Source organism: Eleutherodactylus coqui, chromosome 5, assembly GCF_035609145.1.
Source record: "Eleutherodactylus coqui strain aEleCoq1 chromosome 5, aEleCoq1.hap1, whole genome shotgun sequence".
Classification (NCBI taxonomy): Eukaryota; Metazoa; Chordata; class Amphibia; order Anura; family Eleutherodactylidae; genus Eleutherodactylus; species Eleutherodactylus coqui.
The window spans coordinates 136,588,348-136,660,436 of record NC_089841.1 but is presented as its reverse complement, the minus strand read 5'-3'; the positions used below and the strand labels follow the sequence as shown (position 1 = coordinate 136,660,436).

Sequence of the window (72,089 nt, the reverse complement as noted above, 5' to 3'; positions counted from 1 at the left end):
CGGGAGGGGCCGATTTAAATACTTGGGTGACACCTGATCTCGCCAGCCACTCACTGCAGGGGGGTGGTATAGGGCTTGAACGTCGCAGGGGGAAGTTGTAATGCCTTCCCTGTCTTTCTATTGGCCAGAAAAGCGCGCTAACGTCTCAGAGATGAAAGTGAAAGTAACTCGAACATCGCGTAGTGCTCGCCTCGAGTAACGAGCATCTCGAACACGCTAATACTCGAACAAGTATCAAGCTCGGACGAGTACGTTCGCTCATCTCTATTACTAACCAAAATAACATGGGTCAGTTTAGGGAAGACTGGGACGCATGGTCCCAGATGCTACCAATCTGCTCGGGACCTAATTAGTCTTATAACTTGCCTCCCACTCTCCCTACTCTTCCCATTTTATGACGGGCTCAGGCTTTGGCTTAAGCATTTTAAAGACTCAAAATGTATTTCTTAACTTTGGACATAATTTTCTAACACTTTAAAGCCTGCTCAGGAGATTTCCCAAACATTGCATTTCCTGCTATCTGGATCCTCTACAATGGAAAAATGATGTACGCTTCTGGGGTAACTTCAAGGTTACCATCCCTTCCTCTTTTCCCCTCCCTATTTCCAGCCTCTAACTTTCCCATAAAGTTGTTAAAATGCATACAATGTATATTGATGAATGTTAATCAATACACAGAAGCACTAATTTGCTTTAAATACTTTGGAAATGCCAATAAAAATCTATTGTTTAAAAAAAAAAAAAAATGAAAAAAGTGGTGGTCAAATCAGCAGATTATAATACAGATAAAGCAAGTTCTTGAATATAACGTAAAGCGCTGCCGGATGCTGTTAGGCCGTAGATTTGCACTTCAAGTATACTGTGGATCCACACATGAATTTAGCCCTTTTCAATGACCAGATCTGTGTGTGGGATTCCCAATGCGAAATCTATGTCAAGAAATGATGTCACTTCCTTTTTTTAAACTGTGTCAAGAATTCACATTAAAAATGATTTGACACTTTTAACATGCCATGGATTTTGTTGCAAAAATCAACTTTCTATGATGTGGGCGTGGAGTCTTGTACAGTACAAAAAAAAAAACTGAGCCGCCCTCACCTGATGCCCAAAAGGGCAGTACAGAACATGTAATACCGCACAGTACTGTAGTTTATTCCAGTGAAATGTCCATGATAATTAATTGGATATTCCAGACAATCAATATATAGTATTCATTTGAAAGTGTCCTCCTTACTGATCATTCACATGTGTATTCACAGCACCCATATTCTGATGTTCAGTAATCTAGAAAAAACTTGTGTGCCCCTGTATATAGAGATCATTCTCTGTAACTGTTTAGGGAGACTTCGGTGGTTACTGTTTATTGAGGATCAGTCTCTAACACTATTTATGGGGAATTCTGGCACTGCTTAAGAAACAAGTAGGTCAAAGGGAACTGTAGCTGCAGCTGTTTACGAGCATTCCCTGGTTGGCACTGCTCAATGGGGAAATTCTGACTCTGTTTATGGAGCACAATGACTTAATGGCACAATCAGTTGTACTATATGTGGCAGGTAATCGAGCCAGCCAAGTTGATCCTACAACAGTCACATTTTATGAGAGCCTCCAGCTATCTGTACTGTGGTAAGTATGACCTTATATGGTCCTTCATTATATGCTTTGCTAAAAAAAAAGAACATTAAGGCTGAGAAACTTTGGAAACCCTTTTTTCATTTTTCACAGACCATAAAATGCTGATCTGGGTTTTCTACAGGCCACCAAAAGTAAAAGAAGAAACTGAAAACTTATTAATATGATAAATAGAAAGGTGTCAAACTGCAATGAAGCAATTATTATGGGAGACTTTAATTATAGAGATATAATATGGGAAGACGAAGCCTGCGAATCTCACAAGGGAGATAAGTTCTTGAGAACAATTAAAGATAACTACCATACCCAACTTGTATGGGAGCCAACTAAAGGGAGGGTGGAATAACTAAGGAGGGCCATCCTGGACTTATTATTAACTAACAAACCGGACAGAATCACGGGGGTGCAGGTTGAGGGATACTTTGTAAATAGTGACCACAATATAATTAACTTCCAGTTGTAATTCCATAGGAAGCCTTATCAGGAAGCGACAAAAAAACTAAACTTTAGTAAAGCAAAATTTGATCAGCTAAGAACTACTATTGAGATTAATAATTGGGACAGCATTCTCAAAAATAATAGTACAGGCGACAAATGGGAGAAGTTTAAAAACTTCCTAATTACCAAATGTGAGCAGTTCATACCCTTTAAAAATAAAAGAACTACAAGTGGAAGGAAACCAATGTGGCTCGACAAGACTGTCAGGGGGGGCTATAAGTGAAAAGAAGAAAGCGTTTGAATTAATAAAACAAGAAGTCAGTGAAGAAGCGCTAAAACATACAGGGAAAAGAACAAATTATGTAAGGAAGATAAAAACTGCAAAGGAAGAGGCAGAAAGACTGATTACCAAAGAGATCAAAAATAACCCTCAACTATTTTTTAATTATCTAAACAATAAAAGGATTTGCCCTGAGAGCACTGGCCCTTTAACAAAATATGCAGGAGAACCATAGAAGATGATAGGGGGAGGCAAATCTATTAAATAGTTTTTTCTCAAGTGTATTCACGAAGGAAAAAGAACTGTTACTTGAGATGCAGAGGGATAAAACAAACCCCCCACTAAATATTACCTGCCTAACTTAGGAGGAAGTGCAGAGCCGGTTAAACAGATTAAAATTGACAAATCGACGGGCCCGATGGAATACACCCAAAGGTTCTAAGGGAACTAAGTGACGTGATAGACAGACACTATCGAGATGGGGGTTGCATCACTGGATTGACGTGTTGCCAATGTGATTCCAATATACAAAAAGCAGTCAAGAAGGGAGCCTGGTAACTTCAGGTCCGTAAGTCTTACTTTAATTGGAAAAATATTCAAGGGGTTTCTGTGAGATGTTATCCTGGAATACCTCAAGGCAAACAATGGTATAACTTCTCATCAATATGGATTCATGAGGGGTCGATCATGCCAGACTAATTTGATCAGCTTCTAAAATGAAGTAAGTTCTAGGCTGGACCTGGGAGAGTTTATTGATGTCGTATATCTGGATTTTTCTAAAGCATTTGACACCGTGGCGCATAATGGGTTGATATTTAAAATGAAGCAACTTGGTCTGAGCGAAAAAGTGTGTAGCTGAGTAAAAAACTGGCTTTGAGATAGAAAGTAGAGGGTGATAAATGAATGGTTTGTATTCGGATTGGGCCACGGCCAAAAGTAGGGTGCCACAGGGTTCAGTATTAGGCCCTATTCTGTTCAATATATTTATCAATCACCTGATAGAGGGACTGCACAGTAAAATATCGATATTTGCAGACAATATGAAATTATACAAGGTAAGTAATACAACGGAGGACAATGTATGGCTGCAAATGAACCTAGATAAGCTGGGGGCTTGGGCAGAAAAATGGCAAATAAATAATATTCAATATTGATAAATGTAAGGTTATGCACATGGGCAGGAAAAAAGAATGTCCCCATTAAAACTAAATGGGGTACTGCTACTGAGAAGTGATATGGAAAAAGACCTGGGGATACTAGTTGACTGTAGACTTAACTGGAGCAAATAATGCTAGTCAGCGGCTGCAAAAGCAAATGAAGTCTTGGGGTGCATTAAAAGAGGTATAGGGGCGAGGAACAACATTATTCTTCGACTATATAAGGCACTTGTCAGGCCTCACATAGAACACTGTGTACAGTTCTGGACAGCGGTGCTCAGGAAAGATTTTGCAGTGCTTGAGGGGGTTCAAAGAAGAGCAACAAAATTAAGAAACGGAATGGGAGGACTGGAATACCCAGAGAGGCTATCAAAATTGGGATTATTCACACTGGAAATAAGACGATTAAGGGGCGACCAAATTACTATGTATAAATACATTAGGGAACAATACAAGGATCTCTCCCATGGTCTGTTTATACCCAGGACTGCAACGGTAACAAGAGGGCATCCGCTACGTCTAAAGGAAAGAAGGTTTCATCACCAACATAGAAGGGGGTTCTTTACTGTAGGAACTCTCTGCCTGAGGACATGGTGATGGCAAAATCGAATTTTAGAGTGCTATGATATTACAGGATATATACATTAAGTAACCAGTAGGAACATTCAGGTGGGACATTTCAAACATTGATCCAGGGATTATTCTGACTACCATTATGGAGTTGGGAAGGAATTTTTTTCCCCCAAATGGGCTAAATTGGCCTATGTCTCATTGGTTTTTTTTTGCCTTCCTCTGGATCAACAAGGGGGGATGGAAACAGGCTAACTAGATGGACATTGTATCCCTTCAGCCTAACATACTATGTTATTATAGTACATCAACTTCCGTCTTTATGCGGCCTCTGGATCAAGCCAGAACTAATACCAGAGTTCATAATCTCTTCTTTGCTATGTTTGGTGTCTGTAGATAGATAAATTCATGCTATGAAACATAGTGGTCATAGCTCCCCCTAGAAGTCCCTCATGGACAGATATAACCAAAATACTGAATTCTATATTCATCCTGAAGTTTTTTTAATCTAGTCAGCCTGCCTTTCTCTTATGTCATGAGTGGGAGATAGAAGGTGTGGCTAGGGGAACCTTTAAAACTCCAGAGACGCAGAGCCCCCTTGGTCAGAACTTCAGGAGATCATACTAGCTACAGGAACTGTACGCCTCATTACCTAGCGCCCATATTTCATAACCAATCTGATCAGTAAGGTCTAGCATCATAGTTACATTTTGTAATCAAGTCTTAAACTTTATGAAGTTCACTGCTTCTAGCTCTATGAAAATCTGTAGACTCTATAATAGTGTATTTTCTAGTGCTGGGGTGTAGTAAGTGCCCACACCTTGATAAACTATCAAAGTTTAGGCAGATGACCTGCCTTACAATAAAATGGTCAGTGGTGGTAGCGAGCAAGTACTTTTTGGGGTACATAGGGCTGTGTCAGGTGTGATTTATGCTCTATCTGCAATGATTACAATATGGAGTCAACTGATGTACAAATATATGTTGCCTTACTGCAGACTATATCAATCACTTTTGCTTCAGTTCCATAAAAAAAAAAATCAGGATGACTGCAGATTAATACACCTTCATTGGAGAACATAAACTATCTGTAGAAATCATATCAAAAATTGACATAATGTCACTGTGTCCCTTTTCCATTATTGGATAGTTAAAGGGGTTGTCCCGCGGCAGCAAGTGGGTCTATACACTTCTGTATGGCCATATTAATGCACTTTGTAATATACATTGTGCATTAATTATGAGCCATACAGAAGTTATAAAAAGTTTTTTACTTACCTGCTCCGTTGCTGGCGTCCTCGTCTCCATGGTGCCGACTAATTTTCGCCCTCCGATGGCCAAATTAGCCGCGCTTGCGCAGTCCTGGTCTTCTGCTCTCTTCAATGGAGCCGCTCGTGCAGAATGCAGGCTCCGTGTAGCTCCGCCCCGTCACGTGCCGATTCCAGCCAATCAGGAGGCTGGAATCGGCAATGGACCGCACAGAAGAGCTGCGGTCCACGGAGGAAGAGGATTCCGGCGGCCATCTTCACAGGTAAGTAGAGAAGTCACCGGAGCGCGGGGATTAAGGTAAGCGCTCCGGTAAGCTTTCTGTACGTCCCTGCATCGGGGTTGTCTCGCGCCGAACGGGGGGGGGGTTGAAAAAAAAAAAAACCCGTTTCGGCGCGGGACAACCCCTTTAAGTAACGACATACGACACATAACCCTCAAACCAGCATAAAGCCCTCTCATTAATTTATATGAGTGTGGCAGATTTATTACTTGGACTGGTGAAAGAAGAGAAATATAACCAGTAGAAAGAAATACCAATTGATAAGTTTTTGATAAATGACCTATATGCCCTGACCAAGGTATGGTACCACATATTGAGTAATTTATAGAGCCTGTTAAATTTTGTCTGGATTAAGTGGCACTAGATTTTTTAGGAAGTACTAAAGTGTTGCACAGTACGTATATTTCATATTTCTTGAATGCTTTACTATATTTTAATCTCATGGATAGTCAACATTGAAGGAAAATGCAAGTAAAATCTAAAAATGTTCCTTTCGTTATTGTAGAATGTGTTTCACATTTGCACACTGTATAGGAGTTAGGCTCCCTATATTCTGTATTATGGTGTGGTCCAAACAGAGGTTTCTGCAGTGTAGTAATTTATGGTTGATATTCCATTGCACATTTTCCCAGGCAAACCAATAAATGTCATAGTAAATTTAAAGGTAAATGTAGTAATACACTGTAGAAGCTCCCCAATGCAGTTGTTTGGGATTATGTGTTAGCAATAAACTAATTACTTTCTTTCTCTTTTTGTATTTTATTTTGATTACTTTGTTATTTCTGAGGTTTTTCTGCCTGGTTGCCGCCACATGTAAACATTACAGCTATGGTCCAAGCCATGCATCATGGTCTTCCCTCTTCTCCTTGTACACTGTACTGAGCATTCACTACTTGGATCCCCTTCAGACACACACAAACACTACAATCAGGCACTGTAAGCCTACAAATCTTTTCTCTAGAATGCAGCCTGTAACAACGTATCATATCCAGGCGGCATGGAGGTATCTATTGCTAAAAAGGCTGCTACGAGGCCTGTGGGCTCAAGGGAACTAACTGCAGCGGTTATCCAATATTGTCTAATGCTCCTAGCTCCTCCAGGGTCTTCTTCCCCTCTGAACACTTTTGTACATAACATCCTGATGGTGGTCAGATTTCGAACCCTGAGTGTGACAGCATTGTATACAATATTCTGATGCTAGATAGTGTTAATACACTGTGTGCAACATCACCTCGAGATTAAAGGCCATGGCAGCAATATAAGGAATTTTATGCAGCCTTGTGTCTAAATTTATTTTGGGGTCTGGTATCTCCACAACGACTCCTCTTACTTCTAAAGAATTTAATGCATTAACATCTTTGGACTATCGCTTTTACAGCACCTTCCCCATCTTTATATCATATTAGGGTAAAGAGGCCCTCTTCTGTGCACAGTAGCCCTGTTGTGTGCTCAGTCAGAGTGACAGCTATGATTGTTTGCAAAGTACATGATTCTCAAACCAAACTACTGAGATGCTGACCTTTACAGTACATACAAAGATAAGTGTGAGTGAACATTTTGTCTCCCAGTAGCCATAACACTGCCACCATCTTACTGGGTCTAGCCGTAAACAAATACCAGATGACATGGGAGCCTTGAGCTGAAATATTTATGGAGAACAGACAAACCACATGTGCAAGGGTTAATGTTAACATCTGTTATGATTGCTTATATGCTAATAGGTTAATATTATATGCTAATACATTGACACAAATACAAGTTATGATTGGTTGTATGTTATAACAGAACTTGCTATTCTTGTGTTTGGCTCGCTGTATGGCATTGTTTCTATTCGAAAAAATTTATCAGTGCTCAACAATAAACATAGATAGGACTTTCCTTGTGAACACCATGTGTTTTTGCTCTTGGGAGCATAAATTGAGGGTTTTTTGTTAACATTTGTGGAAAGATGTATTCTAAACATGTGCTCCAGGTAATGAAGAATAGCATCAGTTGTTGATGGATAAGGCAGCAGACAGGGGAAGTTGATCTTTCCTATAACAGACACTTCCTTTCCATTCCCGTTTCAGGATGAAGTGTGCTGAAAAATGAGATAATAAAATGTTTTATTAATTAAAAACAAAGTTGTGTTCAAAGCCAGTCTCTATATTATGTATCCCGTCACTTGAATAACTCTTCAGAGCTCTGAACCAGAAAACCAAGGATACAGAAACATGCCATATTTGCAACAAACAAGTGTTGAGGTGAATAAAGCCTAGTACTGGTTAATACATCTCAGTGACAGCTCTATAAACTCGCTCTGTTAGAGATATCGGAAGAGAAATCACTGTGTATAAACCTAGCTGTGAACACTGAGATACTCTGAACAAGGCTGAGTCAGCAGATCTGTTCCTCTGCCAACACAGACTAATTACACAGTGTTCCCCTTCCAGACAGCTCTGCTGCATTATCTCCAGCGTGGATGCCTCTGCTGTCAGAGCCTTGCTTTTAAAGTTTAATTTTTACCAAGCAGCAATGTTATTTATTATACTGGAGACATATGCTAGAATTAGATTAACGTAAATCTTAAAGACTACCAAACAGTGAGGTAAGACGTAATACACATATTATGAACTGTAATTAATCTCTAAAGGATGTGAAATGGGCTGAGAGTCAGTGTGGTACCCAGTATGCAAATAGGAGACATCAGAATGTCTCTACAGTGCTGGCTGTTAACAGATAGCATTGCTGTAAGTCAATGTCAGACTTGTTAACAAGCCTTGTAATGACTGGGAATATAAGCCAAAACCAGAAGCTTCTCCAAAAAGAAAAGCTAACCATGCACAGACAGCTGTTTCAGGGTTTTTGCCCCTCATCAGTGTATTATAGTAGTTGCTGGCTGGGTGAGAGGTCTATGTTGTAGGTCAAGAGGCATATAGTCTCTTCCTGCAGAGAGCACCTGGTCGGTGTAAAGAAACTTATTAGGCTATGCATGCTCTTCTTGGAAATTTAGTATAGAAATGGGAGAATGTATAATGCCTGTAAAGCACCACTGACTTTGGTTTTTATTCCCCATCATGTTACAAGGCCTGGAAAAGAGTCAGCTATTGACTTGCAGGATTGGTACCATCTAACAGGTGGTGCCTTAAAGGCATTGTATCATCTCCCATTTGCATACAAAATTTCCAAGAGGAGCAATGCATGGCCTTATATGTCTCCTTACATCTACTGTGTTCTGCACAAGGAGAAACTAAATACCCCCCGACCCAGTGTGGTACCTATAAAAATGTATCTGCTACCCCAGAAGTTACCCTGAACTACAATGTCTTTCTATTATGTCTATTTAGTTTGCATACATATAGCCTTCAATCAGTTAGGCAGGTGTGTGTTGGGGGGGGGGGGGAGGCAGGTGTGTGTGTGTGTGTGTGTGTGTGGGGGGGGGGTTATATAGGACTGTATCACAACCAGTACAGTTGTTAGAGGCTGAGTTAAGTTCACCAAATCACTTCTTGCAGTTCTGGAAGGCCGATGGCAGGCCTTCTTTTGAGTAGAGGAAAATTAAAGCACAGGCTAAGATAAATCCCATATTCTAAAATAACGCCTCTAGTGTGAGGCCTGCTAACAAGCTGTTGACTCCAGGGCTATGAGGACACCTGACAGTGCAGTAGGAAGAAAAACATCACTCAGAGAGGGACACAGCCACCCCCAGCCAAAAGCCTGTTTTAATTGTTTATTTTTTAAGAACTGTGCCTTCATCTTTGGATGTTGTACCATTACTTATTGAACAAGTACATGTGAGTTAAATTGCCTCCTTTGACTCTCTGAAATGCTATTGGAGTTACAGACTTCCACATACCATGTGTCCCACAGAGCAGCAATCAACCCAATACACAACAACATCAACCCACCTTTTGATCACCGTGGAACTGTTTTGGGGAGTAACAAATAATAAGTGCAAGAAACGGCAGCACATAAAAGAAATCAAACCAATGAGGAGCAACCAAAAATGAGTCTGATAGCCAATGAAAGATAAGAAAAGCAGGAAACCGCATATAAACATGAAGCACAATCAAATATGAAAAGGATATAAGACAACTTTATTCATAAGTATGTGATACAAAACATATTAACCAAAAGAAAAAATATGGGAAACAGAAAAAACACTGGTACCTAATAAAGTGCAAAAAGGATGATACACATGTGCTAACATTAATGGCACCTAGCGTATAGTCTCACATGTATAAGCCTCAAATATACAAAAAGGAAAATGCAAATGTGGCACACTGGGCAATCAGAAATGAGAGGGGTCAGGTAACGCCATAAAAAGTATAGGCGTTCCAAGAATTGTATACTCATCCATGGTACTCGGTCGCAGAAAAGAGAAAGTTGCTCAATGCATATTGCTACACCATAGGTAGCTTCATCAGGGTAAATAATGCACCATGAATAACATGCTTTATATGATATCAACAATTTCTCAAAAAATGGCTTCAGGTTTATATGTGGCCTCCTGCTTTTCTTCTCTTGTTTTGGGGAGTGCCCTTGTAGTTGGCCACTATAGAGGGGAACTAGCCAGCACCGTATATTCCCTCACCTGACTGCCTCATTCCAGCACACCACATCAGTACCTGCACCACAGTGGGTTAAGAATGGTACTGTACAGAGGAAACTAATCTGAAAAAATCTAAAGTGCTTTTCTAGATATACTATATAAGCCCTGATATAGCCATAGGAAGCTTTGTTTGCAAGAGTTGTAATTTTTTTCCCCCCAACTTGGGTAAGTATAAGTAATTATTTATCACTTGGCCCTCTATGATGCAACTATACATCATGGTTTTCCTAGAGCAGCGATTCCCAACTAGGGTGCAGTGTCATCCTGGTGTGCCGTGAGAACCTGCCAGGGCTGCCATAGCACACAGGTTGAGAGAAATCAACTGTACGCATTTTCCCATTTCCCTCCTTTATACTAAGTGGCAACTGCAGAAGTTCTGACCACAACTGGCCTCCTCCAACACCAACCAAGTGTGCAGAAGGCGCCTGGTTGAGGTCCAATGATGGGCAGGTCTGCAAAAGGCACCTGACTGTCCCCCATCAAATGAAATCCATTACCTCTTGAACTGGGGGCCGTACAGAAGGCATTAGCAGCAGCTGCTGGAGGGGGCACAGAGAGAGTAATAATGGTGTCTGTAAATTGTTGTTTTGTGGGAAGGGCAGTCAGACCCGCATATTATTGTTTGGAGAGTGGGAGAGGAGCAGTGAGGCCCGAACATTGCTATTTTGTGAGGGGGAGAAGGGCAGTGAGGCCCGCACATTGTTGTTTGAAGAGTGGGAGAGGGGTAGTGAAACCTACACATTGCTGTTTGGGGACTGGAAAGGGGCAGTGAGGCCCGCACATTGCTGTTTGGAGAGTGGAAGAGGCGCAGTGGGGCCCGCACATTGCTGTTTGGAGAGTGGAAGAGGGGCAGTGGGGCCCGCATATTGCTGCTGAGCGAATGGGGGAGGAACACTGAGGCCTGCACATTGCTGCTGAGGGAATGGGGGAGGGACAGTGAGGCCTGCACATTGCTGTTGTTATTGGGATGTGAGTAGTTGAAAATGACTGAAAGATGATAAATAACTTTTAGCTATAATTTGTAAATTTTGAAAAAATTTTGGCAGGTGTGAGGTAGAAAATGTTTTCTTAGGAGTGCCCCGAGGCTGGAAGGGTTGGGATATACTGGCCTAGAGTTTTCATGACATAAGGTTAACTCAGAAAGTTGTCCCCGGCAGAGCAGTTGTGCCTGTGGGATCCGCAGGAGGGTGGCTGTCCTAGATGGCTACATTGATGAGAGAAATAAAGAAGAAACGTTTTGGAAAACAGGTTTGTAGACCAGTTGGTCCTGGTGCGACTCTACTGTCACATCCTCTGTTCCCTGACACAAACAAAAAAGGATTTTGTTTCAATAAAATTAGAGGGTGACCTTCATGGATTTTGGCTGAACGCCATTTTCTTGATACAATTAAAGCAGGTAACTGATGTGATTACATTCATACTTGAGAACAGGATGATGATGTCTCTACTCAGCGCCTACAAAAGAATACAAGAGCTGTTACAGTATGACAACTCATTTCCATTCTTTACTAACATAATTCCAGTGTTGTTAATGTGCTCAAAGCCCGTTTCACTTTTTTTCTGTATTTTTAATGGCTAGTCATATACAATAGGCACATATTTAACCCCTTCCTCCTGCAGCCAGTTTTTGCCTCCCTGATCAGGCTCCATTTTTCAAATCTGACTTGTGTGATTTTAAGTGGTAATAACTTGGGAATGCTTTCACTTATGCAAGTGATTCTGAGACTTTTTCTCATGACACATTGTACTTTATGTTAGTGGTGAATTTTGGTCAATATGTTTTGTATTTTATTTATTTATTTATTTTTTAATTCTACATTTACAGAAAATTTAGGAAAATTTGCAATTTTCAGACTTTTTTCTGCTTGTAAGACAGATAATTATAATCATACCATGCAAACCAGCTAATAAATAACATTTACTATATGTGCACTGTATGTTCACACCATTTTGAAAGTGTCCTTTTATTTAGTTTGGATGTCAGAAAATGAATAATTTTTCTAATTTTGATGAAAATATTCAAAATCTATTTTTTTGAGGGTGGCTGCACATGAACATATTTGCATTGCAAAATCCGCAGTCAGCATCTCCACCGCGAACCTGCTGCATATACCGTTTGTAACATGCTGTTACCATGCGGCGGCTGGGCGCAGGGTCCCGCGGTTGGGGCGCTTCCCCCCGGCTTGTTGTCCGGCTGCCTGGTGCGGGTGGTTGGTCCGCGCGGTGCGCCTGCTCATGAGTCCAGGTGGCGCCGCGCACCTGTGATTGCAGATCTGTGCACGACTTCCTATATGTTGGATCCTGCTGGGAAGTGGGGACTCCCTCTCTCTACCCCTGGGCGGAGAGCTCTGTTTATAAGGCTGGCAGTAAGGTGCATTCACTGCCAGTTATTGGTTTTTTGTCAGAGTGCGTGCATCCTGCTTCTGTCAGTCTCCTGTTTTTCAGCTTGTTTTGCTAGTTCTGCCAGGTCATCCCATCTGCCTCGGTCTGCGGTTATTTACTGCTGGGTTAGTTCATCTGCCCTTCCTGTCGGTATTCTACCCTGTTCCATCTTGCTACGCCAGTCCCTCCTCTTGGTCCCTAATGAGTGTAGGGACTGCTGCCCAGTTGCCCGCCTGGGGTTAGCCAGGAGTGGAGGCAAGTAGGCAGGGACAGGGGTTGTGGGTAAGCTCTAGGGCAACCCGGGCTGGCGTATCATCGGGTAGGATCCTGTAACATAATAACTGGCCCTTAAAATTGTCCAGCGGAGTTTGTTTTTGCTCTCCAATGGAGGCCGTGAGTAACCTCACAAGTCAGTTGCAGGGTTTAGTGGGCATAATCCAAGACCTGTTCGGTCGTATGGTGGCCCAGGAGCAGCGGCAGTATGTGTATGTTTCTGCCGAACCTTCCAGCCCTGAGCCTAAGTGTCCTCTCCCTGAGGTGTTTTCCGGGGAGAGAAGTAAGTTTTTTGTTTTTCAGAAGGCATGTAGACTATATTTCCGAATGCCACCCGGATCCTCCGGTTCAGAGTCCCAGAAGGTGGGATTAATTATGTCCCTACTTCGGGGTTCCCTCCAGACTTGGGCCTACTCCTTACCCGAGAGTTCGGCTTGCCTGCAGTCTGTTGATTCGTTTTTTCGGGAACTAGGAGGTATTTTTGATGAGCCGAACCGGGCGGGGTTAGCAGTATCTCATCTCATGGCGTTACGTCAGGGGCAGCAGTGTGCTGAAGTCTATTGCTCTAAGTTTAGACAGTTTGCCGGTGAAACCTCCTGGAATGATAGTTCCCTCAAAGATGTGTTTTTGTCAGGCCTTTCTGATGCTGTCAAGGATCTACTTATTTCCCATCCCGCTCCCGCAAAACTTAGTGAGGCGATGGAATTGGCAGTAAAAGCTGACAGGAGGCTGAGATCTAGACAAAAGGAACGACAGGCCTGTAAAACTGGGGAGTCCTGCAGACCCGCTCCTACTTCTCCCATGCCAACTCCTGGAGCCGAGCCTATGGAAGTGGACCAGCTAAGTCCCAAGGAACGGTGACGGTTCCGGATGACTCACCATCTTTGCCTCTACTGTGGGGAAGCCGGACATCGGGTGGCAACCTGTCCACAGAAGCAACAGCAACATCAGTCTGAACCGGCGGAAAACTACAGATCCTAGGCAATTGTCAGGAGGATCGCTTAGGATCACAGGTACTCCCTAAGTTGGCTTCCGGGATTTTATTCGGTCCGGTCAAGCCTTTATTGATTCGGGTGCTGCCACCAATCTGATTAATTTAAATTTTGTCAGACCCCTCATAACCGAATTCTCCACGCTTGAGTCCTCCATACACTTTGCCAGTATTCAGTCAACTCCTGTGTCCACAGGTGTTGTCTAATGGAGGACTCCCATTCTATAGTTCATTGTGGGTGTTCTCCATTCTGAGAATCTGTCCTTCCTGGTTGTGGAAAGGATGTCTGTTGATGTGGTGCTTGGTATGCCCTGGTTGGCACTGCACAACCCCCAGTTTGATTGGTCCACCCGGGAATTGACACATTGGGGGTCGTCCTGTCATAATCACTTAACTCCTATATCCATGTGGTCAGCAGATACCGTGCTTGTCCCGGAGTATTTGTCTGATTTTCAGGACGTATTCTCCAAGAAACTGTCTGAGACCTTGCCTCCCCATAGGGAGTGGGACTGTGGTATTGATTTGATTCCCCACAGTCCCATCCCTAAAGGAACCATTTTCAATTTGTCGGGGCATGAGCACGAAGCCCTTAAGTCCTATATCTCAGAGTCTCTGGAAAAACGACATATACTGCCGTCCAGGTCCCCTGCTGGGGCGTGTCTCTTCTTTGTAGAGAAGAAAGATGGAACATTGAGGCCTTGTGTGGATTATCGGGCTCTGAATAAAATGACAGTGAAGAACCAATGCTCCTTGCCTCTGATTCCGGACTCATTGAGTCAGGTGGTGGGGGCCCACTGGTTTTCCAAACTAGACTTAAGGGGGGCTTACAATTTAATTCACATTCGAGAAGGAGATTAATGGAAGACCGTGTTCAACACCCCGTTAGGACATTCTGAATGTCTAGTTATTAGAGATGAACGAGCACCAAAATGCTCGGGTGCTCGTTACTCAAGTCGAACTTCCCGCGATGCTCGAGGGTTCGTTTCGAGTAACGAACCCCATTGAAGTCAATGGGCGACTCGAGCATTTTTGTATATCGCCGATGCTCGCTAAGGTTTTCATTTGTGAAAATCTGGGAAATTCAAGAAAGTGATGGGAACGACACAGCAACGGATAGGGCAGGCGAGGGGCTACATGTTGGGCTGCATCTCAAGTTCCCAGGTCCCACTATTAAGCCACAATAGCGGCAAGAGTGGCCCCCCCCAACAATTTTTACTTCTGAAAAACCCTCATTAGCAAGGCATACCTTAGCTAAGCACCACACTACCTCCAACAAAGCACAATCACTGCCTGCATGACACTCTGCTGCCACTTCTCCTGGGTTACATGCTGCTCAACCCCCCCGCACGACCCAGTGTTCACAGCACACATCAAAGTGTCCCTGCGCAGCCTTCAGCTGCCCTCATGCCACACGCTAGCCTCTTAGCCACACCACCCTCATGTCTATTTATAAGTGTGTCTGCCATGAGGAGGAATCGGAGGCACACACTGCAGAGGGTTGGCAGGGCCAGGCAGCGACCCTCTTTAAAAGGGGCGGGGCGATAGCCCACAATGCTGTACAGAAGCAATGAGAACTCCAATCCTGTGCCACCTCCATCAGGAGCTGCAAACGTGGGCATAGCAATGGGGAATCCATGTGCCACACAGTATTCATTCTGTCAAGGTGTCGCATAGCTCAATCCACACTGCAAGGGGAAAGCCATCAGCACTCTGCCCCCTACCCAAGTCAGTCAGTGCCTTTGTGCCAGACAGGTCAAACACCGCAATGGGAACTAAGTTTGCTCCAACAGCATAGGTGGGTCCTAGGAAACCCAAGACATGAACAAAAAATTGATCTGAGCGGCCAAACATGGCAGACTTGCACCGCGCCCACGGCATAGGCCTCGGCCCACAGATTCAGCAATCCTAGGCTGGAAGCGGACTTTCACTGCACCCAGGACATAGGTCTCTGCACAAACTCTCAGCAATCGCGTGCCTACAGCGGACTCCAATGCTAGCATAGCTGTGCACGTCTCATTAGCGCTGTATTGCTCCTGTAGTTTGTCCCAATGCAGTGCCCCGGATAGTAGAGCTAACGTCAGATTAAATACAGGTGGGCTTCGGCCCACACTGCATGCCCCAGTCAGACTGGGGTTCTTTATAAGTAGACACAGGCAGGTACAACTCCGTGTGGACCGACAGCATGGGTGGGTCCCAGGAAGCCACCGGCGTTAAATAAATAAATTCCATTGCATTGCCCAGCACAGCTGAGGTAACGTCAGATTAAATGCAGGTGGGCTTCGGCCCACACTGCATGCCCCAGTCTGGCCTGGGTTTTTAATACATAGACACAGGCAGGTACAAATCCCTAATGTGAAGTCCGTGTGGACCCAAAGCATGGGTGGCTCCCTGGAACCCACAGGCAGTACATAAATAAATCCCATTGCAGTGCCCTGGACAGCAGAGCTAACGTCAGATTAAATACAGGTGGGCTTCGGCCCACACTGCATGCCCCAGTCAGACTGGGGTTCTTTATAAGTAGACACAGGCAGGTACAACTCCGTGTGGACCGACAGCATGGGTGGGTCCCAGGAAGCCACCGGCGTTACATAAATAAACCTCATTGCATTGCCCAGCACGGCTGAGGTAACGTCAGATTAAACGCAGGTGGGCTTCGGCCCCCACTGCATGCCCCAATCAGACTGGGGTTTTTTTATAAGTAGACACAGGCAGGTACAACTCCCTAATGTGAAGTCCGTGTGGACCCAAAGCATGGGTGGCTCCCTGGAACCCATCGGCGGTACATAAATGTATCCCATTGCAGTGCCCTGCTCAGCAGAGCTAACGTCAGATACAATACAGGTGGGCTTCGGCCCACACTGCATGCCCCAGTCAGACTGGTAATATGTACCTTAACAGTAACCGCGTTGGTGGGAATGTGGTGGTGACTGCGGACCTAGTAGCTCGGTTTTATTTAGTTGGTTTTCGGAATGTGGCCAGGATTAAGTGGGCCATGGTGGGGGGATGGTGGGGGGCTCTCTTGTTGTGTAGTTAAAGGTGAAATTCTTGGACTGCCACCAGATGGACCAATGCAAAGGTATTTGCCAAGAATGTTTTCATTGTTGGAGGAGGAGGGGGATGTTTTTGAGGCACTACGTGTCCTCTCCACGTGTCCGTGGTAATATGCACCTTAACAGTAACCGCGTTGGTGGGAAATGGCCTCGCCGCCATCATGTCTTTGGGAAGCCTCCGTTTCCACACCCCAGTGACATAGCATTAGCAGCGGTATAGGCAGAGCCCAGAATTAGTAACATTTCAGCGGTAGCATTAGGGACAGGCCTCAGTAACATATCACTAGCAGCAGTATAGGGGGAGCACAGTATTAGAGCAGAAACAGAACGCTGTAATTAAATGTGCCGCTTATTGGCCTGTGGTTGGAGGCTGACTTCGCTTATGGAGCGCACAGCAGAGCCAGGAAACAATTATGCGCAAGCCTGTAGTGAGACCTAGGTGCGTATGACTGAGCTACTGGAATTCACAGCGCAGAACCAGTCAAGTGGCCAAAGGCCAGTGGTAGGCCTTAAGTATTTTGCTTCAATTTTTTAAAATGGTGAGGTGAAAAACCAGACAGACACCATATGCAGCGTATATATTGTATACTCTTTCCCTCTGGCGGGATGACGGCGATCATGTAACGGACACAGCAGAGCCAGGAAACAATTATGCGCAAGCCTGTAGTGAGACCTAGGTGCGTATGACTGAGCTACTGGAATTCACAGCGCAGAACCAGTCAAGTGGCCAAAGGCCAGTGGTAGGCCTTAAGTATTTTGCTTCAATTTTTTAAAATGGTGAGGTGAAAAACCAGACAGACACCATATGCAGCGTATATATTGTATACTCTTTCCCTCTGGCGGGATGACGGCGATCATGTAACGGACACAGCAGAGCCAGGAAACAATTATGCGCAAGCCTGTAGTGAGACCTAGGTGCGTATGACTGAGCTACTGGAATTCACAGCGCAGAACCAGTCAAGTGGTCAAAGGCCAGTGGTAGGCCTTAAGTATTTTGCTTCAATTTTTTAAAATGGTGAGGTGAAAAACCAGACAGATACCGTATGCAGCGTATATATGTATACTGTTTCCCTCTGGCGGGATGACGGCAATCATGTAAAGGGCACAGCAGAGCCAGGAAACAATTATGCGCAAGTCTGCTGTAACGCTTAGCTAGGTAATAATGAGCGACTACTACCCCCAGCAGACACGCAGTAAACTGAAGACGGTCACAGGCAGGCAAAATATAGTATTTTTTTCCAATTTTTGGGAAAAAGCCCCCTGCTTATATAGCCTGTATATGGATTTCCCTGTTGGAGGATGACTGTGGTTATTGAAAGCACAGTGCAGCCAAAAAAAATTATGCGCAAGGCTGGGTATTAATGAGCGACTACTAGTACCCCCAGCAGACATGCAATAAACTGAAGACGGTCACAGGCAGCCCAAATATTGTATTTTTTTCCAATTTTTGGGAAAAAGCCCACTGCCTATATAGCCTGTATATGGATTTCCCTGTTGGAGGATGACTGTGGTTATTGAAAGCACAGTGCAGCCAGAAAAAATTATGCGCAAGGCTGCAGTAACACCTAGCTGGGTAATAAGTGAGCGACACAGGCAGGCCAAAGATTTTTTTTTCCAATTTTTTTGAAAAAGCCCACTGCCTATATAGCCAGTATACCTCTTTCCCTGTACCACTGTCCCTGCCTCACCAGTACTGCCCCTATACTCAGTAAAATGACTGCAGACTGAGCACGCTATGGTCTGCACGCCGGATATACGAAAAAAAAAATTTGCAAAACTGCTAAAAGCAGCCTCAACAGTACTGCACACGGTCAGATGTGGCCCTAAGAAGTACCGTTGGGGTTCTTGAAGACGAATATAACAGCCTAACACTCCCCCTATAGCAGCTACAGCAAGACGGCACTTTCCCTAATGTCTCTCAGCGTGCATCTGTGGCGAGCCGCGGGCGGGCCCAGTTTACATACTCGGGTGGCACCTGATCTCCCCAGCCACTCACTGCAGGGGGGTGGGATAGGGCTGGAACTTCACAGGAGGAAGTTGTAATGCCTTCCCTGTGTTACTATTGGCCAGAAAACGGGGCAAAATTTTCTGGGAAGAAAATGAAAGTGACTCGAACACCGCGTGGTGCTCGTCTCGAGTAACGAGCATCTCAAGTACCCTAATACTCGAATGAGTATCAAGCTCGGACGAGTACGCTCGCTCATCTCTACTAGTTATGTCATTCGGACTCTGTAACGCCCCCGCTGTGTTTCTGGGTTTTATGAATGCGGTCTTCCACGACTTCTTGGGGGTGTTTCTGGTCATATATCTTTATGACATTCTGGTGTATTGCCCAGAATGGGATTCACATGTGCGACACTTGAGGTTGGTTCTGACCTGTTTGCGCGAGTACCAACTTTTTGTCAAGTTGGAGAAATGTATATTTCGTACCAAAAAAGTATCTTTCCTGGGTTATGTGATTTCACCCACGGAGATTCAGATGGAGTCTGATAAAGTAGCAGCAATCTCTCAATGGGTCAGACCAGATAATTTTAAGGCTCTCCAGCGGTTTTTGGGTTTCGCTAATTTTTACTGAAAGTTCATTAAGAATTACTCAGTTATTGCTCAACCCTTGACTGATCTTACCAAGAAAGGGGTCGACTGGGAAAGATGGTCGCCTGAGGCCCTGGAGACTTTTAGTCGTCTAAAAAGAGCATTTACGACTGCCCCGGTGTTAGTACAGCCGGACGCGCGGCGACCATTTTTCGTTGAGGTAGATGCGTCTGACGTAGGAGCAGGAGCTGTGTTGTCTCAGGAGGTCAGTGGGAGATCCAGATATTGCCCATGTGCGTTCTTTTCACAGAAGTTTAGCTCGACAGAACGTAACTATGACGTGGGTAACCACAAGTTAATGGGCAATCAAATGGGCCCTTGAAGAGTGGCGACACCATCTTAAGGGAGCTAGACACCCCATTACCGTGTATACCGATCACAAAAACTTGGTATATATTGCCAATGCTAAAAGACTCACCGCTCATCAAGCCAGGTGGGCGTTGTTTTTCGCCAGGTTTAATTTCATCGTGACCTATATTCCGGGAGAGAAGAATGTGAAGGCGGATGCCCTGTCACGGAGTTTCGGGTCGCTGGAAAGTGAGACAGTTACTCCTGAGAATATCTTGGCACCTGGGGTGGTGGTGGCAGCTGTAGAAACTAACCTCGTGCCTTAACTACAGAACTGTCAGCAGGACGCTCCTTCGGGGTGCCGGAGGGCAGATGGTTTGTGCCAGAGACCTCACGTCTCAGAGTCATTGAAGAATCTCACTCGTCGGTTTTCGCAGGAGATCCGGAGGTACAGGGGACTCTGGATCTTTGTTCTAGACACTTCTGGTGGCCAGGCATGGCTCAGGAGATACTCGACTTTGTTAAGGGATGCTCTGTCTGTGCTTGCAATAAAAGTTGGCGGCGTGCTGCGGAGGGGCCTCTGAGACTGTTACCGGTATCTTCTAGCCCATGGTCGCAGGTATCGGTAGATTTTATCACCGACCTCCCAGAAGTTCACCACTATTTTAATGGTTGTTGATCGGTTCTTGAAGATGGCCTTCGGCAATAGAATTTTCTAGGATTTTTGTAAAAGAAATCATTCGCCTACATGGGGCTCCCGAAAACATTGTATCTGATCGCGGGGTTCAGTTTGTTGCGCAGTTTTGGCGAGCCTTCTGCAGAAACCTGGGAACGACGCTTTCCTTTTCGTCAGCATTCCACCTGTAAACCAATGGCCAGACTGAGCGGAAGAACCAGGATTTAGTGCAATATCTACGGTTGTTTGCTGGCGAAAAGGCTCATCAATGGGCAGAGTTCCTGCTGTTGGTAGAGTTTGCGCTGAACAACCACACTTGTTCTTCCACTGGGGTGTCTCCGTTCTTTTGTGGATACTGACAGCATCCTCGCTTATATCGATTCCTACTCCGTCTGTCTGCCCTGCAGCTGACGTCGCCACAGATACGTTGCAAGGAGTATGGAAAGAGGTACAGGAAAACTTGGAAGCAACGGGGGCTCGTCTGCAGTTGCGTAGTGGGAGGAGTCTGTTAGTGTCTGGTCCTTACAGCATAGGGCAGAAGGTATACCTGTCTTCCAAAAATCTCAAATTAAAGGTCCCGTCTTTGAAGCTGGCGCCATGTTACGTGGGGCCGTTTGTTGTCACACGTGTAGTGAATCCTCTCGCCTATCAACTGGACTTGCCAGCTGCATGGAGGGTTCACAAGGTCTTTCAAAAGTTTTTATTGAAACCCAGCTTTGCAGCCAATCACATACAGGGGGCGTAATCCCCCAGTCAAACTTGACTCCACTAGTACTTCCTGGTGGCATCAAGCTACACCAGTACCTGTTCTATCTTAGTGCAATTTCCACAATGACGGCTTCCATTGAAGTTGATTTGTGGCCCATATGCAATTGACATCGCGGATAGGTCATGGGTACCCGCGTCATGGCCTAGCGACGGCGCGGGAAAAAGAAACATAAAAAAAATCTGTACTGCACGTGTCCAACAGCGGCTCACCACAGCCATCTGCATTACAGATAAAGAAGAAAAGTGACAAGTACGCACGGATGCCGGCCAGATTCCGTTGTGGGCTCCCGCATGCAGAATCCGACCCGTTCATTTGCAGCTGGCCTTTAGCTAAAAGGATAATAACTTACCAGTCCAAATACATTCTCATAAAGTGATTAGATAACTATTATGTAAATGCAGGATAGAAAACTGCATTCAATCTAAATTATGATATACGAGAGACAATGCCATACACTTTAAAGATGCGCACTGCATTACTTGGACGGTGTTTTATGGAGGTCAGGAACATAAATAATGAAGTCAGGGACACTGGAATTAGATGAAGTGCAGCAATCTTCTACTGAAAATCTCACTTCTAGAGCCTTGAAAATAAATTGTCATACAGCTGAATGAGTCACGATGCACCAAGTCCCCTATTAGAGGTGTGGTAGCTAGCTCAGCCAAATTATATGGCCTAGCTTGGCTTGTCTGCTGCAGACCCTTTTTACTGGAAAGAAGCACTCTCTTGCAGTATAATGCAGGCTCAAGCAGTCTAGACATGTACAAGGCACAGTATGTCTACAGTGCAATTTGGCTTGATAATTAGCAATAACAAGTACAGTAAACTTCATCAGTTGTACACAAGACAATACTGCTGTATTGCCTTGAAAGAAATAAAAGACCAAAAGCTTTTTTGATACCATCATAAGCATTGTGCATTATACTTTGTTCCAGACATATGCTGAATATGAAATACAGAAAACGTTGATGAGCATTTTCCCTTAAAAATAAAAGAAACCAGATCACCTGTTATACAGTAATGTGCAAATGTTTAAGAAAATGCTGCAAAGTAAGAATGTTTTCAAAAATAGAAGTGCTAATAGTTTATTTTCGTCAATTAACAAATAGACAAAAGAGAAATCTAAACCCAATCAATTCTTTGTGTGATCACCCTCTGTCTTCAAAACGGCATCAGTTCTTTTAGGTACACTTGCACTCAGTTTTTGAAGGAATTTGGCAGGGAGGTTTTTTTTAAAACATCTTGGAGTACTAAGCACAGATCTTCTGTGGATGAAGGCTTACTCAAATCCTTCTGTCTCTTCATGTAATCCCAGACAGACTTGATGATGTTGAGATCAAAGTTCTGTGGGAGCCAGATCATTACTTTTTGGAGTCCGTGTTCTTCTTTATGCTGAAGATACGTCTTAATGACTTCGGCTTTAGGATGGGGGCTGTTTTGCTGCTGCAGGATAAATTTGAAGCCAATCAGACTCCTTCTATTTTTGAAAGAAATTTTTACTTTGCACCATTTTCCCGCACCTGCCTAAAACCTTTGCATAGTACTGTAAGTTGTTCAGTTGTTCTTTTAACTAATGTAGAAAAACAAAAGCTTGCACTTGCTCCTCTAATCACTCCTCTATGTTGTTTACCCTCTCAGATGCCGCAGTCAATGCTGACCAAGTCATCTAAGTGGTTTTACAAAAAAAATTGAGAAAAAAAAAACGTTTCCCCCCACACAATGCTTTAATTATTAAAAAAATAAATAAATAAAACTGGACAGAATCTGTATAGTGACATCCTTTTAAACCCACACTATAAAATATTATGTTTTTAACCAGTACAGTAAATGCCATAAAACAACAATTGCAAAATAGCTATTTTCTTTTCAACTCGCTTCCCCAAAACAGGAATAAAAAATAGTCAAAAAAGCATATTCTGCAAACCTCAAAATGATGCCAATGAAACTACAAGTCATCTCACAAAAAAAAACCCCATAGAGATCTGTTGGTGGAAAAATATAAAAAGCCATGGGTCTTCAAAAGTAGCAACATACACCAAAATAATTTTGAGAATGGCAAATTCCACAGCATGCTACAGAAATATTTTGTCTGTATGAAAGGCATTTATAGTCATTGGGGTCAGTCGAACGTAGTTCATGTCTTTGATGTGCCAGATTTGGCAATTCTATGATTTTCACTGTTTGGCTCATACGATGGAGCTGAGCAATTGAAATCTAAGCACAGATGTGAAAATGTTAACAGTGTTAATAAAAATGCTACATAATTAGAATAATGCAAATATATATATATACCCAGAGTACACCAACAATTGCTATTGAGCTCCGCTGCCAATATTCATGTGATGCACCAGTCAAGTGATGTCACTTCCGCATCACATGACTGGTGATAGTGCGGCACGCTCTGGGTACAGCAGCCCGCAGTATTGGGAGATACGGATCCACAGATGATTTCAAGTCAAAATCCCCACCAATGATGCAGATTTTGATGTTTGTGCCACACAATTTTCTTCTGTGGAAAATTTGCATTTTCGCTACGTGTGAACATAGCGTAACACACATCTAAACTGCTGCAGAACCTCATAATAATCACGCAGCCATGTAAACATATCATTAAACCCTATGTACGTCTGCTGGCCCCACCTTCTGCCAATTTAAACCCACCTATAACATGGGGGCACTTTCATATTTTTTCCAAGACCACTTTGTTACCAATCTGCTCCTGTCTTTAAAGCTGGAAGAACTTAGGGAGTACATCCGGGAGACTGACCAGAATCTACTAATTGCAAGCACAAAATTTTGTGCTGGCCACAGGGGGCAGTGCTCCTGAGTGTGGGGGGAATATCATAGCGGTTAGTCTCCACCCTTCCTGGCGATCAATTAATGAAAAGCTGACATTTTAAGATTGTGTGTACAAACGGGGAAAAGTGCTGGAAAAACCCCAGGCAATTTTTCATTTGGCTTCAGAGTTGCAGTTTTGCTTTAACTATTGAAATAAGGCTTATGACTTCCTTCACACAAGTAATACTGTTTGTACAGTATAATGCAGAATACCACTTACATGCTAAATACTACATTTTTGCATGTCCTTCTTCAATAAAATATCGTAGATAATGTATATAATGAAACAGATTTCAGCGTTAGTTAAAAGCTTTCATGTGGAGTAGTACATGTATGTCCAGAACGCCACCTCACTAATCATCAGTGATGCACAGAAGTACGTAGAGCACCAACCGCAGCAGACGAATGAGGAAGATTCCGGCATCTGTTAAAGTTTATTTAATATTTTATTGTTTCTTGATTAAATTCCAAAGCAGACATACCCAAACCCACCGCTTAAACCCTTTGGATTTTAATGAAGAAACAAAGTACTGAATGAACTTTATTACATGCTGGAATCTTCCTCATTCCTTTAATACATTATAGAAATAACCCTCTACACCTGTAATTATTCCTTTCCTGGAAGGCACTAGGTAACTTCGGGACATTCATATTTGACAGCATATTAAATCTCCTGAACAAATGGCTGAGATCTTTGCCAATTTAATCTGCCCCTACACTAAGATTCTCTGGTCAAGGTCAGCATGACTTTGATTTATTTGAGAATGTGGTGCACACCAGTCATTATAGGTATGAGTATTTCAGGGAGATGTTAGACAGAAAAGAGGACTTACAACTTTATGAAATAAGACAGAAAAGAGACCATTTTATTATCATATTCTGGAGACTCTTCATGTATCCAGTACAGTTTATTTTAACAAACATGGTTGTTCTTTTTTCAAAAACAGCACCACTCTCGTCCTTAGGTCATGTGTGGTACTGCAGCGAGTTGCAATGCCAAACACAGACTATGGACAAGAGTAGTGCTGTTTCTTTAAGAAAGCAGCTATCTTTTTCTAATCTCATACAACCTCTTAAGGGTGCATTCACATGAACGTATATCAGCTCGGTTTTCACGCCGAGCCAATATACGTCGTCCTCATCTGCAGGAGGGGAGGATGGAAGAGCCAGGAGCAGGAACTGAGCTTCCGCCCCTCTCTGCATCCTCTCCGCCCCTCTGCACTATTTGCAATGAAAGGAGGCCGGACAGGGGCGTGGCTAATTTACGAGAATTAGCCCCGCCCAGTCCCACCTCCTTCCATTGCAAATAGTGCAGAGGGGCGGAGAGGAGGCAGAGAGGGGGCGGGAGTTCAGTTCCTGCTCCTAGCTCTTCCATCCCCCCCCTGCACATGAGCACACTGTATATCGGCTCGGCGTGAAAACCGAGCCGATATACGTTCGTGGGAATGCAGCCTAAAGAGGTTTTTCAGAGAGAATACTATTGATGACTTATCCTCAATAGTTGATGAGCTAGGGTCCGTCGCTCAGGATCCCAAATGATCAGCTGATTGTGTGCCTGCTGAGAGCGCTGCTTTTACACAAAGGTTAGAGTTAGAGATGAGCGAACGTACTCGTCCGAGCTTGATACTCGATAGCGTGTTCGAGATGCTCGTTACTAGAGGCGAGCACCACGCGATGTTCGAGTTACTTTCAATTTCATCTCTGAGACGTTAGCGTGCTTTTCTGGCCAATAGAAAGACAGGGAAGGCATTACAACTTTCCCCTGCGACGTTCAAGCCCTATACCACCCCCCTGCAGTGAGTGGCTGGCGAGATCAGGTGTCACCCGAGTAAATAAATCGGCCCCTCCCGCGGCTCGCCACAGATGCATTCTGACAGAGATCAGGGAAAGTGCTGCTGATGCCGGAGCTGCTATAGGGAGAGTGTTAGGATTGATTTTAGGCTTCCAGAACCCCAACGGTCCTTCTTAGGGCCACATCTGACCGTGTGCAGTACTGTTGAGGCTGCTTTTTGCAGTGTTGCACATTTTTTTTTTTGTATATCGGCCGTGCAGAGCATTGCGTCCAGAGCATTGCGTCCTGCAGTAATTTTACATAGTCCACGGGCAGTAGTGGTGGTGAGGCAGGGACAGTGAAAGACATATCCAGTCTATATAGGCAGTGGGCTTTTCCAAAAAAATTTTGGGAAAAAAATCTATTTGGGCTCCCTGTGACCGTCCTGACTGTACTGCGTCTCTGCTGGGGGTAGTTGTCCTAATCATACGTAGCCAGCTAAGTGTTACAGCAGGCTTGCGCAAAATTCTTTCCTGCCTCTGCTGTGCGTTCCGTAAGCGAAGTCAGCCTCCAACCACAGGCCAATAAGCGGCACATTTAATTACAGCGTTCTGTTTCTGCACTACTGGTAATACAGCATGCTGTGGGGTAGGGGTAGGCCTAGAGGACGTGGACGCGGGCGAGGACGCGGAGGCCCAAGTCAGGGTGTGGGCACAGGCCGAGCTCCTGATCCAGGTGTATCGCAGCCGACTGCTGCGGGATTAGGAGAGAGGCACGTTTCTGGCGTCCCCACATTCATCTCACAATTAATGGGTCCACGCGGTAGACCTTTATTAGAAAATGAGCAGTGTGAGCAGGTCCTGTCGTGGATGGCAGAAAGTGCATCCAGCAATCTATCGACCACCCAGAATTCTGCGCCGTCCACTGCTGCAACTCTGAATCCTCTGGCTGCTGCTTTTCGTTCCTCCCAGCCTCCTCACTCCATTACAATGACACATTCTGAGGAGCAGGCAGACTCCCAGGAACTGTTCTCGGGCCCCTGCCCAGAATGGGCAGCAATGGTTCCGAATCCTCTCCCAGTGGAGGAGTTTGTCGTGACCGATGCCCAACCTTTGGAAAGTTCCCGGGGTCCGGGGGATGAGGCTGGGGACTTCCGGCAACTGTCTCAAGAGCTTCCAGTGGGTGAGGAGGACGATGACGATGAGACACAGTTGTCTATCACTCAGGTAGTAGTAATTGGAGTAAGTCCGAGGGAGGAGCGCACAGAGGATTCGGAGGAAGAGCAGCAGGACGATGAGGTGACTGACCCCACCTGGTTTGCTACACCTACTAAGGACAGGTCTTCAGAGGGGGAGGCAAGTGCAGCAGCAGGGCAGGAAGGAAGAGGCAGTGCGGTGGCCAGGGGTAGAGGCAGGGCCAAACCGAATAATCCACCAACTGTTTCCCAAAGCGCCCCCTCACACCATGCCACCCTGCAGAGGCCGAGGTGCTCAAAGGTCTGGCAGTTTTTCACTGAGAGTTCAGACGACCGACGAACAGTGGTGTGCAACCTTTGTCGCGCCAAGATCAGCCGGGGAGCCACCACCACCAGCCTCACCACCACCAGCATGCGCAGACATATGATGGCCAAGCACCCCACAAGGTGGGACGAAGGCCGTTCACCGCCTCCGGTTTGCACCGCTGCCTCTCCCCCTGTGCCCCAACCTGCCACTGAGATCCAACCCCCCTCTCAGGACACAGGCACTACCGTCTCCTGGCCTGCACCCACACCCTCAACTCTGCTGACCTTGGCCCCATCCACCAATGTCTCTCAGCGCACCGTCCAGCCGTTGCTAGCGCAAGTGTTGGAGCGCAAGCGCAAGTACGCCGCCACGCACCCGCACGCTCAAGTGTTAAACGTGCACATAGCCAAATTTATCAGCCTGGAGATGCTGCCGTATAGGGTTGTGGAAACGGAGGCTTTCAAAGGTATGATGGCGGCGGCGGGCCCGCGCTACTCAGTTCCCAGTCGTCACTACTTTTCCCGATGTGCGGTCCCAGCCCTGCACGACCACGTCTCCCGCAACATTGTACGCGCCCTCACCAACGCGGTTACTGCCAAGGTCCACTTAACAACGGACATGTGGACAAGCACAGGCGGGCAGGGCCACTATATCTCCCTGACGGCACATTGGGTGAATTTAGTGGAGGCTGGGACAGAGTCAGAGCCTGGGACCGCTCACGTCCTACCCACCCCCAAAATTGCGGGCCCCAGCTCGGTGGTGGTATCTGCGGCGGTGTATGCTTCCTCCACTAAACCACCCTCCTCCTCCTCCTACGCAACCTCTGTCTCGCAATCAAGATGTGTCAGCAGCACGTCGCCAGCAGTCGGTGTCGCGCGGCACGGCAGCACAGCGGTGGGCAAGCGTCAGCAGGCCGTGCTGAAACTACTCAGCTTAGGAGAGAAGAGGCACATGGCCCACGAACTGCTGCAGGGTCTGACAGAGCAGACCGACCGCTGGCTTTCGCCGCTGTGCCTCCAACCAGGCATGGTCGTGTGTGACAACGGCCATAACCTGGTGGCGGCTCTGCAGCTCGGCAGCCTCACGCACGTGCCATGCCTGGCCCACGTCTTTAATTTGGTGGTTCAGCGCTTTCTGAAAAGCTACCCACGCTTGTCAGACCTGCTCGGAAAGGTGCACCGGCTCTGCGCATATTTCTGCAAGTCCCACACGGACGCTGCCACCCTGCGCACCCTGCAACATCGGTTTCATCTGCCAGTGCACCGACTGCTGTGCGGCGTGCCCACACGGTGGAACTCTACGCTCCACATGTTGGCCAGGCTCTATGAGCAGCGTAGAGCTATAGTGGAATACCAACTCCAACATGGGCGGCGCAGTGGGAGTCAGCCTCCTCAATTCTTTACAGAAGAGTGGGCCTGGTTGGCAGACATCTGCCAGGTTCTTGGAAACTTTCAGGAGTCTACCCAGATGGTGAGCGGCGATGCTGCAATCATTAGCGTCACCATTCCTCTGCTATGCCTCTTGAGAAGTTCCCTGTAAAGCATAAAGGCAGACGCTTTGCGCTCGGAAACAGAGGCGGGGGAAGACAGTATGTCGCTGGATAGTCAGAGCACCCTCCTGTCTATATCTCAGCGCGTTGAGGAGGAGGAGCATGAGGAGGATGAGGAGGAGGGGGAAGAGACAGCTTGGCCCACTGCTGACGGTACCCATGCTGCTTGCCTGTCATCCTTTCAGCGTGTATGGCCTGAGGAGGAGGAGGAGGAGGAGGATCCTGAAAGTGATCTTCCTAGTGAGGACAGCCATGTGTTGTGTACAGGTACCCTGGCACACATGGCTGACTTCATGTTAGGATGCCTTTCTCGTGACCCTCGCGTTACACGCATTCTGGCCACTACGGATTACTGGGTGTACACACTGCTCGACCCACGGTATAAGGAGAACCTTTCCACTGTCATACCCGAAGAGGAAAGGGGTTCGAGAGTGATGCTATACCACAGGACCCTGGCGGACAAATTGATGGTAAAATTCCCATCCGACAGCGCTAGTGGCCGAAGGCGCAGTTCCGAGGGCCAGGTAGCAGGGGAGGCGCGGAGATCAGGCAGCATGTACAGCACAGGCAGGGGAACACTCTCTAAGGCCTTTGACAGCTTTCTGGCTCCCCAGCAAGACTGTGTCACCACTCCCCAGTCAAGGCTGAGTCGGCGGGAGCACTGTAAAAGGATGGTGAGGGAGTACGTAGCCGATCGCACGACCGTCCTCCGTGACGCCTCTGCCACCTACAACTACTGGGTGTCGAAGCTGGACACGTGGCCTGAACTCGCGCTGTATGCCCTGGAGGTGCTTGCTTGTCCTGCGGCTAGCGTCTTGTCAGAGAGGGTGTTTAGTGCAGCTGGGGGAATCATCACAGATAAGCGTACCCGCCTGTCAACCGACAGTGCCGACAGGCTTACACTCATCAAGATGAACAAAGCCTGGATTTCCCCAGACTTCTCTTCTCCACCAGCGGACAGCAGCGATACCTAAACAATACGTAGGCTGCACCCGCGGATGGAAGCATTGTTCTCTATCACCATCAAAAACGTGGACCTTTTAGCTTCATCAATCTGTGTATAATATTCATCCTCCTCCTCCTGCTCCTCCTCCTGAAACCTGACGTAATCACGCCGAACGGGCAATTTTTCTTAGGCCCACAAGGCTCAGTCATATAATTTTTGTAAACAATTTTTATACGTTTCAATGCTCATTAAAGCGTTGAAACTTGCACCTGAACCAATTTTTATTTTAACTGGGCTGCCTCCAGGCCTAGTTACAAATTAAGCCACATTAACCAAAGCGATTAATGGGTTTCACCTGCCCTCTTGGTTGGGCATGGGCAATTTTTCTGAGGTACATTAGTACTGTTGGTACACCAATTTTTTGGGGCCCTCGCCTACAGTGTAATCCAATTAATTTTTTGCCCACCTGCATTAAAGCTGACGTTACATCAGCTGTGCTGGGCACTGCAATGGGATATATTTATGTACCGCCGGTGGCTTCCTGGCACCCACCCACGCTGTCGGTCCACACGGAGTTGTAACTGCATGTGTCCACTTCTAAAGAACCCCAGTCTGACTGGGGCATGCAGTGTGGGCCGAAGCCCACCTGCATTAAACATGACATTACCTCAGCTGTGCTGGGCACTGCAATGGGATATATTTATGTACCATTGGTGGGTCCCAGGGAGCCACCCATGCTGTCGGTCCACACGGAGTTGTAACTGCATGTGTCCACTTCTAAAGAACCCCAGTCTGACTGGGGCATGCAGTGTGGGCCGAAGCCCACCTGCATTAAACATGACATTACCTCAGCTGTGATGGGCAATGCAATGGGATATATTTATGTACCGTCGGTGGGTTCCAGGGAGCCACCCATGCTGTCGGTCCACACGGAGTTGTAACTGCATGTGTCCACTTCTAAAGAACCCCAGTCTGACTGGGGCATGCAGTGTGGGCTGAAGCCCACCTGCATTAAACATGACATTACCTCAGCTGTGCCGGGCAATGCAATGGGATTTATTTATGTACCGCCTGTGGCTTCCTGGGACCCTCCCATGCTGTCGGTCAACACGGACTTCACAATAGGGAGTTGTACCTGCCTGTGTCTACTTATAAAGAACCCCAGTCTGACTGGGGCATGCAGTGTAGGCCGAAGCCCACCTGCATTAAACATGACATTACCTCAGCTGTGATGGGCAATGCAATGGGATATATTCATGTACCGCCGGTGGCTTCCTGGCACCCACCCATGCTGTCGATCCAGAGGGACTTCACAATAGGGAGTTGTACCTGCCTGTGTCTATGAATTAAAAACCCCGGTCAGGTTGGGGCATGCAGTGTGGGCCGAAGCCCACCTGCATTTAATCGGACGTTAGCTCTGCTGTCCAGGGCACTGCAATGGGATACATTTATGTACAGCCGGTGGGTTCCAGGGAGCCACCCATGCTGTGGGTGCACACGGAATACCCATTGCGGAGTTGTACCTGCCTGTGACTATTTATAAAAAACCGCGGTCTGACTGGGGCATGCAGACACCTTGACAGAATGAATAGTGTGTGGCACATAGGTTCCCCATTGCTATGCCCACGTGCGCAGCTCCTGATGGCGGTGGCATAGGATTATATTTCTCATTGCTTCTGTACAGCATTGTGGGCTATCGCCCCGCCCGTTTTAAAGAGGGTCGTTGCCTAGCCGTGCCAACCCTCTGCAGTGTGTGCCTGCGGTTCCTCCTCATGGCAGACGCACTTATAAATAGACATGAGGGTGGTGTGGCATGAGGGCAGCTGAAGGCTGCGCAGGGACACTTTGGTGTGCGCTGTGGACACTGGGTCGTGCGCGGGGGGGGGGGGGGGGTTGGGCAGCATGTAACCCAGGAGAAGTGGCAGCGGAGTGTCATGCAGGCAGTGATTGTGCTTTGTTGGAGGTAGTGTGGTGCTTAGCTAAGGTATGCATTGCTAATGAGGGCTTTTCAGAAGTAAAAATTGTTGGGAGGGGGGGGGCCCAATCTTGCCGCTATTGTGGCTTAATAGTGGGACCTGGGAACTTGAGATGCAGCCCAACATGTAGCCCCTCGCCTGCCCTATCCGTTTCTGTGTCGTTCCCATCACTTTCTTGAATTGCCCAGATTTTCACAAATGGAAACCTCAGCGAGCATCAGCGATATACAAAAATGCTCGGGTCGCCCATTGACTTCAATGGGGTTCGGTACTCGAAACGAACCCTCGAGCATCGCGAAAATTTCGTCCCGAGTAACGAGCACCCGAGAATTTTGGTGCTCGCTCATCTCTAGTTAGAGTGGAAGCAGTGGAAGTCTTGCTCCAACCTCTGTGTAGTGGCCGGTACTTGTAACTGCAGGCACGGCTCTCATTGAAATCAACACAAGCTGTGCCTGCAGTTACAAGAGCCGGCCACTTCACAGAGGTTGGAGCAAGACTTCCGCTGCTTCCGCTCCGACCTCTGTGTAATTGCGGAAATCAGGAAATGCAGGTGTGAGTAACCCAATAGAATTTAATGGGTTTTAAGCACCATGCATTACGCATGTAAATGAGCCCTTATACCAGTCTAAAAATGTACTAGATTTATCACATTGATTCATGCTGGATGATACATTTTGTGCATGTTGTGACATTTTTGCCTAGGCTTGTACCACTTGTAAGTTGAATTAGTTTGCTCCATATATTAGCACTGAATCTTTGGCGCAATTTTTGAGCATGAATTTGCATTAACAACTCTCACCATATTCAAACTCAGAAAAAGCCTGAGACTTTAGGCTCCTAATCAGTGATAGCTAGGTTCCAGATAAAGACAATAGGGTCGAACTTATCCGGACGATTACCCTGCTTTTAGGCAGGAGTTCCCCACTTTCCCTGATTAGTAAGGGATGGGGCCCTTCCATCTTGCCTGGAGAGGTGTAGTTTGTAGTGCAAATACTATGTAAGTGTGTTTGGGGTTTTAAAAGGACACAATCTTGCGTTCACACGAAGGCGTGGTGATTTAGTCCACCCAGAGGATGTAACAACACCACTGCTTTGGTCATTTGTCACTTAAACTATGTCCTAATATTTATAAAAGCTCCTGTAATGTGCCTCTCCCTACTGTGTCAAATCTTAATTACTGCTGTAAATCTACTTAATTAAATGGGGTTGAAAAGCAGATATCTCCTGTCAATTTACACTATTATACCACAAAGATGTCACAGAGAAGGATCCTGTGTTCAGGACACCCAGCTATCAACCACCGTGGAAAGCAGCTATGGCACATCAGCTGTCACTCTGGCAAACTTGAGCAACCCATGTATTACATGGTCAAATAGTCATTAGTTTTATGTAATTTGTTGTATTTAGTGCAGCTGTGATACCAGATTATTTACTTTGTGGCTCTGTGTATTTCCTTAGTGACTTCTCAATTATCCTTTTTTTCACTGTTAAAGATGTTGGCCCAACTATTGTATATAGTTACATCTAGCTCATATAAACAGGCTTTGTATTTCACTTAGTAAAAAACTTATATCCCCAGATATTCCAGGACTAATATTAGAATAGCGCCACCTGCTGTTTCTATCCTGTGTCAACCTCAGTAATTATTCCAAGGTGGTCACACTTGTTCAGTCTTGCATCCCTTTCTCTGCTCCACTGGGAACCTGGCAGGATCGCTGATGTAGTAAGTGGCTGCATCTTCTCTAATGTCAGGAGACATGCTGAGCAAGTGATTAGACAGTGAGACCGCATTACTGCAGAGAAGCAAGACTGATGTGACCACCTTGGAACATTTTAAGGTGGATAAAAGATAAAAGCTCTTTAATAGAAACAGCAGGTGGTACCATTCTAGCAATATTCCTAGAATATCTGGGGCTAAAAACATTTTTGAAATAAACATAAATATGAAGAGCGTTAAAAATGATGGGCCAGACCAGGAGCGAGAGGTCTACTGCCAAGGACAAGAAAACTGCAGATAAAAAGGTAGAGCCCCTCCATTGCATCAGTGATTACCTGCACTTTCTACATTCTCCGCTGTAAGAGCTGGTGCCCGGCTATCATCCGACAGCCAATCACCAGCTCTCCCTGCCACAGGGACAAGCGGCCGGCTTCTGACAAGCCGATGGTCTCCGTGGCGACCTGTAAACAGTGCAGGAGCTCAAAAAAAGAGGCGGGAAGTTGCTGGCAGATCGGTTATATCTTCCTGCTTCTTTTTTTAGAGTCCTGCACTGGTTCTCTGTGGGACTGTGCAGGCAGAACACAATGCCACAGCTTATTGCATTGTGTTCTGCACGGTCCCATACTAGAACATAGCCCAGAAATCTTCCGGCAGTGCAGCTAGTCCCTGAAAATTTGCGGGCGTGCCACTAAAGGGGTTAAGAGACCCTTTGTGCAAAAAGCACACACAAAAAAAAACAAGACCGTTCAGTCTAGGGATGGAAGGTGGAAAAGTTAGAGAGGCAGAGAAAAGGTCCTTATGTTTGACAACTTCTTCTCTGCTCAGGGAAGAAAAACTAGTCAACAATGGCACCAGAGAGCAGGTGGGAGGAAGGCTGGTGTTGTTCCTGCCTGTCTGGTCAGAAATTTCAGCAAGCATTTGGCTAAAAGATCTCCTTCCCTGGAATCATATGTTATCACAAAAAATCTAGTAGGAACAGGGCATCAGGCTTTGGAAAACAAAGTATTGATATTAATTCACATATGTGTTTTGGTCTAAGTACATGAAGACTAAATAGATATGGGTTTTTATTCACCCCTGTTTCTCATAAGAAAAGTGGACAGTTCTTTCAGGACTACTAATCAATTTGAGAGATTTAAACGAGTATTTAAAATTGAAAAAGTTCAAAATATAAAGTCTACAGTAAAAGCTCCTGTTTCCTCACTGCTTCATGGTGGTCATGGATTTAAAAGACGCATACAGTACTACCATATAACCACCCATCTAGTCCTTGTATGGTAGAGCAGCAAACAGGGGTACTTCGAATACGAGGTCTCACTCACATCCTTTGATGCAGATAAATCTTTATTGTGCCCATATAAACACGACAAAGTTTCAACCGCTGCTGCGGTCTTTGTCAAGTCAATGCATATACAGACATAACCACTTTATATACAAAACACACCCCATTAATGCAACCAATTACCATCCCACATACAATTTAAAATCAGCAAATCCCTAGGACAAACATCCTGGTTGGTTAACCTGGGTATCAGGTGCAGGTGTCCTTCATCCAAAGCGTGTTATCATTATTTCAATAGTAACCCTAAAAAAAAAACTAAATGTCCATCCTGGCATTCCTCACACCATGTATTCCGTCAGCAAGATGGGTGCAAGGCCATACTAGAGCTCTTCAATGGAACATTCTGGAAAAGTAGGACAAGAATTTGGTCATCTGGATCTAAAAATATGATTAACATCAAAAGTGATAGAGAGCTTGTCAAGGTGTATGATCAGAGAGAACCTAGTTCTAGGAGTTCCTTGGGTGATATAGTTTCCAATAGTAACTACAATAGATGCCAGTCCATAAGGTTGGGTGGCCCATCTAGAAGATCAGATGTTTCAGGGTCCGTGGGAGACAGAATAATTTGAAAGAGCTAATAGCAATAAGGAAAGCCTTTATAGCAACAGCTCAAGGAATTTAAGGTCAACATCTCAGAATCCTGTCAGAGAACCAAACAGTTGTTTCCTATGTGAATCACCAAGGAGGCAGAAATCGAGATCTCTGATTTTGGAAATAGTAAAGATTCATTTTTTGGGAGAAAAGAAAGTTTTATGACACTCAGTGCTCCGTATGAGCAGCAGGGAAAACGAGAAAGCAGATTGCCTCAGCCATCACAAATTAAGACAGGGTCAGTGGTGCCTGAACTCATCAGTGTTCAACACAATAAATCTCTACTTCAAACAGAAAGACAATATTTTTTAGTTGAATCCAAAGTAAAATCCTACTGGGATGCATGCATTGACACAAAAGTGGAGTTTCAGTCTGACACATGAATTTGCTCCCATTTTTGTGATTCCAGCGGTGCTCAGGAAGATTCAGGAAGAGAAGAAAAGGGTGATCCTAATTGCTGCTTTCTGGCCAAGAAGAACTTGGTTCAGCTGGTTGTGAATCCTGTCAATAACAAACCCCTGGATCCTCTCAGATACACTGGATCTTTGGTATTGGGGTCCAACATTCCATCTTCAGGTCAGGAATATCTATTCAGCAGCATGAAATTTGAACAAAAAGTTTATCATGACATGAATTCTCAAAACCATTGGTATCTACTTTGCAAAAAAGCTGTAAAAAAAACCTATCTAAATTTATGCCAGAACCAGGGAGAAGATGCTAAACTTTAGTATAAAGAAACCTTCCTCTTTAACAATACTTCTGATGAAAGATATATTGGAATTTTTGCAAAAGGATTTTGAGAAAAGCCTAGAAACAAGTACCTTGAAAGTGCAAGTTTCAGCTTTAGGGGTTTTCTTTTGATTCCAAACTAGCTGAACATCCTTGGATAGTTAGGTTCATTATAGCCTTTTCCAGTGGTCATGAGTAGAGTCCCTCCATGGGATCTACACTTGTTGCTTAATAGCCATTAGAATCAGCCTCTATTAGAAACTTGACTCTTAAAACAATCCTGTTGGTAGCATTAAAGGGGCTCTGTCATTAGAAAAAAAAAAATCAATGCTTACCTATTCCTCCCCAGGCAGTCTTCTTACCACATCTTCTCCTGGCTCCTCCAGTCACGCCAGGTGTACGGCTCCTCTTCTTCCTGTTTTGGAGCGTCTATTTTCTGCATTGTCCTTCCTGCAGGGCAATGTACACTATGTTACTAGTTGCGAGGCATTCACTGCCTAGCAGGGAATGCTGAGCTACTGCTGAGAGTGCTCATGCGTGCCGTCTCGCCTCTAGTGTTCATATACTATTGCAGCAAGACAGCGTGCATGCGCAGTCTCGGCCATAGCTTGGCATTCCCTGCTAGGCAGCAAACGCTACGTCACTAGTGACATAGCATACATTGCCCTGCAGGAAGGAGAATACAGAGCATGCACGCTTCATCACCAGAAGAAGAGGATCCGGCCGGCTGGAGGTGACGTGACCCGGGGTACTGGAGGAGCCAGGAAAAGATTGGAGAGAACATATGCTAGGAAGGCTCCCTGGGGAGAAATAGGTAAGTATTGCATTTTTTTTTCTAATGACAGAACCCCTTTAACCTCAGCCCATAGAATGAGTTGCAGGCTATTTTGGCCAGTCCTCCAATTACAATTACTCTGGATAGTAACGTGACTATTACTCCAGGTCTGGCCTTTCTACCAAATGCCTCTTCAAGGTTTCATCATTGCCAAGAGATCTATCCACCAAATTTTTGCATTAATCCAAGAATACAGGAGGAAAAATTCCAAATTCCATATTCTTGATATCTGCACATGCATGATTCAGTAAAGCCAGGCTACAGCTGAGTGGAGGAAGACTAATGCTTCGTAATTTGCCATAAATAAGGGCAAAGCAGCAACCAAAGCCTCTCTGGCAAGATGGATTAAACTTGCCATTCTGTTTGCATATACATTAGCAGGCCAGCCTCCTCCTGTGGAGCTTAGAGCTTACTCTACTAGGGTGATCACTGCATCCTGGGCTAAGTGGACAGATACAATCACTGGACAGATCTGCAAGGCAGCCATTTGGTCTTCTCCTTGCACTTTCTACAAACACCATCGTTTTTATAGAATCATAGAATGGTAAGAGTTTGAAGGGACCTCCAGGGTCATCAGGTCCAACCCACTGCTCAGTGCAGGATCACTGAATCATCTGAGACATAGGTCTGTCCAGCCTCTCTTTGAAGATTAACATTGAAAGAGAACTCACCACCTCCCGTGGCAACCTGTTCCACTCATTGATCACTCTCACTGTCAAAGATTTTTCTAATATCTAATCTGTGTCTCCTCCCCTTCAGTTTCATCCCATTGCTTCTGGTCTTTCCTTGTGCAAATGAGAATAGGGCTGATCCCTCTGCACCGTGACAGTCCTTCAGATACTTGTAGACAGCTATTAAGTCTCCTCTCAGCCTTCTTTTTTGAAAGCTAAACATTCCCAGATCCTTTAATCGTTCCTTATAGGACATGATTTGCAGATCGCTCACCATCTTGGTAACTCTTCTCTGAACTTGCTCCAGTTTGTCTGCCTTTTTTAAATTGGGGTTCCCGAGAACTGGACACAGTATTCCAGAGGAATACTGTGTCCTTGTGTGTTTTATCTTAACTCGGTTTCTGACCCATCCTCTGGGAAGGCTCTTCAAGCTTTTGCCCTCCCCCCCCTAGCTCCTATTTTAATCTATCTCCTGGTGCAGTCATGGGTGAAGGGAAAAATAATAATTACACTCACTCCTAATTTAATTTTCCAGAGCCCATGATCACAATTTCCTCCCTTCTTTTTCAGGTTTTGGTCTTTGTGTTAACGTGGTGTTGCATTTAAAAAATAAAAAAAAATATATATTTTACGTATATTATCCAAATCAGGTGAACTTTCATGCTCTGCAAAACCAATGATGCAATGGAGAGGCTCCAGCTTGTTATCTGCAGGTTTCCTGTCCCTGTGGGTGGATCATCTCTCCTGGTGCCATCATTAGTTCTGGAAAATCAAACTACTGGCGAGTGTAATTATCATTTTTCACGGGACAACACCTATAAGGCACCTTGACTTACGGAACCTATGCCTTTCAAGAGGCTGTGGTCTTAAAAAAACAACATAAGTGCAGCATCTGCTGAAAGGGATCCAGAAGTTCCAATTAAGCAATAAGGCACCAAAGTTAATAAACTGTATGATAGATATACAATCTGTAAATTCTCAGAAATAAAAGTACACTTCAAAAAACATTGCACAAATAAACAGCATGTTACTGGTCACATCCTGATTCGCACACATTATTCTGCAAGACAATATATGGGAAAAAATTGCGATTGAATGGTACTATAAATACAAGCATTTATGGATCTTCCTACTGGGATTAGAGGTTGATTACTGTAGAGGGACGCATGCTGGTGTATGCACACACGTAGTAATTTGTTGGCTTCATTCATCAAGAAAAGAAACTTCTGTCAATAATGTGGTGGTCCCGCCGTATTCATCTTTTACACAGCCTTTTGTGAACTTCAAAGTTATGGCAGACATTATCTCCATAAATGCATCAGAGACAGTTTTGGCCTTATGGCCCTAAAAGACTTTTTGACCATATTCTTTCGTAACTGGTTTTTTTTTTGACACTCATGGCTGTATACGGCTTTGTTCTTTAAAGTATGTCCTAAAATGAGGCCTTAACTAAGAGTGCAATTTTTACAGATTTATAACATAAGGAAAATATATTAATATATTTTCCACACAGTTTTCTAGCTTCATAAAAGGTTTGCTTTGTCCCCCTCCTCTTTTTTTTAATTAAAACACATTTGTTTTTTTCCCCATAAACAGCAGTGTTCAAAAATAGCGAGTTTTGAAAAGCAAATTAAGTGCAAAGTCATTAAAATTTATATTTCCATAAAGGCAAATGCACTGTAAATTCTACACCTTTAATTCCAAAGCTAAGCAATAACATTTATTCAGTTTGTGTTAATCCTTTAAAGAAAAAAAAAAAAGGAAAAAAAAGGGGATGTATAGCAGTGTCAGCATTTTTCTATAAAAACTCAAAAATGTAATGTAGAAACAAAAAAAAAAAAAAAAGGGTGTAAGCTTTCACTTGACTTTTGAATAACTAAATATTTAGTGGCATAACCATTGACTGAGAACTGCTTGACATCTGCATTGCGTGGAGTCTACCAACTTCTGGAACCTCTTAACAGGTTTTCCAGTCCAGGAAGATTGTACTGCTTTCCACTGTTGTTCTGCATTTTTTGGTTTTGCCTCATAAACCATATATTTTTTGTGTCACCGCACAAGGTCTCTATGGGATTAGGATCAGGGGTTTCGGTGTGCCACTGCCATTACCTCAATCCTGCTTGTGTGTAACCAACAAATTGTTTGCTTACTGGTGTTTGGTTTTGTCACGTTGAAACACCCATTTCAAGAGAATTTCTTCTTCACCATAGCGCAACATGATCTCGAGTATTTGATATATTCAAACTGATCTATGATCCCTCATATGCTGTAAAGAGGCCCAACACTGTGGTATGAGAAACATCCGAATATCATGATTTTTGCACCACCATGCTTTACCGTCTTTAGTGTACTTGGCTTCAATTCAGTGCTCGGAGGTCGTCTGACAACTCTCTGCAGCTACCAGACCCAAAAAGAACAATTTTGCTTTCATCCCTCCACAAAACGTTGCATCATTTTTCTTTAGGCGAGTCAATGTTTTGCTTTGCAAATTTTAACCTATTTAGGACATGTCTTTTTTTTCCAATAAAGGGACTACATGGGGAGTTCTTGCTGGTTTTGCTTCACTTAATTGTCTTTGGAGTGTAGCAGTACTTACTGGAAAGTTTAGATCTTTGATCTTTCTGGAGGTGACCATTGGCTGAATCTTTGCCATCTTGGCTGTTCTCTCATCTATTTGAACAGTCGTTCCCCGCTTCTCTCCCTGTCTTTAAGGTTTGGGTTGCCACTTCAAGGCATTTGAGGTAATTTTAGCTAAGAAGCTTAGAGCTGGCTTCACTTCTCTGTGTTTTTCCCTAGCCAATCAACTTTTTAATCAAAGTATACCACTTCATCAGAACAATGTCTGGAACAACCCATTTTCACCAGTATTTCAGAAGGAAATGCATGATGAGGCCAGTTTGGTGCGAGACTCACAAAACTATTCAAAAGTATAGGTTTCAGAATTTTTGCTAGAGACATACATGAGTGATGTGGGAAAAATTAGTGACATGTCCTAGTCCTATCTTTCTGCATTCCTTGGAAACGTATCACCCATTGTTTTCAATGAGACAGTAAAACACATAGCTTGCCGTGGAATGTGTATGCGACTGCAATGCGAGGTTTCCCATTGAAAACAATGGGAAACACTTGCCAATCTTCTAATGCACCTTACAACTGCACCAGATGATTGCTACTTCACAGTAGTGGTGGGAGGCGTTTAAAACACCTCACACTAGCATGAAAACACACAATGGCGAGCGCGATATCGGGATGAGTTTCTTGACCTGGCATCACACTCACCTGTAGGTAGCCTAACCAACATGTGCAACCCTCCAACCTTATATAAGGGCCAAAATTAACTCCTTTATTAAACAGAATGAATGACATTAGTTTAATGTCACTCATTCAATTACTCTGAAGGAGTGACATGCACATCCTAATTGTTGGATCGTCTTTTTTTCTATTACTCTACTACACATACAAGTAAATTACTTGCCATGTAGAAAGATCACTTCTGTCAAAAACAGCGATTTATCAGATTAATGATATTGGACTAATTATTTATTATTTTTTTAACATAACGATAGAGGCCTTTTCTTTTTTAAATAACATAGCATGTTACCATGTGTGTTTATTAACTACATAGGCAGATATTAGCAAATGACTATACTAAATTAAAAAACAAAAAGTTTAAATAAACCCTGGGCTTTCTGCTCACATGACAGGCCTTTAGAAACAGAGTAGACCCCTTTGTCCTTCCATTTCTATGCCACAGTCAAGTTTGTCTGAATCATAGGAGGGATTAAATTGCAAAGATCATAAGTTTCTCTGATCTTTGAGTGTAAAAGAGTAGAAGTGATTGGCAGGTAAACCCCCGCTCACAAGGGTACAGTTTGTGTTCTGCCCACACCAGGTCAGCGCTGTACTATTAGAATGCCATGTGAAAGAGGATAATGTTGTATTGCCGCACTCCAAGCAAAACTCTAGCAATGGAAAGAGTACAAAAAGACAAAAAACGGACAAGAAAAAAGAAATTGTAGGAAGCAGACATTTCCCAATATTTATTAATTTTGGTCCATGTGGACATAATCATTTTATATTACAGATGAATGAAAAGTAGCACCTGTGCAGAGCATCCGGATGTGGCAAGTGGATACAAAACGTACCTGGCTCAGCAATATAGAAATGTAGTTGCAAATGCATATTCTATGCTATTCTTTTAAAACAGTGTACCAATGGTAACTTCGGAATTCTATTAATCAACACATGTAATTCAGCAACACTCCTGCCAATGATCCCTCAGTGAAACCGGACATACAATAAACTATATCCCACTGACTGAACTATAACTATTGGGCCCCAAATGCCATGTGTCTAACTGCATACTGAGGACATCCTAAAACCACTACTGTTACAATAGGCTAACCACACATACAAAATGTTAGCAGCAATTGTGTAAACTAGAGAGTTAAGAACGTGACACCAAGTTTATAGTTTAGCATTTGTATCTACTTAAAAGCTGGTTGGATTGTTTCGATGAGCTAATTTGGCATCATGACTTCAGAATAAACTAGAAGCGGTTTTGAATGCTAGCAAAGGAAAATAGTTCTTGCCATTAAAGGGGTATTCCCATATCCGTTTACTTAGTAACAAACAGTAAACGAGCAGACCCCCTCCACGATGGGACAGAGATGGATGGTGCTTGTACACTTCAAACTCTGCATTTCTCAGAAGCCCTCTGTGCAAAGAAAACAGCCGAGCGCAGGGGTAGCTGGTGGCCGGGAGCTATTGCACATGTGCTCCAGAGATCCCAGCCACTCAGCAGATCGTTGCACAGTGTAGACGTGTACAAGCGCCATCCATCTCTGCTCCACAGCAGAGGAGATTGGTTTCCCAAGTAATGAGCAGTAAAACAACTGCAAAGAAGAATACAGATTTCCAAGAAACTGTGGCATTTCTGAAACGGACATGTCCCTGGGTAGTGCTTTAGTTTCGTGTTTACGACACACTGGAATGGAGTTCCAGAGATAGAAATAACCCTTTTAGCACAAAGTATTACAAGGGGTCTAAAACATAGATGGACATATAGAATATACAGTATAGATCCTGAGCTATGACAAGTCCTCGTGAAAAATAAACAGTTTTACATGGTAGATTAAGGTTAGAAAATCAGCAGCTATAAATTGAGTATGTGATAAAGAGCTGTGCCCATTATACAATAAATAGTCTATTTGTAGGTTAGGGCCACTTTAACATAGTGCAGATTTGATCAGTATTTTTAAGTCAAAAGCAGGAAAGGTACTTGGCCAAGTATACTGGAAAAATTAACACTTTTTCTTCATTCAATAAGTTTTCTAATGTTGTTGGCATTACCAATTCCCGCACTCAACGTGCCCCTTGCTTCTTCCCCTCTTCTTCCATCTCAGTCTCCTTTATCTTCATTTACTGAAGAGTCTTTTACAGACTGAATAGGTTTCTGTACAAAGCACCTGCTATGAAAGAACAGGGGGCTAAAGGAAAGAGCTGGAGATGGCCAAAACATCTCTACTGATAGTGGTTTCTAATGATTCGAGTTGTAGAACATAAAACATGGTCTCCACCAGCTAGAGGAGACACTAAAGTCATGCTGGGATTTTTCTGCCCCCACAAAACTATGAGGCCTACTATACGTCAATGGCCGTAGAGATAGGGAAAGAACCTTATAACTTATACAATAAGCAGACAATAAATATGTTAGATTTTAATGCATTTTTCACATACAATAGCAGCAGACAATTGAAGAAGGGATTTAAAAAGTGACTTAAATTCAACAAAATAACATTTTCCATAAAACAGGATTCTCTGTGGTTGGTCTTTGGACACTTTGGATTAAAATGTGATCTTTGCAATGAATTTGAGCGATTTTGCTTAGAACAGGTCATGAATGATAAGCATATAGTAAGCATCATGAAGAGTACATAACCACTCTTGCCTCAATTTCTCCGGAAAGTTGATATAAGTCACTTTGGAAGTCACCTCTTCAATTGCCTTTTACATAAATAAACCATTTGATTACCACCTCACTAATAAATAAATATATATCACTGACAAAGTGAACAAATGAAGCAATGAGATAAGCTTCATGGTAAACATAAAGGAAAGAAAAAACAGTAACCTAGTAACAGATATTTACATATATGGTTCACGAAACCCATATTAGCTGAAAGACGTTTGAGATTTTCCCTGTTGTGGCAGGATTACCATGTTTTCTACTAAGAGCAGTGTGCACCCATACAGATCCATGTAGTGTCATAAGATGCAGTAAAATGATCGCTCCGCTTTGCTGTAGATGTATAGAGGTAATTTAGTAACCATGATATTCAGTGGTTTGTCTTGTAATGTGTATTTCATGTTACAGCTAATGAATGTAGATAGTAAGCTTAAATGTTATGATGGAGAAGATGCATTACTTTTTAGCATGCTATGAGATATATATACACACACGCATGTGAACGAAGGGTTTCTATCCTAATAAGCCTTAAAGCAACCATGCAGTTCCAGCAAACCAAAATCACTTTTTCTAACTACCTGATTCAAACTGGTGGCGCACCAGTAGTTAAAGATACTAGATGCTGCTTGATTGGTCAGTGCTGCTCATGTGAGCATCATGTAGTAGCTTGCAAACTGTGCACCAGTAGTTATCAGGTAGACAGAGGAGCAGTGCGGCCATCTTGGTTTGTCTGGGACCAGAGGGTTGCTTTGAATTCGTGAGCACCTTTCCCCAGGAGCTAAAACCTGCATATGAATATTAAAAATGTATTGTTGTAACACATCATACATAACAGTGCTTGATCATTCTGGTATCTTGCATGTGCATACATTAAGTAAAATACCCAACTATAAATTTAAAAAACTGGACAAAGTTTCCAAGACCCAACTTCATGGTTCCAGTTGTGGAGCATTTGATTGTCTAAGTAAACTCTGCTGAATAGTGAAGTCAGTGTCTTCTGGGTACTGAAACTGTAGTTCTTTATTTGCTATATAGTGATTTCCTGCAAACTCAGAGAAATAATGTGTGATATCAGGGTGCTCAATCGGTCCTGGTTCTGGATGTGGTTCAAGATTTTCTGTGAAGCAGAATAGAATACAGATGATTCAGATAGTCACTAGTAAAAGATACAAGTGTTATTTATACATTATACTGCTTTCTAAGACAATGGATACAAGGTTAAGGTTTAAAATATGCAATGTATATACAGTGGGGGAAAAAAGTATTTAGTCAGATACCAATTGTACAAGTTCTCCAACTTAAAAAGATGAGAGGCCTGTAATTGACATCATTGGTAGACCTCAACTATGAGAGACAACATGAGAAAACACATCCAGAAAATCACACTGTCTGATTTTTAACAAATTATTTGCAAATTATGGTGGAAAATAAGTATTTGGTCACTTACAAACAAGCAAGATTTCTGGGTCTCACAGACCTGTAACTTCTTCTTTAAGAGGCTCCTCTGTCCTCCACTCATTACCTGTAGTAATGGCACCTGTCTGAACTTGTTAGCAGTATAAAAGACACCTGTCCACAACCTCAAGCAGTCACACTCCAAACTCCACTATGGTGAAGACCAAAGAGCTGTCGAAGGACACCAGAAACAAAATTGTAGCCCTGCACCAGACTGGGAAGACTGAATCTGCAATAGGCAAGCAGCTTGGTGTGACGAAATCAACTGTGGGAGCAATAATTAGAAAATGGAAGAGATACAAGACCACTGATAATCTCCCTCGATCTGGGGCTCCACGCAAGATCTCACCCCGTGGGGTCAAAATGATCACAAGAATGGTGAGCAAAAATCCCAGAACCACACGGGGGAACCTAGTGAATGACCTGCAGAGAGCTGGTACCAATGTAACAAAGGCTACCATCAGTAACACACAACGCCGTCAGGGACTGCAGTGCTAGACGTGTCCCCCTGCTTAAGCCAGTACATGTCCGGGGCCGACTGAAGTTTGCTAGAGAGCATGTGGATGATCCAGAAGAGTATTGGGAGAATGTCATATGGTCAGATGAAACCAAAGTAGAACTGTTTGGCAGAAACACAACCTGTTGTATTTGGAGGAGAAAGAATGCTGAGTTGCATCCAAAGAACACCATACTTACTGTGAAGCATGGGGGTGGCAACATCATGCTTTGGGGCTGTTTCTCTGCAAAGGGACCAGGACGACTGATCCGTATACATGAAAGAATAAATGGGGCCATGTATCGTGAGATTTTGAGTGCAAGCCTCCTTCTATCAGCAAGGGCACTGAAGATGAAATGTGGTTGGGTCTTTCAGCATGACAATGATCCCAAGCACACCGCCAGGGCAACGAAGGAGTGGCTTCGTAAGAAGCATTTCAAGGTCCTGGAGTGGCCTAGCCAGTCTCCGGATCTCAACCCTATAGAAAACCTTTGGAGGGAGTTGAAAGTCTGTGTTGCCCAGTGACAGCCCCAAAACATCACTGCTCTTGAGGAGATCTGCATGGAGGAATGGGCCAACATACCAGCAACAGTGTGTGCCAACCTTGTGAGGACTTACAGAAAACGTTTGACCTCTGACATTGCCAATAAAGGATATATAACAAAGTATTGAGATGAACTTTTGTTATTGACCAAATACTTATTTTCCACCATAATTTGCAAATAAATTCGTTAAAAAAAAAAAAAAATCAGACAATGTGATTTTCTGGATGTGTTTTCTCATGTTGTCTCTCGTAGTTGAGATCTACCTATGATGTCAATTACAGGCTTCTCATCTTTTTAAGTGGGAGAACTTATACAGTTGGTATCTGACTAAATACTTTTTTCCCCACTGTACCTCTGAAAAGTGACAAAATGACTATGAAATCACACAGCCACATATCGGTGATCACTGGCTCTCTGTCCTAGAGTCACATGTCAGCCAACAATATTTAGGGCTTATCCATGTGTCTTATATCCTGGAAATAATGCAAAATTACTAAGGTCACTTCCATCAGGTAACCCCATTACCAAACTGTGCTCTGCTGTATCAATCTGGACAAGTGTCTCCTATGATCAAAACTGGTATTCATTTTTACTACTATATGCGGTCATTCTATAGAAAAGGGATGGGGGGGGGGGGGACTGGTCACTACTTACCCTGTGCAACATAACTGCAAGATCCATTTTCAAGCAGGATGCTGTAAAATGGTTGGTTTGCTCCTTGCGGCAGTTGGTGTACACTTAAGTTTTCAATCCAATCTGGTGGCATCATGCACACGGGATCCCAGCCAAAGATCACCCCACTATAATTATACCTATATATTTCAAAATGGGAATATAAAATAAAAATAAAGAGATTCTAGATATGTGTAAAAAGGGGTTATCTTGGGACATCTGCATTTTCCAATATTAGCTCAGACTGCATAACAGACATTAACCTTCCCCGCTCCTCCATGCCTTCTATTTCACTGGTGCCCAGTTCCACTTGTCCCCACTTCTGGGTGCAGCATCGATGACATCACCAATACCAGCTCATTTTACCACTGCAGCTAATCATTGGCTGAAGTGAGCTGGTGACTTACTACATCAGTCACATGGCCCTGGTGTCAGTGACATCACCGTCTCCCTGCACACAGAAGTGAAGACTAGCGTGGACTGTGTGCCAGGACAAAACAAGAGCGACAGGGATGTTGAATATATCTTCTGTTATGTTCCCACCAAACGATGTACATAGTTCTCGGTTATTTGCAGCCACCCACTTGCTGAAGTGCACATCTGGGATATTGCAGTTAATAGATACATTTACTGCCAGCTTAGATAAATATGGCTAATATCAAGTTTATCTCTTAATGTTAGAAGGATGAACTCCTCCCCTCAAAAAGATAAAGTCTAAACCCCATTAAAAAAAAAGACAAAAAAACCCACAATAACTTAAAATCAATGAAATAGTCTTACAAGAAATGCATTTTATATACAACTGTGTCCCAAAACTTTTCACCCATTCATCTACTAGGTTGTTCCATAGCACACACACTTCCTCATCTAGATAGGAGTCTATAGCCGTTGGGAAGAACATCCCCTTTATTCCACCGATAGCACCCCTCAAGATCTGGGAGGGTTATGCATTTTTAAAAGGCTCCATTGCAAATAAGGTCTCCTTTGCTAATCTTACATGCCCCTAATCAGAAGGAAGTCGCTTGGCTGCTCCGCATGCTTGGATAGCTTTAGGAGTTTGCCGCGGGTTTGATGGCGATTGGAGGAGACTATAACATGGTCCTTGACCCAAGAGTCTATATAAAGTCTACGAAGTCTTCTATCCCACAAAAAAAAACGTGTAAACTTAAACAGTACTATCTGAATGTCACATAGGAGACTCCTGGATAATAATGAACCTGAAGGGTAAAGATTATTCCTACTACTCCCAGGTTCATTTTTCATTCCACAGGACTGACCATCTTTCTGTGAACCCCATAATGGGAACTGTGACGACCACACCTTAGTTAATACTATTATATTATCTTATATGAATGGAGCTTGTAGAAAAACATTTGTTTTCTGCAGAAACAGCTCTATTCAGATGAATGGAATGGATGTCCAGTTACAGAAGCTTCTGCAACAAATCACCCTCGTAGGATATATGGCATTCTAGAATGAGTTTTTTAAAAAGGTTTTAGTTCTTTAATATTACTGAATTTTCTTCTGGGGATACACAATAAAACTGCTTATTTTTGTACAGGAACCTGTATGACAAGCATTGCAATAAACAACCCATAAAAATTATCTAGTACTGGCTACATTTATGTATGTGGTATAGAGATGAGCGAGCATACTCGTCCGAGCTTGATACTTGTTCGAGTATTAGGGTGTTCGAGATGCTCGTTACTCGAGACGAGTACCACGCGATGTTCGAGTCACTTTTATTTTCTTCCCTGAGAAATTTGCACGCTTTTCTGGCCAATAGAAAGACAGGGAAGGCATTACAACTTCCCCCTGCGACGTTCAAGCCCTATACCACCCCCCTACAGTGAGTGGCTGGCGAGATTAGGTGTCACCCGAGTATTAAAATCTGCCCGCCCGCGGCTCGCCACAGATGCATTCTGACATAGTTCAGGGAAAGTGCTGTTGATGCCGGAGCTGCTATAGGGAGAGCGTTAGGAGTGATTTTAGGCTTCAAGAACCCCAACGGTCCTTCTTAGGCCATAGAAATCGCAGATCGCACCTATCTGCGATTCCTGTTCTCTTCTCTATATGCGCTCAATGGGGCCAGCGGCAGCAGCGCCGACCCCATTGAGAACATATAGAAGACAAATCATCCTTCTCTGCCACAGCTGTAACAGCTGTGGCAGAGAAGAACGATGTTTGCCCATTGAATTCAATGGAGCCGGCAATACAGCAGGTTCCACTGAAAGCAATGGGCTGCCGGCGATCGCGGGATGAATTGTCGGAAAGGGCTTAAATATATAAGCCCTTCCCTGCAATTCATCCAGAAATGTGTTACAATAAAAATATATACCGTATATACCGGCGTATAAGGCGACGGGGCGTATAAGACGACCCCCCAACTGTCACCTTATACGCCGGGAATACAGCGGAGCAAAGAATAAAAATCATTACTCACTTCCCCCGGCGTTCTGCGGCGCTGCTGCAGGCTGTCGCTCCCTCCTGGTCCCCGGCTGAGCATTGCTTTCTGGACGCAGGGCTTGAAATCCCCGCCTCCAGAAAACACACGTGCCTTCAGCCAATCACAGCCAATGACAATGATGTCATTGAATGGCTGTGATTGGCTGAAGGCACGCGTGTTTTCTGGAGGCGGGGATTTCAAGCCCTGCGTCCAGAAAGCAATGCTCTGCCGGGGACCAGGAGGGAGCGACAGCCTGCAGGAGCGCCGCAGAACTCCGGGGGAAGTGAGTAATGATTTTTATTCTTTGCTCCGCTGTATTCCCGGCGTATAAGGTGACAGTTGGGGGGTCGTCTTATACGCCCCGTCGCCTTATACGCCGGTATATACGGTATATATTTTTATTTTTACACATTTCTGGATGAATTGCAGGGAAGGGCTTATATATTTAAGCCCTTCCCGACAATTCATCCCGCGCACGCCGGCAGCCCATTGCTTTCAGTGGAACCTGCTGTATTGCCGGCTCCATTGAATTCAATGGGCTAACATCGTTCTTCTCTGCCACAGCTGTTACAGCTATGGCAGAGGAGAACGATCTTTATGCCGACAGTGCGGTGGGGGGGGGGGGGGCACTCTTGCCGCTATTGTGGCTTAATAGTGGGACCTGTGAACTTGAGATGCAGCCCAACATGTAGCCCCTCGCCTGCCCTATCCGTTACTGTGTCGTTCCCACCACTTTCTTGAATGGCCCCGATTTTCACAAATGAAAACCTTAGCGGGCATCGGCGATATACAAAAATGCTCGGGTCGCCCACTGACTTCAATGGGGTTCGTTACTCGAAACGAACCCTCGGGCATCGCGAAAATTTCGTCCCGAGTAACGAGCACCCGAGCATTTTGGTGCTCGCTCATCTCTAATGTGGTATAATAAAGCTGTAGGAAACTACTTTTGTTTTATTGCATGTATGGCCTAGTTTTACATGTACACTATATGACTTCCTACCTCTTATGCCTTATAAGAAGTCCTACAGAATAACACACGTCCTTCTCACTTGATCTGAGCTTCACATTTGGCCCGCTGTCCTCTTTGCGTCTCTCTATATGCTCCAAAGTATGCTGCACTAGATATGCCACAGCTCCATGTTGTGAAGGGTCCAAAGCTTGAATATTCTGCAGGATATCTAATACCTAAAAAGTTGAATCAAAACATGACATATTAATGGAACACTGACTGCACATGATAATTCCTCTAAACTACAAAGCATTAGTTTCCTTTATAATCCAATGTTTCAGTGTTCCCCCTATGGCCACATAAAACAATACAACCATATTACAAAAATGGGAGAGCAACAATTTGTTTTCGTTAAACGCTTAACCATTTTTGTATTTATCTCGTCAGTAGTGACCCTATAGAGGTTAACGTGGCCATTCTGTATTCTTTTATTATTTCACAGTTCCTTCCAATCCACTATAATCACACGTTTCTGGCAATGCTAGCCTTCAATAAAGTAGTAAAAAAGGTATTGCATTATGATTCTCAAGGGCAAATCAGCATATTCTAACATGCCTTTCATATTCGAGTTGGGCATGTTCTGGCACGTTGCAAGATTAAGCAGATATACCTTTTCAGGCCAAATCCCCAAATGGAAATATAACCTAGCTTGTAGCAATAAGTGCTGCACGCTGTCTGGATACATAGCCAGGTAGAGATCTAGCGACACTCTCAGCAGCATAAAGCTCCGGTCTTTGCTTTCCCTAAAAGAGATAAAATGCAAAAGGAGGAAAAACAAAGTTTCTTATCAAAGTAACAGAAACAAACGTGTTCCAAATCCACTAACACATCACAAGAACACCTGACATTACAAAATACTGCGCCCTTTGGAAAACCCTTCCACAATGTATGTCCTGTCATCTGCAGTAGGCGACGCAATATTTTTTTAAACATTTTTGCTGTAAAAGCATTGAACCGTAAGGGTGGCCATGTGTCTTCTAAAGCGTCTGCCATTTTTAACTCTGTGTAACTGCATTATAAATGTGCCCCAATGTGACATGCTTTTTAGTTCAAGCCAGAAAACAAACAAAGTTGAGTTCCTGTAAGTGAGCTCCTTTATGCGCGTCCGATTGCAGCTATTGCCCATGGGTATCAGCTGTTATAAACAGCTGACACCCGTGCTGTATGAAGAGAGGTCGCGCCACGATCTAGCTTCATACATACCCCGATGCTGCAGAACGTAAATGTAAGTCCTGGAGCCGGAAGGGGTTAATGACATATCCCAAGGATGGGCCGTCAGTAGTTTACAACTGGACAACCCCAATAAAAGTCTCTTGCTCCAATTCGAACATCTCCGGTCAGCAAGGCTTTCCACTGTTACTTTACAGCAGCTAGATGGAACACCATTATGCTTCTGTGATAACAAGTAGTGTGGGACTCAATAGTAGCATGGAAAAAAGCTCTGAATTTTAAAAGGCGAGTGCATTAGAAAAAGGTGAATAGCTAGATCTATAGTTTATGAACCCGGCTGCATGAAAAATTATTTTAAATAACATTTTACCATAAATGTGTTCTTACCTCTTGCCCAGATTAAGAAGGTTCCCCACCATTCGCTGCAAGACTTCCTTAGTGCTGACTGCCGCATAGAATTCTTCAGTAACATGTTGCCCAATCATGTATTCACATTCCTTTGCAGTAAGACACTTCCCATATCCAAATGCATCCACATAGACATAATCTGTGATGTTTGAACCTCTTTGGAAATTATGTAAGGGGAAGGGAAAAAAAACAAACAAACAAAAAAACCCCACATTATTAGGAATTATCATGTCTTATGAGAATAAACTTTAAAGAGTATCTAACTTTTCAGAATAAGATGCCATGTGTGTGTACATGAGGAATAACACTTTTTGGCCATTATATGACTAGTATCCTGCACTTGTATCCCCATTTTCCCCTCTGCAGGCTCTGATTTTCAATTTTCTCTGAGCTGGAGAGTGGAGCCTGATGTTATGCTGTGTTCTACACACTGTGCACAGAACATTCAGCAGTTTCTGCTCCCCAACTGCCTGTAGCACACAGAAATAACACAATATGGAGGACACTGTACAATGTTACTGAGCAGAACAGAGGTGATATCCATGGCTGCAAAAAAAGTAAAATCCCACAGCATTAGCTGTGGAATAACTTCTGTGAAGCCCTTGCTTCACTCTCTCCCCTAACGTCTCCTCCGCTCTTCATAGTCTTCTATTGGGAAAAAGGGTCATCCCCTCTTTTGCTTCATATTCACGGTCTTGTTACTTCTGTTACTAGTGACAGACATCATTTGACAATCGGCAGAAAAAACAAATTAGAAGGGAGGACACCCCTTAGTGGCCAGTATTTGGAGGGATTTTTCAGCACAAAAAAAGTAATTTCTGCTAAATAAAAATGATTTAGCCATCATATAAGAACAGGTTTTTTGAAAAGTTAGTAATCAGTAAGTTATATAAATAAATAAATAAATAAATAAAAACAAAAACTGTAAATAACTAATATTTTTGTTTCATTTTCAAGATCTCTGCTTGCCACTTTAGCAATGGAACAAAATTCTCTACAGCAGATAAACCTACACTAGATAAAATTCCCTCAATTGCTCAAGTGTAGCAAACTCAAGTGTAAAAGATGGTTATTAGACGAATGGAAGTCGAACGCACCAATTTCAGTGGAACGGAGCAATTCTTGTGTATAGGGATGTGCAGACTGGATTTCAACAAGTCCAATTTTTTTGTTTTCACAGGGGATGAGCCATTGTCAGAAACTGCTCTACCCACTGAGAACACTTGGTACAGTGTACGTGTATGGAGGACCTGCTTTGTATACAAGGTTTATGGCCAGCTAAAGTATTAGGTCTCACATTTTCTGCCCCCAAGTGAAAACAAGAAATGTTCCCATTTACTGATTGAAAGTAGAAAAGTTTTGTAACTGTACAAGGGACCAGGGAAACTCTTAAAATGTCAATGAAAGGAATTTTAAGCATCAATACAGTTAGAGTAGCCAAACTAGGATGCCCTACACCAATATAAGCAATGCTAAATACAATCACCAATCACCATGTCAAATGGCATTGAGTGTTACATAGAATTTTGATGTATAATTGATCTGCAAAAGCTTGAACTCAAAATAACATGTGGTATACAGGAAATTAGCAGGCCCAAAACAAAGCTTGCCTTAGGGCTATGAAGAAATTCTGGCAGACTACTGAGGGACAAATCAACATGGTCTTTATTTTACATGAAAGAAACAATTTCACGTGGACAAGTCCAGAAGAATCCTAAGAAAACAATGCTGTTGACTGGCTTGACTTCTCTAAATTTATGTTCCACCTTTGAAGAAGGATAGACTGAAGAATTAGAAAGCCAAAAATCAGGCATACACAGTCTCAAAGCATCAGCAATACACTTCATAGCTCACTAGAGAGGAGGGGGCATGATTCTAGGAGGTGATCTCTGGAGATCCGATTTTAAACTAGCTCCTCAAACTGATCCAACCAAACCAATTATGATCTGGCAGCATAAGTAGCCGCTATGTTGGAATTAAAGGCAGCAGATGTTGCTTCCCAGGCTTTCCTAAATTAACCCATCGGGTCTTTTGAGAATCCCAAATTTTTAAAGTGATTACTTACAAGATACTTTGGATATAAGCACATCTGTTTTAGAAGGAATATGCCAAGAAGCAATTTCATCTAGAATATCTGCATGTAACTGACAAATATAAGATTTGTGGTCTCCTTTTTCCAACTCTTTAAATCATGGGCCATAAATCTTTATGAGCAGAAAAGACTCTTCCCTTACGGGTATCTAACCCTGAAAGCATGGAGTCTTGAACTAAACGGGCCACTATAAGTTCCTTTATCTTCATGGCACCCCTAACAGTCTTCGTAACTTCATCAGTGTCTTGGGATTGGAATAAGTCTGTGTATTTGGAATCATCATTGGATGAGGTAGATGAATCAGAATGCAATTCTCTACTATCATAATTGTCCTTATCAATAGAGAGAGAAATATCAACCCCCTAAAAGGAAAGAATTGGTGGGTCTATCCCTTTTAGATAAGGCCTTGATGCAGCTACAGACATCTGAGTGGATTACTACATTCAGGTCTCCGACTATGGACAGGATACTTTAGTAACCAATGTCTCAATTAAGTCAGTAAAAAGGAGTGTTGATTTGGAGGGTGTGTCAAAAAACAAAAAAAAAAAAAAAAACTTGCCACATTTAATAAGGATTATGATATTTACATTGCTCTCCTAACCCCCCCCCCCCCCCCAAAAAAAAAAACCCCATAATGAATAGCATAAGTGATATGCACCAGACGACCTACGCACATATCTTTGGTTTGGACCTGGACAGAGCCCATCCTCCTTCCAAAGGCCTAGAGGCCTCGGTCTCCTTTTATTACCAGCTTTCCTTTCAAGCTGCTGACATGGAAAAGGGAAAACATACATATACACTTTTTTTTTTTACATTTTGGTTCCCCATCAATGCAGGTGGAGAAAATCTAAAATAAATTAGGAGAGAAGATATCTTGTCTTATGGTCCTGCAGCATACAAAGTTACTAAGACAATTACAACTTACCCCTGGGCACCTTGGCACCACCGAAGCATGAAGTGATGAGGAAAATTGACTGGCTCCAAGTGAACTCCGAGACGTTCAGCCAGAGTAAGATATAGCACAGAAAGACTGATAGGGATGCCAGTCCTATTGATTAGAACCTAGAAAACAAATTCTTATTGTTTGTGGTGGCCAGAAAGAACAGAAGGTGAAAAAGGTTAGAGCTCTGTGCACTCTGCACAATCCTATGTAATTTACAAGGTACATTCCTTCATACTGCTTTCAGAAACACTTCAGTAATGTAATAATGATATTACTAATGTAAGTAATAGGTTATATTAATAAATGGTTTACCATGGATGCTTCTAATAAACCGTGTACTGCAGGACACATGACTGCTCTCAGACAAGCTTCACAGATCCATCCTTTGTATATTTCAGTAGCACTGTAGTGTAATTTGTGCAGATGGACTATAAATTGGCGACCATTCACTTACAGAGTACGGAAGAAGATTACCAAAGCACATCAAGAAATGTCTGCCTGCTTTTCATGACAGAACTGTTTTAGTTCTGCTACATTGGAGAATTTTTGAGCATGACCAGTCCCAACCATTAGAACAGGAGCCCGACTGTCATTAGCAGAGTCGCTGCTCCTACTGGCACTGGAGACCTGTGTTGGTATTCTTAGGCAGCGCTGTAAAAAGGCGTATGCATCAGAATAAGGCCTGTTAGTGAAAGTCATAATAAAAGTGTATGGGCCGTCACTAGGGAGTTAAAAAAAAAAAAAAAACACTACATATTTAAACACAGCTTGAAGTGCCAGAGGCTCAAAATAAGGTCATTTTTTGCTCAGTGGATTCACAGCAAGTAGCACAGGTTCTCCACACGTGCTGCGGTGCAGCCAAGGAGGATCAGGTAGTGCCATCTATGACTCCAGTACTTTTAAGTACTACTGAGCCAGTACCTCGGTTTCCAGAGGCTATATGAATTTGAGATACACAGGCTAAAGAGCAGTAGAGGAGGAAGGGGGTAGTACAAGCAGATACACAGACTGCCCTTCATCTATATTGCTGTCAAGTAGGCCTGGGCTATTAATCATTATAATTTGACTAGTAATTATTAGGAAATTATGTAGTACCAGTGCTTCTGGTGGTGCCACACAGCTCAGACACACAGACAGACAGAGACAGAGACACACAAACACACACACACACACACACACACACAGGATGAAAAGCAGCACAGCAGAGTCCTGCACACACTGATCACCTCCTGGTCATGCGACTCCAGACTGCAACCCACACAGGTGACTAATCACATAACTGTGACATCATCACAGGTCCTGCAAGCACTCGGCTGCTGTAAGTGTTTCCTAGTATTACATCCCCTACAAACCCATGCGGCCTTAGTTGCTATGAAATACTAACGAACACCTAGCCGTACAGCAATCATGTGCTTACAGGGCCTGTGATGAGGTCACCATCATGTGATTGGGGCAGAGCATGTAACTCAATCACTTGAAATAAAGGACATTTGATGACATCACCATCATAGGATCAGGGTCGGAGAATGTAACTCTTGTGCTGCCCCTGATAATCCGGAGTGGGTAAAATACTCCGCCCCTAAATCACATGATGGTGACGTCATCACAGGTCCTTCATCCGGAGATCATCCAGAGTGAGTGAGTTATGCATCCCCTAGAAAATACTGCGGCCTCAGTTGCTATGGAATAAGACCTGTGATGACATCACCATCATGTGATCAGGTCATTCTGCTGAAGCATTTTAGTCAGAAATGTGAAATTGAGATTAGCCCTGTCCCCTGTGGGTGGGGCGGGGACAACTAGGAGAACAGTATATGGAGGCTGTGAGACGGGGTATGTGTGCGCCGTAGAAACAAGACCCCGCCAAAGAAAATGGAATTGCTGGATTTTTTTTTCAATTATCTTCACTTATAATATACTAAAAAAAAAATTAAAAAAAAAAGTTTATGGATAAATAAAACAGTTATAATTTCTTGAAAGTGGGGAGGAAAAAACGAAAATGTAAAAAAAAAAAAAAAACCACCAAAAAAACACCACACAAACAAGCTAAAGAAATATTACAGATAAGGAGAGCGAAGATTTAGTGGTTGAAAGTTACTCACAATCCTACCTGGTGGATGTAGGAGTTCAGGGGATTGTAAAAATCTGCCACGTTCCCTTTAAACATCATCTCAGTAAAGAGCACATGATTGAGAGCGTCCAGAGCTTGTCCTTGTAAATCAAGGTCTTCTATGTGGGACGATTCACCTATGGTAACAAGAATATCAAGGGTTTTAGATTTTATTTGGAGTGACGTTGTATGTATATGTACAGGGCTTTATCAAAATAATGGAAATGCCTAGGATTGATCATTTCCATGCCATTGATAAACCCCTGTACATAACTCACAAACACCCTTTCCATAGTGAAACCCACCATATATTCTATGATAGGTTCTGAAATTCAAAGTTACAAACTGAACAGGGTTAATGGAAAATGAAAACTTTGAGATGAGAACATCTCATATGTCCCGGCCTTTAAGTCATCCATAACCTATTCCTATACTGTGCTTCAAAGAATTACCGCATTTGTCAGACTATAAGACGCACCCCTGGATTACACAACAGCAAAAAGATAGGAAAAAAATATCTCCTACCAATTAAAACTTTCCTGGTCAAAAGAAGCTGAGGGGTCAATATTCCTAACTTTGGTGGTCTAGGCGAGTGCTCCCATTTTTTTGGTCTTCTAGGGTAGGTGAAGGGGTTAAACACTGTTCAGAGTCAGACAAAGTAGTGCAGCACTTTAAGCTATTTCATCCTTGAAAAGGCTGGATAATCAGATGGAAACCGAACAGACGCCATTTATAGTCAATGAGGTCCTTCGGCCCTGTCTTAAGATAGGGCCGTTCAGCAAGGGGATTCGCCGTTTTCCTTTTCCCATAAAAGAACAGGAAAATGGAACCCAAAACAGCTATATAAACTTGTGGGGCATCTATTAACCACTGAAACAAAATTACATTGGCGCACTTAGATGCCACACTTTCTGCTCTCCTCATATACGACTACAGAATAGGTCTAATTGCTTTGGCCTCCAATACCAACTGTATGCTGACGACACCCAGTTATACACCTCTTCCCGTGACATCTCTGCACCTTTCCTCCAAAACATCACCGACTGTCTGTCCGCTGTCTCTAACACTATGTCCTCTCTCTACCTAAAACTAAACCTCTCTAAAACTGACTTACTGGTATTTCTACCCTCCACTAACCGACCTCCTCCTGACATCTCCATCTCAGTGTGTGGTGCCACCATAGCTCCTAGACAGCACGTCCACTGCCTTGGGGTCATATTCGACTCCGATCTCTCATTTACCCCCTACATCCAATCTCTCGCCCGAACATGTCAGCTGCATCGCAAGAATCCGCTCTTTTCTCACCATGGACACGCTAAAAACGCTTACTGTTGCCCTCATCCACTCCCGGCTCGATTATTGCAACTCGCTGCTGAATGGCCTCCCCTGCACCAGACTCTACCCTGTCCAATCTATCCTGAATGCGGCAGCCAGGCTCATCTTCCTGTCCAGCCGCTACTCGGACGCCTCTGCCCTGTGCCGGTCACTGCACTGGCTGCCCGTTAAATACAGAATTCAATTTAAACTCACTACCTTCATCTATAAAGCCCTCCACAGCGCAGCGCCACCCTATATTGCCTCCTTCATCTCAATCCATCACCAAGCCCAGGCTCTCCGCTCTGCTTACAAAACTAGAATGCACGCCTCTTTAATTCGAACTTCTCATTCCCGCCCCCAAGACTTCTCCAGAGCAGCACCAGTCCTCTGGAATGCACTACCACAGGCTACCAAGGACAATCCAGGACAAAACTTCAGGCATGCTCTAAAAACACACCTCTTCAGGGAGGCATGCCGGATTCCCTAAACAAACCCCTCTGTATGCCGCCTGATAACATGCTCCCTGACCTACTGACTGCAATCCTTGCCAGCCACCATCAACTGCCCCTGCAGTCATACCGATTCTACTATCACACGGCTTAATGTCTGACCATTGTCTATGTGTATAGCATCCCACATTCTCCACCGCCATACCGTGCACATCTCCAGCCCTTTACCTTCTGTATCACCCCATTATCTGTAGTATGTAAGCTTGTTGGAGAAGGACCCTCACCCCTACTGTTTCCATCAACTGATTCTTACATGTAACAGTGTTTTTTGTATTTTTGTACTTATGTCTCTCTGTATTCCCCCTGTCTAAGGTTGGGGAATATGTTGGCGCTATACAAATAGATTATTATTAATTGTTCTTTTCGTTTTAACCCTTTTCAATACAGTGTTGGACCTCATCTGACATTAACCCCTTAGTGACGGGCAATAGACCTTTTTATTGACCTCATTAATGGGCTTTTAACCTGCACATACATCTTTTTGAAGTGGTGGCTTGGCTAAATACTGACAGCCAGGCTTCTGCTCTAAACAGCCAGCAGTGGAAAAACATCAGATCCTGGCAGTTTAACGACTTACATGCCACAATTAATAGCAACTACAGCATTTAAGTAGATGACAGGGGGAGTGGGTTCCTTTTGTCACCCATTCGCATCCCACAGTGCAATTACAAGGCAACAATAGTTCCCATGGCAGCTGGAATTCTGACAAAGGCCCCCCATGTCTGCATTCAAGTGGTGGTCTGAAGTTAGAAAAACATGTCTGCCTTCTTCAAAACACAGTATAATGAAAACAAAGGTTTGGTACCGTGTTAGCCAGTAGAGCAAAATCTGATTTTTCCCAGCAAGAGAAACCACGTAATCTTGTAGATAGGATACCTTTTAATGGCTGACAAAAATACATGATGTTATAGTGAGTTTGCGAACCTCTCGGGCTCTTCGTCAGCCTAAAATGGAATAGATCTGAAGAGGCATGAATATTTATACACACTTATAACCTACATACTTATGACAAGGCACAGACATGGATGTGATTGTTTTCTGTTGCAGAATTCCTTTTTAAGTGCAAACCAAACTTTTTTTGTCCTTTTAAGATGGTACAAATGTTCCTCTCTGTCTGTTGGGTTGGAGCAGATCCGGTTGTATCCGATTGCCTGGCTGTAGACAATGGACTTTTTGATGTGTTTAGGATGGAAACTGTCCCATCTGAGGTATGTGGGCCGACCAATCGGTTTTCGGTATAGGAATGTCTGTAATGAGTGGTTTGAAATCTTTATGGTGGTATCCAAAAAGTTGATTTCGGTATACGAGTAGCTTAATGTCAGGTTAATGGTGGGGTGAAATGCATTGAATCTCTCATGGAATTTTATTAGTTCTTGTTCGGTGTTGGTCCAGATGATCATGATGTCATCAATGTAGCGGACGTAGGCCAATGGTTTGCTGAGGCAGGGGGCCAGAAAGTCACTCCAGTTTTGCCATAAAAAGGTTGGCAGATTCAGTAATTCAGGGAACATAAAACTTTCACTCCATTATCAGTGCTTAGACAAAAAAAGTTTGTTTGCTGTTGCAGAATTCCTTTTAAGTACAAACCAAATCCCATCCATGTCTGTGCCCTGTCATAAGTATGTAGGTTATAAGGGTGTATAAATATTCAGGCCTCTTCAGATCTATTAGATTTTTAGCCTGACGAAGAGCCCGAGTGGTTCGTAATCTCTAAAACAGAGTGCCACCCTTGCCTATGGTTGTATCTGGTATTACAGCGCAGCTCCAATAAAGGGAATGAGAGCCAAGTTGCGATACCAAACACAACCTACGAATAAGGGTAGCGCTGGGTTTGAAAGTAAGCAGTCATATTTTTCTAACCCGGGACAATCCCTTTAAGGGCTCACTCACATGTATTATTTAAATGCATGATACGCAGTACTCAGTAAATACACATGTAAAATGCGTATTCACTGCATATTTTATGTAACCATATATATTAAAGTGTGTGTAACATGCACCAGAATAGTACATGCTGCCTCCCTCCCCCCACGTGAAAATGCAGCTCTGAATGGCCAAATGTAAATCAATGGGATTTTAGTACTGCGCAATATGCTCATGTGAGTGAGCCCTAAAAGTTTAAAGCCCTCTTATCCTGCTGCTTCAGTCTGAATCCTCCAGGTATCTGGTCATATGATGAGGTCATGAAGGCTCCTCATACCTGCTGCCTATTCGATGGATGCAGAGCCTCTGAGGTCAGTTTTTGTTCTTATAGTTGCCTCTTCTCAAATCGGAATGGAAACGTTCAGGGGGCTCTATCATTGCCGGACCCTCCTGACTTTCGACTATAGGACATACACACTTTTAACAAGACTATTTTTTGCTAAAAAGTGTGTCTTATAGTGCAAAAAAATATGGTACATAAAAAATGCAATAATTTATAAGAGAAACTAGTACCAGAATGCTCATTCCCCTACTGTGCTTCATAACACTTCCCATGAAGAACATTTGTAATGACAATTACTGGCACAATATGTATTCCGTATTACTGGCTCGTAGTAGATACTCCTACTGACCTGTCTGCGGGGACAAACTTGGATGTCTGCTGTTTTTTGCACTCAAGTAAACTTTCACCCTCCTTAGAATATATTCAATCTCTGCTTGAATATTTTCAAGTCTGACATCTTTTAGAGGATTACAATACTGGTCGATGAGAACCGCCCCTAGAAGATAAAGGAAAAGAAAAACAGTTAGATAGAAATATCACACTGGAATACAGGCTTAGGTTGGGCTCACACAAGTGTAATTTCATTACGTATTACATGTGCAGTCTACGTGCGCAAAATACGCGGTTAATGGAGTCAATAAAAGTACATTGATTTTCATTCGATTCAGTCACACTTGCATATATTTGGGTAAATTACATGCGTAAAAAAAGAACGCAGCATGGTCTATTTAACAGCGTTTTGCGCACATACAGGCCTATTGTTTTCCATGGGTGTGTTCGCAACGCAGTGTATACGCAATTACCTTGCATATGTACGGCCTTTTTTACGCATGTTGCTAGAAAACATCAGAAGAAAGTTTAAAAAAAAAAAAAAAGAAGAAACCAAGAAGCCAGTGCATGACAGCATGCGTAACATACACTGTTCATGCGAAGGCAAAAACCAACAATGCGCAGTTCTCTGCTCCAAGAGGTTGCTGCAAATTTTACGCAGCGTTATACCGTACGGTCGTGAATTTTACGCAGCATTATACCGCACAGTGGTGAATTTTACGCAGCATTATACCGCACGGTTGTGAATTTTACGCAGCATTATACCGAACGGTCGTGTGAGCCCGGCCTTAATCAGATACTTAATATAATAAGTAGTTTTTAATTTTAGCATGCTAGGATTAAAAACTTTAGTTCGAAACACATAAGCTAATGGAGACTGTTATCAGACTAGACCGACCCGATGTTCACTATGCGAACATAAAATCTTTAGGAAAATTGTTGTAAGTGTTTTAAGAACTGTCGAGCCGAGGATTGGGCTTGAACTATTTGCTGTCCACGGCTTGGTCTTCCACCTTTTGGGACATGGTAACAGTCAATTAGTGTATATTACATGTTGGTATATTACACCACTTAGTATAGTATATGTTACTGCGGAGCCCCCAGTATATTCGGTGTATCCTGCGCTAATGTCTTGCATCTCTCGTATACTCTACAGATTGCATCTACTACTGAGAGAGAATATAGTCACTGAGCTGTAGATCACTATACACTTGCGTGCAGCAGAGCCGAGTGTATTAACCTGTGTGCAGCAGAGCCGAGTCTCAGTCTCTCTCCCTCTCCACGCCGCTCGCGTCTTGCTCAGCAATGCTCCACTCTGCCTCCTCGCCGCTTGCATAGCAGCGCTTCACTCGCCCCAATGACACAGCACCGCTACACTTAACATAGGAACTTTTACCTTGCCTTACAGGTCACTTTTTATGATTTTACAGCAGTGGTGAGGATGTCACAAATCTAATGACACCAAAATCATCCACCAAGGGTCACACAAAGGGGTCAAAGTGTGGTGCAAGAAAAATTCCACAGGCTTTTTTATATTAGATGTGGACTAGAAACAAAGCTGCACGTTTTTACTGGTCTGTACGGAGTGCTGGATTTTCCTTACATTGGAAAACCTCCTGATCAGATTGGAACCCAAGATCCCAGTGCTGCACAATATGAGTGCCACAACTATTTCCAGAGAGAATCTGTATATATTAAATGTTTTTCTACAATGTACTAAATAGGTGGCCAAAGAGAAAAACAAAAGAAAACATCCTTTGTATCCCAAAGCTACATCAAGATACATCTACAATAACCTTCACACTTATAAAGCCAATTGAAAATACATTTAACCCCTTAATGACGCGGGCATTTTTCTTTTTCCATTTTCGTTTTTTCCTCCCCCCTTTAAAAAAATCATAACTCCTTTATTTATCCATCCACGTCGCTGTATGAGGGCTTGTTTTTTGCGGGACGAGTTGTATTTTTCAATGGTGCTATTTAAAGTACCATATAATGTACTGAAAAACTTTTAAAAAATTCTAAGTGGAGTAAAATGAAAAAAAAAACGACATTTTGCCATCTTTTAGTGCGTCTTGCTTCTACGGCGCACAAATGGCAACAAAAACGACATGATAACTTTATTCTATGGGTCGGTACGATTACTACGATGCCAAACTTGTATAGGGTTTTTTTTTACTATACTCCTCTTTTTTTTTTTTTAAAGACAAAATTTTTTTCAATTATTTTCTGCGGTCATTTTGTGCGCGCAATAACATTTTTATTTTTCCGTCGACGTAGTTGAGCAAGGTTTCATTTTTTGCGGGATGTCCTGTAGTTTCTGATAGTACCGTTTTGGAATACATACGACTTTTTGATCGCTTTTTATTGCGTTTTTTCTGGGAGACAGGGTAACTAAAAAAATGCATTTCTGGCGTTCTTCATCGTTCGGGGGATTTAAATGCCGCTGTCAGAATTGACAGCGGCATTTAAATGGTTAATAGCCGCGATCGGCCGCGCGCGGATGTCAGCTGTTATAAACAGCTGATGCCCGCACTGTATGAAGAGAGGTTGCATCGCAACCTCTCTTCATACATACCCCGACGCTCCATGACGTACCAGGTACGTCATTGGTCGTTAAGGGGTTAAAGGTGCTGTGCATTTTACAGATGTAGCAAAGTTTAACTTGAATATAGCCTTCTGCAGCAGGTTATGCTATCTTAAGCCATTGTCACTAGCACTGAAAAGCAATTGAAAGGGCTAATAAACTGTGTCACAGAACATTTTATTAATGAGTTAAACTTTGCTCCGTCTATAACTCATTCTTATTTCAGGAAAACTGGTAACTATGAACATGGAGGGTATAATAACTAGAGATGAGCGAACACGTTCGGCTCCGCCCCTTTTTCGCCCGAACACCGAACTTTGCGAACACTTCAGTGTTCGGGCGAAAAAGTTCGGGGGCCGCCGTGGCAGCGCGGGGGGGTGCGGCGGGGAGTGGGGGGGGAGAGGGAGAGAGAGAGGGCTCCCCCCTGTTCCCCGCTACTGCCGCCCGCGCCGCCGCGCATCTCCCCGCCCCCCGGCGGCACCCGGACACTTACGCGCGAACACTGCAGTGTTCGGCAAAGCCGGTGTCCGGGTGCGGATGTGTCCGTAACGGACACGTTCGCTCATCCCTAATAATAACCCTTTAGAACTTAGTGCAAAGAATACTCAATGACAAACCTTCCAAGATGTCTTGCTGATCCACAGGTCTCTGGAGAAACCCCTTCAGCTTGCATATAGTAGCCTCTTGGCGCATAAAGTAAAGGATTTTCTTTGCGCAATACTTTTGTGTCAAGCATTTCCTAGAGAAATAAATACATTTTCAGGATGTATAGCAGAAGAAATCTTAAATCTAAGTCAGCAGAAGTTCCATACAAACTCCAGTTATTTCAGTAAATTTGTCACTGGGAATGGCTATGTAAGAAAACGGAGACAAAGCAGGATATCTGACTTGTGGCAGCCGCGTCCATTCTTGTGTCTCTCCGAACCAAGCTTCTTACAAACAAACCAATGTAAGGTATGCTGGCTATGGGCATTTGCAACAAGTCGAAGCTCCCATCTGTCACCCCCTCCACTAGAGCCAGTTTCACTGGCAGAGTGCATATTACAATGTAAGCACAGCGTAATCACACAGATTACATCAAATTAATGTTCATATACAAAGCCTTCTATTGCAGAAGTGCCATCTTCTTCCCATGGCTTCCTCCATGTATAAGGTGACTACAGTACGGTGAAGCCTTAGCATTTATCAGCTACCCATCCACTCGAGGAGCGATAGATTGGTGGGGTCTGACTGCTGGTGCCCCCAGTAATCGAAGGTCTCCTAGTCACAGTTCTGTTGCTGGGGATGGCAGGATCATCTGTTCTGGTGACTGGTAGGATTCCCAGCAGTTAGAGCCCCAATGATCAGTGGTAGGTGATAACTGCCTCTGGATGGAAAGTTCCTGTAACTAAAGTAAAACGAATGTTCCATGGTTCCATATAAACATATATGTGGGAAATGGACATCTGGAATTGCTTAAGTAATCCCCAGCCCCCTACTGAATGCATGTGTGGATATCTGTTGATGCCGCTCACCACACACAGTACAAGGACTAGTGGGATGCCATACCAACACATCTGGTTTCTGGAGCTAGTTACAAGTAGATAGCTGCCAGGACCCAACACTAGATCTTAGATTTATCTGCTAGGGGGAAAGCAGCAGGCAACGTTGTGCCCCCTTACACAAGTATTTCTTTACAGGGCATCTGCTGCCAACATACTATTTCTCCTTGAAGTTGAACAAGTCATTTTAGAAAAGCGTATTGAATAAGTTCTTCATGAAAATGTTACTTTTGTCCTATAACGATCATTTGTCCTCAATACGACACGAAACAAGAGATATTGCCAAAAAATAAATCACTGATTGATGCCCTTTACCCTTAAAAAAAAAAAAAAAAAATTGTCTAATTGCAGCCCCAGCATTCTTGTATTATTCTCCCATCCATATTTACATTTTTAGCATAGAAGAACTCCCCCCCCCTCCCACAACTCACAGTAACCAGCAGCTGCAAGGTCTGCCAGGTCTCACTGTAGACTCTTACCCGTTCTCAGTTTGGAGGATCGACAGCAGCTCATCTTCAATGAAGTGTACCGGGTAACCCGAAGTGTCAAGGTCATTGAAGCCTTCACAAGGCATGCGCTAAACAAAAAGAGACAGAAACACAGGTAACACTGTTACATTTTGTCTGTTATACCAGTTACTATTTTTTGTTCAAGGAGTTGTCCACCCCCGTAATTTTTCTTTTTAAATCATATTTCTTTTACAAATGCTATAAAATCCCCTTAACAATCCCCTGCAGACACTACCATTAGAGATGAGCAAGCGTACTCGGAAAAGCACTACTCGCTCGAGTAATTTGCTTTATCCGAGTATCGCTGTGCTCGGGTCTGAAGATTCGGGTGCCGGCACGGAGCGGGGAGCTGCAGGGGAGAGCGGGGAGGAACGGAGGTAAGATCTTTCTCTCCCGCCCGCTCTCCCCTGCTCCCCGCTACGACTCACCTGTCAGCCGCAGCGGCACCCGAATCTTCAGGGACGAGCACAGCGATACTCGGATAAAGCAAATTACTCAAGCGAGTAGTGCTTTTCCGAGTACGCTCGCTCATCTCTAACTACCATACAAAATGCGACTGCTGATGATGATCACTGGCCGCAGAGGTGACAACACATCACGGCTACGTGCCATGTCATCACTAGAGGACGCTGCCCTTACAGCGTTGAATGGCAAGCAATTTTTAATGAAAAGCAGCATGACACCCCTGCCTCTCCCTCCATATTCACCCGATCTCCCTCCATGCAACTTTTTTTTTGAGCAGTGGAAAAGGAAACACAATTTCACAGCTATACGTTGTTCATGTGAAGCAGTCATCACAAAATAGGTGAAAAGAACGGCCAATCAGAAGACGACTCCCGTTTCTTTTAGTTACCTCTTTGTATATAGTATTTTATTTATTTTTTTAAAAGTACGGTAGTATAATATAAAAATAAATAAATAAATTATGGAATTTGATATTGCCCAAAATCACACTGGCAAGACTGATAACACATCATTTTACCACACTATAAACACTGTAGAAACAACCCCCCTCTCCCAAAAATGGTGAAACTGCAACCCCCCCCCCCGCCCCCCACACCACCCATTTAATTCAATTTAGAATTTTTTTTTTACTTTTTCCAATACATGACATGGTACAGTAATAAAAATACAACCACCAAAAATAAGTCTTCATGTGGCTGTGTTGCCTATAAAACAATAAGGTTATAGTTTTTTGAAAGTGGGGAGGACATGAATGAAGATGAAATAGGGCTGCAGTGGGAAGGGGTTAGCCAGACTGCACAAGGATAAATTGTAACAAGTAGTATGAGGAAGCTGGAAAGCAACATACATGTTCAATGATGAGCAGCTTAGAGAACACGGCCACTATCCTCTGTGCCTCTATGCCGGCCTTGTGTCTGGTCTTGTACTCCTCCAGCCAGTCCAGAAGATCCAGTTGGTTGTAATATTTCATAATAGACGGCCATCTAGGTTATAAGAGAAATAGTGTTAGCTATGGATATCAAGGGTTTCCACAGTAACAGCTGAACAATATGGTTAGCATGGAAACAAAGGGATTTTCTAGGATAAGTCACCTCTGCTGGCTCCCTGTTGTATCCAGCACCACCGCTCTGGGTCTCCTCTCTGGTGTAAGGTGTACAGGCTGCTGCAGCCAATGACAGAGCTCAGCAATCCATCACAACAAACTAAGGTATACTCACCATTCCATTCACGAGTCGCTACAGAGCCGCCGCTGCTCCCGTATCATCGCTGTTCTGTGCTTACACCCGCTGCATAGGTGATGTTCCATATACACATGTGACTGCTGCAGCCAATCACTGGTCTCCGAGGTCACGTGCATACAAAACATTCTTAGCATAGGCCATCAATATTTGACTGGTGGGAGGCTGACTGTTGGGAACTCCACTGATTAGGACAACACTACAATAGCTGCCGGCACCACTATGAAGACTACAACATTTTCAAGTACAAGCAAGTCTGAAACAGACAGCAAAAAAAAAAAATAGAAGATGCTGCAGCACTCGGGAGCAGCAACTCTACATTGAGTTGATCAGCAGGTGCCAAGAGTTAGCCCCCCCACCAATCTAAAGACAGGGCATCAGCTTTCAAAGGGTGAATAACCCCTTTAATACAAAAGCAGATATGATGATGGTTGAAGAGTTTGTCGGTCCCTGTCCTAACAGAGGTCTTTATTGTCTCATCATTTTACTTGTCACACACATTGCATAGAAGAAACGGTTCTTGGTGTATAATTTGATCAAATTACATTGGCCCATCTACCAACGTCCAGGTGGCCAAGCTTTCAGATGGGTCCTGACTAGAGATGAGCGAGCGTACTCGGATAAGCACTACTCGCTCGAGTAATTTGCTTTATCCGAGTATCGCTGTGCTCGGGTCTGAAGATTCGGGTGCCGGCACGGAGCCGGGAGCTGTGGGGGAGAGCGGGGAGGAACGGAGGGGAGATCTTTCTCTCCCTCTCTCCCGCCCGCTCTCCCCTGCTCCCCGCTGCGACTCACCTGTCAGCCGCAGCGGCACCCGAATCTTCAGACCCGAGCACAGCGATACTCGGATGAAGCCAATTACTCAAGCGAGTAGTGCTTATCCGAGTACGCTCGCTCATCTCTAGTCCTGACACTAAAACCAGGTGGTATAATCTTAACCTGGGAAAGATAGGTACCTACCTCTATAAATGCTCCTCTCTTGGGACTAAGCCTACAAATAAAACCAGGGAGGGTAGGATACCATATAGATGTTCCAGTAGGAGGGACAGAGGGTAAATGGGCAGCAGGTGTGTACGACCCAGTGAAGGCAGCCAAAGCTTCACAATATTTGTACAAAAAAAAAAAAATAGGTCAGCACCTTCCTATAGAAATCTATAGGTGCACGTTAAACCACGGCCCATTAAACTAGGACCTGAGAGCTTGGTCACCTGGACGTTGGTAGATGGGCCAATGTAATTTGAGCCAATTATATACCAAGAACCTGGCATTGTTTAATGTGGTTAGAGTATAGGTCTGTATACCTCTGATAGTAAATTTATTATGAGTGCTGTAGCAGTTTTTTAGTCTCTGCTTCTACTGTATGTTGCAGCCGTGGTTTCATGGGCACCTATAGATTTCTATTGGGATTTCTGTGTCTAATCGCGCCCCGTGGTGTATATCCGCAGTTGATTTGTTTTCCTTCACATTAGCGATGTTTTCACTGATGCGATGTTGCGAGAAAATAAGTCACGGCATGCTGTATCTTTCTGTGAAGTGCGATTATTTTCCATCTCCCATGATCCTACTTGTTTATCGCATGAACTTGCGATTTTAACATTAGAAAGTCCTATTGATGTTCACGATAAAAATAATCGCACAATTGCATCATGGGTAGCAGCGATGTGAGATTAGCCTCAAGAAAAAGCATCACTGACACTACAAAATCACGGGAACAAAGCTGCGATATCGTTGCAATATCACTGTCGCCCGTGTGAAGGAAGCCAGAAGACTCCGCACCTTTTCATTTGTGGCTGAACATAACTTGAAGGGGGTTTCCTGAAATACACTACTGATGACCCATTCTCAAGATAGGGCCCAATGGGGGGGTCCGTCACTCGGGATTCCCATTGATCAGCTGATTGAAGTGACAGTGGTGCTGGTATGGGCGCCGCTGTCATTTCAGCTTACATCAGCTACAGCTCCGTACATTGTATAGTGGCTGTGCCTGGTATTGCAGTGCAAACCCATTCACTTAAAGGGGTTGTCCCGCGCCGAAACGGGTTTTTTTTTTTTTTAAACCCCCCCCCCCGTTCGGCGCGAGACAACCCCGATGCAGGGGTTAAAAAAACCACCCGCACAGCGCTTACCTGAATCCCGGCGGTCCGGCGTCTTCATACTCACCTGCTGAAGATGGCCGCCGGGATCCTCTGTCTTCATGGACCGCAGGGCTTCTGTGCGGTCCATTGCCGATTCCAGCCTCCTGATTGGCTGGAATCGGCACGTGACGGGGCGGAGCTACACGGAGCCGGCATCCTGCACGAGCGATCCCATTCATAAAAGAAGAAGACCCGGACTGCGCAAGCGCGGCTAATTTGGCCATCGGAGGGCGAAAATTAGTCGGCACCATGGAGACGAGGACGCCAGCAACGGAGCAGGTAAGTATAAAACTTTTTATAACTTCTGTATGGCTCATAATTAATGCACAATGTACATTACAAAAAGTGCATTATTATGGCCATACAGAAGTGTATAGACCCACTTGCTGCCTCGGGACAACCCCTTTAAACGACATGGCACTGCTCTCAGGTCACGTGACATCACATGGCTGAGATGAGGCCGAGGCGCTCGCCTCTTCAGCTGATTGGTGGGGATTACTGGTGAGCTCTGCAGAGGATCCCTGTCATCATCAGTGTAGTCCCATACAATGTAATACGGGGCACTCACAGGTAACACATGGATGTGCCTACAGGGAGGACAGCTGCACTCGGGGCTGCAGGCCGATGGCGCCGACTCCCTGCAGCAGCGCTCCAGTCACACAGCGGACCAGAGCGGGACTGCAACACACATCATACTGACCTATCACTCACCGGGCAAACAGCTGCCGCCGCCATACGGCGCCCCGGGCGGCGCACACATCTCTCAGCCGCCTGCAGGTACAGGTGACACTGACGATGTCCTTATAGTCCAGGTCGCCGGAGCACAGCACGAGCTCCAGCACTTCCCCGGGGAGGGAGAGCAGCCCCGGACACAGCTGCAGCGTCCTGTGCTCATCGCCAGGGGAGTCCTCACTGTCCGGAGAGCGCGCTGCCTCCTCCTCACTGGGTACTCTCCCTTCACCTGACAGGGAGGCCGCCATGTCTTGTTTACATGGGTGACGAGTAATACCAGCGCCAGCAGGAGTCGCACTGTGATGACGCGCCATGGGGCGTGGCTTGTGTGAAGGGTTGAGGAGCGCGCGCTGCTGTAGGAATGTTCGAGCGCGCCGTTTTGCCGCAGCCACTGAATGCCAGGGGGAGTGAGGGGGCCTTGGTTTCATGTCTGCGTACATTTAGCACAAAATAGCATTTTTCTGCTGTCTAAGCCGGGCAGCTGAGTGGAAACTGAACGGCCCCAGATATAGTCCATGGGGTCCATTCCGAGCTGTTCGGTTCCGTCCTGAGAAGGAGTTGTTCTGTCACGCAGAACCTCCGGCGCTGATGTGAAGCCGCCCGTATTATCGCTCACGGTTATACCTTATCCATGATGGATCGGACATTGCCTGATGTAGGCGTTGTCCAAGCGTTCATTTACGCCATTATGGCTGAGCTGTGAGGTTAAACGTTTTCTCCACCCCCACAGCTTTCACCGCCTTGAAGAACCAGGGCGTCCGCCAACCACTGCCGCTGCCAAAGCTGGTGCCAGTTATCTGTTAGGATCTGTCCATGTGGGCAGCAGGGTTGGCAACAACATTTCACAGGTTTAACCCTTTCCACTCCACTGTCTGACGTCTGAAGACATTATGATTTAAGGCTGTTCAGCTCCGATGTTGGATGACGTCCGTCGGGGTTCTCTTACTGTATATTGCCAGCCTCTCTGCTGTCGGAGCCTATCCAACGTGTCACCTCATGCAGTACTGGCTTTGGCCAGCAGATGGTGCCGTTGTAGAACGGCAGAAAAAGAGTAAGCCCCCTAGGAAAACCAGGATACAAATTGGATTGGAAAGGGTTAAAAGGCCAAACTTGGCTTTATTCAGTCTAAGGCCGAGCGCTCACTGGCGAATTCGCATTGTGGCATCCGGAGCGGGCATCCACCTCCAGGGTCCGTATCAAATACTGTCCATAAACAATCGCCAAATCATTTGTGATATTTCCGCTCGCGGAGGGAAAATCGCAGCATTTTTTATTCTAACGCAGATTCCGCACAGACAGCTTCCATGGAAGTCAACGGAAGCCGTCCGATCCGCGGCCCTTCTGCAACCATCATTGCAGAAAGATTGCGGAATCTGCGTCATTACCTAGCGATGACGTGGCACAATCTGTACTGCGCATGCGCGCCGGCCTCACATCTGGAGAGGTGCACAGGGTCGGATTTTGCTGCGGGATCCTACATGCAGAATCAGACCTGGCCGTGTGC

The 72,089-nt window shown here is 44.2% G+C and overlaps 1 protein-coding gene across 2 annotated transcripts; it reads right to left on the bottom strand.

Annotated features, from left to right (window-relative positions):
* Positions 1–41,715: 41,715 nt before the first annotated feature.
* Positions 41,716–70,843, bottom strand: FBXO21 (F-box protein 21). Of its 2 annotated transcripts, none has more exons than XM_066603219.1 (12): positions 70,565–70,843; positions 67,328–67,463; positions 65,986–66,083; positions 64,583–64,704; positions 61,398–61,544; positions 57,017–57,153; positions 54,889–55,025; positions 51,851–52,027; positions 50,904–51,036; positions 50,285–50,469; positions 46,821–46,978; positions 41,716–44,787 (listed from the first exon to the last, which is right to left on the bottom strand). In XM_066603219.1, exons 1-12 carry the CDS (start codon positions 70,831–70,833, stop codon positions 44,600–44,602), a joined length of 1,887 nt encoding a protein of 628 aa, XP_066459316.1. In that variant the 5' UTR covers positions 70,834–70,843; the 3' UTR covers positions 41,716–44,599. The 2 variants fall into 2 exon arrangements, with proteins under 2 accessions (XP_066459316.1, XP_066459317.1); XM_066603220.1 differs by having other exon boundaries at positions 70,554–70,733.
* Between the last annotated feature and the right edge of the window lie 1,246 nt (positions 70,844–72,089).

Bases quoted from the DNA above. Each gene is read 5' to 3' on its own strand.
- FBXO21 (XM_066603219.1), bottom strand. From the start codon at position 70,833: ATGGCGGCCTCCCTGTCAGGTGAAGGGAGAGTACCCAGTGAGGAGGAG. The intron at 61,545-64,582 runs GTTTGTCATTGA...TTTATCTTCTAG, and splicing joins TCAGCAAGACATCTTGGAAG to GGGCGGTTCTCATCGACCAG. The intron at 44,788-46,820 runs GTAAGTAGTGAC...TCTGCTTCACAG, and splicing joins TTGCAGTTATGTTGCACAGG to AAAATCTTGAACCACATCCA.